General features: G+C 34.7%; 3 protein-coding genes across 8 annotated transcripts; all 3 read right to left on the bottom strand.

The window, feature by feature from the left end:
* Positions 1 to 1473: 1473 nt before the first annotated feature.
* LOC146158023 (baculoviral IAP repeat-containing protein 7-like) lies at positions 1474 to 17710 on the bottom strand. Its single transcript, XM_083385821.1, has 12 exons — positions 17528 to 17710; positions 16332 to 16464; positions 15779 to 15891; positions 14712 to 14990; positions 14149 to 14248; positions 13685 to 13813; positions 12901 to 13068; positions 12018 to 12455; positions 4830 to 4918; positions 4325 to 4424; positions 3269 to 3397; positions 1474 to 2729 (listed from the first exon to the last, which is right to left on the bottom strand). Exons 1-12 carry the CDS (start codon positions 17631 to 17633, stop codon positions 2423 to 2425), a joined length of 2091 nt encoding a protein of 696 aa, XP_083241947.1. The 5' UTR covers positions 17634 to 17710; the 3' UTR covers positions 1474 to 2422.
* Positions 17711 to 25788: 8078 nt separating this feature from the next.
* On the bottom strand, positions 25789 to 37775 carry LOC146158022 (baculoviral IAP repeat-containing protein 7-like). Of its 6 annotated transcripts, none has more exons than XM_083385830.1 (9): positions 37571 to 37730; positions 32102 to 36990; positions 30906 to 31038; positions 30354 to 30466; positions 29283 to 29561; positions 28720 to 28819; positions 28266 to 28394; positions 27480 to 27647; positions 25789 to 27033 (listed from the first exon to the last, which is right to left on the bottom strand). In XM_083385830.1, exons 2-9 carry the CDS (start codon positions 32205 to 32207, stop codon positions 26559 to 26561), a joined length of 1503 nt encoding a protein of 500 aa, XP_083241956.1. In that variant the 5' UTR covers positions 32208 to 36990; positions 37571 to 37730; the 3' UTR covers positions 25789 to 26558. The 6 variants fall into 6 exon arrangements, with proteins under 6 accessions (XP_083241956.1, XP_083241953.1, XP_083241952.1 ...); XM_083385827.1 differs by having other exon boundaries at positions 32102 to 37098; positions 37571 to 37729; XM_083385826.1 differs by having other exon boundaries at positions 32102 to 37238; positions 37571 to 37728.
* Positions 37776 to 40054: 2279 nt separating this feature from the next.
* LOC146158021 (baculoviral IAP repeat-containing protein 7-like) lies at positions 40055 to 47054 on the bottom strand. The gene is made up of 8 exons (XM_083385824.1): positions 46849 to 47054; positions 45548 to 45680; positions 44986 to 45098; positions 43919 to 44197; positions 43356 to 43455; positions 42901 to 43029; positions 42117 to 42284; positions 40055 to 41671 (listed from the first exon to the last, which is right to left on the bottom strand). Exons 1-8 carry the CDS (start codon positions 46952 to 46954, stop codon positions 41197 to 41199), a joined length of 1503 nt encoding a protein of 500 aa, XP_083241950.1. The 5' UTR covers positions 46955 to 47054; the 3' UTR covers positions 40055 to 41196.
* Between the last annotated feature and the right edge of the window lie 10256 nt (positions 47055 to 57310).

The following is a 57310-nucleotide window of genomic DNA, read 5'->3' as shown; positions in this document are numbered from 1 at the left end:
CTGCTATATTAAAAAGCAAAACAGAAAAACTTGAAAGGTTAAATTGCTGCTTTTAACTTATACTTAGGCAGGTAATAGGCTTATAGCACACACACATCATTTTTTTAGTTTTTAATGTTATAATTCTGAAAAGTTATAATGTCCATATTGCACTTTATGCTCTTACAAAGTCTACACCTATTTTAATGTGTTAAATGTTTCGTTCTAACTCACATCATTATGGCGTCATAACAGAACATTGTTCTATTAGAAAGTACACACAATGCTTCTAGGTAATACTTCAAAGAAGTGATTTCTAACACTTTTAGGTGGAAACCAAGTAACGCTTCCTTTGAGATTCCTCTAACTCAGGCTTGACTAACTCGCGAGCCGACCACAATATAAGGAAGTGGTTAGAATTGTATTAATTGATGAACGAACAACAAGTTTCAAACTATAGAACGACGGTACAAGTTAACATAAAGGCCATAGCCTTGAATTTTTTTCGATTTGAAAAATTCAATTTTAATTGGAAATTCAGAGGATTTATATCGGAAACCATATGAACCGCCTTAAACTGGTTCAATCCAGATTTTGGGGCAATTGGAAGCAAAAAACAATAGTTAAAAAATGAAAATTTAGCAAGCCTTGACTTTTCTTCGATTTGAAAAATTTAATTTTCATTTAAAATTTACAGTATTCTTATCGGAAACCGGTTAGAACCACCTTAAACTGGTTCAATCCAGATTTTTGGGAATTGGGAGCAAAAAACAATTTAGTTAAAAATGTAAATTTGGTAAGGTTATAGCCTTGATGTTTTTCTCAATTTCTGACGATTTAAAAAAAATTCAATTTTTATAGGAAATTTACAGGATTTATATCGGAAACCGGTTGGAACCGCTTTAAACTGGCTCAATCCAGATTTTTTTAGCAATTGGAAGTAAAACGTTTTTAGTTAAAAATAAAAATTTAACAAGGCTATAGCCTTGATGATTTTCTCAATTTTGAACGATTTTAAGAAAATTCAATTTTTATAGGAAATTTACAGGATTTATATCGGAAACCGGTTAGAACCGCCATAAACTGGTTCAATCCAGTTTTTTTGGCAATTTAAAGCTAAAAAAAACAATTGTTAAAAAATTAAAATTTGACAAAGCTATGTAGCCTTGATGTTTTTCTCAATTTTTGACGATTTTAAGAAAATTAAATTTTTATTGAAAATTTACAGGATTTTTTATGGGAAACCGGTTAGAACCGCCTTAAACTGGTTCAATCCATTTTTTTGGGCAATTGGGACAAAAAAATGAAAATTTGGCAAGGCTATAGCATTTTAAATTTTGCATTTACACTCTCATCCAGACTCGCGTGGGCTTCGTCATGTCACAGGTTTTTTGACGGTCTTATTCGTAGAATTTGGGCGCTTTTTTATTTTTTTTCGCTTTGTTTTTTTATACAAAAAAATGGCAAAGGTTGATAAATAATGAAAATTTTCGATTTGGATTTCAGTGGGTTTATTGGCGAACGTTGAACTAAATGGACACAAATCGCTACAACATAATGCTTTAAACATGTTAGAACAATGATTGCCTCGCATTGTAGAATAGCGATTCATAAAGCAAGGCGTTAACTTAAAATTCATGTAACATTCAAATAAAAAATAACAATGCATATACCAACACAAGTGGAAAATAACAATGAAAATGTAACAATACAAATAACATTTATCAATACAAATATAAAAACGCAATGTAATGACGACAAAATTGAAAGATCACCGAGTGTTTCTTGGTTAATTTTTTTTGGAAAAATAAGAACGAATCAACTAAATCGGCAGCAAGATACGAACGTAAAAAAGGTTTATAACCAAGCATATGCGTTAAAAACATTACGTAAAAGGCAAAAAAAAAGACACCAAGTGATTAAGACGGTTGTGAATTTATTTCGTAGAAGTAAACTTTTGGAAACTAATTTTATTGAAAAACATTTCCACTTTGCCTGTTTTTTAATTTAAAAGTGCCTTTCAATCAGAACAAATTGCCGTCGGGTTTATTGAGAGTGAATTCTTTAGGCAACTACTCCATTTTTAAGATAATTTCACGAGCCAACCCCATCAACTGGGTTTTACATACGTGTTTTATTTTCGATGTAATTGGGTTTTATTGGGAACCCCAATAAATTGGCCTACATAATTGGCAATAATACAAATTGAAGTTTTACATTATAGGTCATCATTGAGGTTATAATTGGCAGCTTAAGGATAAAAGCGTCAAAGAACGTGATGCATAAAAAATTAATGAGACAAATATGATTTAAGCCTACATTTGTCTGAAGGGATTTTATCCCGTTTTATCAATCAATATCAGTCGCTTGAATTACTGGTCAGTCCACAACACCACTCAAACATTGGACCAAAGTTAGCAGAATTCCCCGAGAAAATACTTTTTCATCCGATGTAGGACTGGATGCTTTCCTCCACCTCTCTTCCGCAAAGAGGACATCTCTTCACTCCGACAGAACATCCCTTGCAGCAGGAGATGTGTCCGCAAGGCAGGAGGACAATGCTCGCCTTTGTTCTGCGGCACTTCTTGCACATCCGGAGCGACACAAGCTCCTCCAGTGACCTCTGGCTCTCACCTTGACCCCGTGACCCCTGCGTGGGAGGTGTTTCGCTGGATGAGAGCAACGTTTGAGCGGATGAGACCGGTATTTGGATGGATGAAGCTTGGTTTGGAGGACTTGGAGGTCTATTGCTGTTAGAGACAAAAGTCAAGGTCAGTCAAGGTCAGTTAAGCTCAAGGTTGGTTAACCAAGGTTAGTCATCAGCTAATTGGTCAATGATTTCATATCTAATAGGACGCTCAGTCATTTAATTTGTAGCATCGACACAATAATATCTATGGGTATGAAATAGTTTCCTTTTTACCTTATGTGGTACATTTTTACTTTTAAGACTTTTTAATTACTTAAACTTAAAAATGTTTAAAAATTTACTGATATTGTCAGCATAGAATTCAAACATCTTGTCTTTAAAAAAAAAACAAAAAAAAACGCACAAATGAAGTTTCAGGATTATTTGCGTTGTAAAATTGCCTGTTGGTGATGTTTTATGGCTTTTATATGGCAATAAGATTCACAACTGTTATCAAGTTGTCTTAGAACTTTTAAATCTTTGTGCTTTTCTTATGAAAATGGAGTGGGTTTTAAAATATTTATAGTTAATATATATGTTTTATTTTATATAAAAGTTTATAAATAATGAGTTAAATTAAACATTTAACTAAATACTAACCTTGTCGCGGAAACGACAGGACTAGGAGTAGGTTGTGCCGCCGTAGGATCGGGACGTTGAAGACCCGGGAATCTGCTGATGACGTCTTCAACATATTCGAGACCTTTCTTCTGCAGCACGAACTCGCATCTGTGCAAAGACAAGTTTATTAAAAGTTAGTAAGTACTTTGCGTCTTGTTGGCCGGCCGAAGGCTTTCTGGATAGTTAGCCGAAACGTTGGTTTAACAAATATATACCAGAAAACTTATTTTTAGTATATACTATGCCTTGTGGCAACAGCATATTTAAAAACAAGTTATGTTGGCAACTAAAGTTGTCTGATTCGTACACCAAACCATCGCGGACTAATGCTTCGTAAGTCGCAATCGTTCGTCACAAAGCAGCTTTAGAAGTGCTAGATCACAGTTGTCAATGTTGTTATTCTTGAAGCGTCTTTTACGAATTAACGGTGAGTCTGTGATAACTTTCGGGGTACTACAATTATACGTAAGCCGTAATCGTTGGTCAAAAAGCAGCTTCAGAAGGGTTAGATCTCAGTTATTAACACACAAATGTGTGTATCTTTATTGTCTGATTCGTTTAGATGTTTTCTGAGAGTTTGTTTAAATCATGGGACATTTTACTCGGGTCTAAATTTCATAGAATCTACAATTATTTTTGTGTGAACACAACCTGAGGTCAAAAGCTATATTGGTTAATTTTTGTCGGTGAAATTTATTTCAAAAAAAATAAATGTTTAAGGAATTTAATCGTTTTAAAGATTGTAAATTAAGTTTTTTAAAGTGAACAGCTATTTTTTTTTATCTGCGAGTAAAACGTTTAAAAAAGTATATTTTGAATACATTTTTAGATGTCAAATTTAGTACGATGAAGACAATTCTAGTTAAAAAAAAAAATTAAATAACGATTAAAAGGACACTCTTTCTGAAATACAGTACATCAAATAATTTAGTTTATGTAAATGTTTGCAGCACAATCATGTTACGCGGTTATTAACCGGTTAACCAGATTAAAATCAAAGGTTTAGTGTACATTGTGAGTGTGAGGTTAACTTACTGTGGAAACCACTTGGCGTGTTCTTCCCAGGGTTGGTCGTTCAAATCCCAGTTCTGGAGTCCTCCGTTGCAATACCAGCACTTCACCTTGTCGCTTATTCCTGAAAGCAGAACAAGAATTTTAAACGTAATAATTTTCTAAATTCAAAGATTATGTATTGATATTCTTTGATATTCTTACTAAGTAACAATTAATTATGTATGATTTATAAAAAAACAAAAAAAAAACGGAAGGAAAGAAAGAATCCAAGTCAAAAAAAACTACGTTAGTTTTTTAGAATTAAACACTGAAATACTAAAACACGTTTAGCCAATAATTTTTAGGTATTTTCAAAAATAATAGCGAAAAATGAAGCACTATAGCGGTTACATTGATCAACTTATGTCGGAACGGTCTTCATTAAATAATAAGTATATATAGTTATACATATTTATGAACTTCGTTCGCCAATCTTTGACGCATTTATCCCACGAAGAGGACAATTATCTATTTGCATCCACCTCACCTGTGTAGTAAAGTCCTGCTTCCGCCATTTCATCCGGAGTAGCTCGTATCCTCCTGGATGGCCACGAGAGGGCGTGATCCCGGAATGTTTGAAGACGATCTTGCTCCTCTCGCATCCGGACGTTAGATGGATGATCACAGGGGAAGAGGAGCTCATCATTGTTCTCATTGTTCATTCCATTGTTTCTATTGCTCGTTCCGTTGTTCTCATTGTTCATCCCATTAAACCCATTGTTCATCCCAGTGTTCGTTCCATTGTTCCCATTATTCATCCCATTGTTCCTATGCTCTGTTGCTCTCGTGGACGCCATAACGGATGCAGGGGCAGGAGGAGGGATGTAGTGAGCTGTCTGATGGATGTTGCTCCTTCTTACAGTGGAAGAGCCACTCTTTGTGTCCTCCAATCCTCGCATTAGGACTTCTCCAGCTGAGATCAGATTCCTCTTTGGTTGGATGTTCTTGGTGGGTCGGGAGAAGAATCGATCTGCGAAGAAATACAATAACTTGCTTTAAATAAGCCAGACACTTCTTGAGTGTATATTAGTTTTTTGTGTATACTGTGTGTATTACTGTGTGTATTATTTCAACGTATTTCGACAGAAATTATTGTAAAACCAATATTTTTTACATTTTTTGTCTCAATTAAAATCAATTAAAAATTAACTTTAACTGAGAGACTAAAGATATAATTTTTTTTACATGCTGTAAAATAACCTGATTAGGACATAGAAAAGTCTAAAAAAGATTTGCTTTTATTCGTCATTTAGTTTCAAAGGGCTAGTAAACATATATTTTTCATAAACATCTAGTTTGTTATTTTAGGACTTGAACAACTAAGCATCGTGGGAATACATTGGCGTTTAGGTGATATTTCAATGACATTTGATATAAAGCGTTCTTTATTATTCTACAGGAAACTTGTTTTCAAACTTTATTGTTACAATTGCGGTCTTTTGAATTGAAAAACCAAATCTAGCAAATCAGCATCGTCTTTAGCAAAAAGCACTTGAGTTCAGTAAGGCTCGAACTTTTTCTACTTAAGATAAGAATCCAAATCGTTCTAATTTAAGATCTGGTTTGCAGCGGTAAATTTGTCTTTTAATTCAAGTCTTAGAGCTCTTAAGATATTGGCTGGAGGTTGTAGTGTATACCTATATAAAAGTAGGAAGCATTTTGTGAACGCTTACTTATGTGTGGGCTTTGGCATAGTGGCAAGCATCATGCAAGTTACATATTTCAAAAACATGAGACAACAGACTTCTATGTAATCAGGAATGATGCATTTCGCCACGTAATATCCAGTTAGCGGATCACACCGGAAGTCGTCACTCACCTATCGGCTGATTCCTTGCGTCACTTCCGGTCGTCATTGCGCAATCTGGGTGGTGCCAGTTTGCGGATTGGGGGTTGTCCCCAACTTGCCAGTCTTCCACAGTATTTCCGCAACTGAAAAGGAATTTAATATATTTTTTTCTAAATACATTAAAAGTGGCAGGGAAAGACCAAATCACACCTTGGCTGAAAAAAGTGTTGGATTAAACAGGTGGGCCAGAATATAGCATGGTCTTTAGTTACGATTTCGCAACCAAAACGTTATGTTTCTATTTATTTGTTTTAGTGTTTCTACACCCTTTTATTTGTTTTAGTGTTTATAAATGGGCACAGACCCAATGTAATCATTAAACTAAAGAACAATTAAACCAAAGTGATCATTTAGCAAAGTGACCATTAAAATAAAGAACTATGGAACCAAATTGACTATTCAACAAAGTGACTGACCGCTAAAATAAAGTGACTACTGACCAAATGTGACCACCTGCAAAAAAGACCACTTATAAAGGTGACCGCTGAACCCAAGTGACCACATACTGAAATGACCCCTAGTTGAAGTGACCGCTAATCCAAAATGACCACTATTTAAATGGCCACTAGATAAAGTGGCACCTACCCAAATAATTACTAGTTAAGGTGACTGCTGACTCAAATGGCCGCTTACCTGAAGCACTTTACCCTGTCCCTGAACCCAGTATAGTAGAATCCGTTTCTAGCCAACAGACAAGGGTTGACAGGTTGGTGGTCGGGAAACTTCTGGAAGGTCAGCAACCTGTATGTCTCCCTCTCCGTGTCTCCTGTAAATACAAAACATTAGGTAAAACAGGGCTTATCGTCAAAACGTTAGGTAAACGTGGTTTATTGGGGTAAGTTGAGGTGAAGTGGAGTAACTACATTATCTGTTTGCCAAATAAAAGGAAAAACGGGTAAAGGTATAGGTTTAATACATGTTATGTGACTATATATCCAGTTCCCATCTATGTTTATGCAGAAAAACTAATGCAATCTACACTAAAACCAAGTAAAATATAGTTTTATTTTCCCCGTACGTTTTCCTGTAATTCCTTATCAAGAGTTAAATATTAAAAAAAAACAATGGGAAAAGCCCTAAACGTTGTTGCAGACTTTTCTAAATTCGTGGAAGTTCTACCTCGTAATTTTATTCATTTTTATTTGTGCGGCTTTAAAAAAACGTATAGCAGCCAAACCTGCATTATTCCTCTTGCAATATAGGCCACACACAAACTTAAAATCATATTTTAATGCATATTTCACAAAAAAATGTTTTGAACGAATACAAAACGTCTTTGCCTTTGCATGCGTTGCATAATTAACTTGGAAAACATATGCTTTTTGCAATGGCAAATTTAACATACAACTTTTGTATTTAAAAATAGACAACCAGTCCTGTTTTGTTAGAAGTATTGTGGTAACTTTGTTGGCCGCAAAGCACCATGTATAATTTTTTTAAACTATATTTAACACACTTATCACCAATACAATTCATCGTGTATAACAGATGTTAAATGTGCACCGCTTTTATATGTTGACTACAGTTTTGATTATAAGCAGAACATAATTTCTAAAATTATATGAGTATACTTTAATATCGCTATGTGTTCATATCATTTTAAAACATACAATCTAAAAATTTTTGGTAATAGTGCTAACAAAACAAAACCCCTAAAATTATACGAGTGTACATAAATATTTGACACGCATCCCCAGAGTTAAACTTAAGCATATGTACATAGAGGCATATACAGTACACTGCATCAATCGGCTTATGTCTTAACATTAATTTAGAACATAGAATCTAATGCTTTGTTATTATATAATACCAACTGAACAAAACCAATAAAAGCTACACGTTGCATTTTTGCACATTATATCTCGAAACATCCGGCATCTAATCATCTAAAAGAGCTGGTTAAAATTTTATGAAAACTTGAACAATTCTCACCTGGTAAAATATAAACACTTTTCTGTCCAGGTGGGTCACGGCCATGAGTAACCGCCCTACCATCAGGCACAACTTGTGAAGTCATCAATTTGCTGTTTTTTTTACTTTTGCGACAGTAAGCGTTCAACTGACAGACTGTACTTGCTAAAATGAGCTCCAAAACCCAACGCTGAGCTTATAGCGATCAAAACAACTTGGCAAAAGTTCGAAAGACGCCGGGCGCATTCTAGAAGCCTCGTGATTGGCGGTGTTTGAACGTGTGTGCGGTCAGGCGTGATAAACATGTTTTCGTGTCTAGACTGGAGATAAGAGGGGCGTGTGGTAGGCGTGTCACGTGGAGCAGCGCTAGCAGCGCACGTAAGTGTGACGTCAATTTACACTACTTTGGACTGTGACTGGTGATTTTTCAATCCCTCGGAATGTTTTTATGCGAATTGTGGTAAACAACACGTACGTTGTGCGCAGTATTCGTATTCAAATACCGTTTTACAAAATACTTGGGGTGATTAGGACTTTATGTTGCAATGCACGGAAATTCCTTTCCTGTTTCCTCATTTATGTTAATACATGTTGTTTTTATATTCGAGCCACTGTAGTTTAATATTTAAATTACAAGTTACTTCTTTTAATACGACAAAGCCTTATCTAGCTTTTGTGTCGTTGTTTGTAAATAAGTGTTATAAGCTCATATCATCGCAGTGAACAAATATACTGTTTAAATTTATTAGTAAAACGCAATACTTAAACGATAATCTATTAAGGTAAAGTTATAATATGTTTTTGTAGTCGACTAATAATATTTGACAAGTTAAATACTTAAATTTATCATTAACATACATTCTTCTAATACGATAAGTCTTATTTAGCTTTCTTGTCATTAATTAATGTTAATTAATATTCTAAGCTCATATTATCGCAGTAAACAAATATATTATTTCAATATACAATTAAAACGTATTATCTGCACGATAATCTATTAAGGCGAAGTTACAATCTTACTATTACTTCATTTATGCAAACAAATGTTTATACGTCGTCTCATTTTAGTAAACAAATATATCTATAAGTAAAACGTATTCCCTTAACGACAATCTGACTTGGTAAGCTTATAAGTTCAACTGCAAGAATAATTCAGAATAATTAATGCAAACTTTATTTGAAAGTGGGGCAACTCTTTGTGCGATATCCTAGCCTTCTGGCTTATATACTGAAACAGCAATATACGGAACTGACCAAAATAGCTGCGTATTAAATCTAACGACTTCTATACAGACCTTATTCCTAGTTTATGGGAACAATGTTTACATTCAAAGCAACTGACGCAATTTCTTGCTTTGTTTAGAGTCATCTGCAAAACAAGTCAAATAATTGACCAAATTTCTGGCGCGTAATAAATTTAACGACATTAATATAAACTCACAATGTTGTCATACACAACTTTTACAATGTTTTCTGGTTTATCTTAATCGCATTTTTACAATCATAACACGACGCAATCTAGTAAACAAACTCAAGTAACCCGCCCCAAACCGAACAACATGTTTTGTTTCTCTCCAATTCACGTCATTGTGAGCTAACAAACGCAAGCGCCACTCCTGGAAAGGGGGATAACCTCTTGAGGATTCCCCTCGTCATTCTATCGACACAATGGAGCGAGCTCGCGTCGCATTTTCCCCAAATTTCCGTTCGCATGAACAGCTAGTTCCACTTACTGCACAGAAGGCCGAATAGGTGTTGAGAAAGGTTTGAATCAAAACACCGTTATGACGTCATAAATATTATGATAACACAAACGTTTGAACAACAATTGCAATGGCTTGGTTGTTTTACACGTGATGATAAAAAACTATCAATTGTGGTTTTTCAACAAGTTTTATTTACAAAACGTCAACATGACAAAAATGTAAAAAAATCATTAAAAAATTCAAAATATAGAAAGTTTGAAACTTGCATTAGCAAATACTTTTAGTGGATTTTTTAGCGAAGTTTTATGAATAGATTTATTTAGATTAGCTTAAGTTGGAACTTTTGTAGATCATTTATAGTTTAATTTTACTTCAAGTAGTTTAAAACAATAATGAACAAAATATTGCTAAAATAGATTGTCTGATCAATAACGGCATAGTTTTGTTTTTACGTTATTAATGTGCAACGTTCGCAAAACGAAATTCCTTTGCAATGACGGAAATAAAAGGTAGCATTAAATAAAACAGATTTGAAGAAGATTTTAGGAGCTGAGCTAAAAACAAACTAAAAAAGCATGGCTGGAAAATACGTGATAAGGCGTGAACGGGTTTCAGGCTGGAAACATTCCAAGCAACGCTAGCATTTTTACAAACTGTTTTCGAGTGATTAAGCCCCAATTTGAACTTATGTCTTATTGTTTAAACTATCAACAAATATAAAGTAAATAATTTGATTTTAATTTTTCCTATTCAATGACGTCCGTAAAATTTTCAATGATTTCACAGACCACAAATGAGAAAATTTGTGTGAAAGAAAACTAAAAAAAACATATAAGAAAAAAATGCCATACTTACAGGGCATAAATATGCACCTTAGATAAAATAAAAATAAAAATTTAAGAAAAACTAGAGCTGTGGAATAGAAGTTGTCCCCCCCGAATGTTTTTCAACATTCAATTTGTAAACTTTTTAGTGTTCTTACGTGATGTTTCATGCTACGGATCTTCCAAAAAGTCCAGACACTAAGATATTTTCTGTTTTTCATATTTAAGCAAATTGAACTAAATGTATGCGGACAAAAAAGTTAAAATCAGCTTGTAAACAGTGGTGTATAAAGTCAATAACACAAGATTACTGAAGTGCTTTAAAGACTGAGAGAAAACTTACAATTTTGGCAACAATAAATTTACACAAGTGAGACACGTCATCCAATAGAGAAATTCACATATACTGGCAGCCATGGCCGTTTTCTATAGAAGGCTATTGCATTGCAATTGCAAATAGGGGGTTTTGCGTTTAACTCTTTATTTAAATGTTATTTGACTTGCTTTAGCATTTTATAGTTTGTTTATTAAAAAATTATTTTTTAAAATAGTTGCAACAAAGAGGAATCAAAAAATGTAAACGTAAAAAAATCATTTTAATAAAATGTACATTATCAAAGAATTCACTTGATTTTTGCAGAAATAAAAAGTGCAGTTTTAAAAAACAAATGAAAAAGCTCGTTAGCAGTTTACAGAGAAAAGCGTGCATTGTTTAATACAGCGACCTGCGTGCATATGAATAAATAGTAAATAGTAAACAGTAAATAAAGTTTTACAAATATTGCAGGGCATGCATGTTAGGTAAGACAGTGAGGTTTTAGAAAAGGGTATTTTTTATTATTTTTGTAGTTTATAAATATTTGAATATATTATAAATAAAACAAAGTAGAAAAAAACTATGGCAAAAAGGAAGACAGCTTAAATTTAAACAACAAAATCATTTCATACGAAAAAAGTAAAAAAAGTCGTCAAACACCATAGATAGAAAAGCTTTGCCATTTGCACAACAATAGATTTTGAATAAAATTTTTCAACACTTTTTTTTACGATTTTTGTTTTTTTCTGTTTATAATAAAACATTTATAAAAACGTTTGAAAAAAGTAAAGGGGAGTTCTAAAGAATATAGACAACGTATTTTGCAGAAGAAATTTCTATATCATTGAAAATTTGGTAAGTTTTAAGTTGTAAATTTGTAATTAAAAATGAAAATAAATAAATAAATAATAAAACACAAATACATAGCCGATTAGCCGTGCTTTGACACACGAGTCGTCAAAACGACTATTTACACCTTATTTAAGCTGAAACACTTTAGAAAAGTAAGATACACCTTATTTAGTTAAAACATTACACAATAAAGGAGTTAACTTTTTCCCTGATGTGCGATTTGCAAACCGGGCAACTGCGCAGGTTTTCTGCGCAGCCTGGACAACTGGACAAATGACCACAAGGAAGGAAAACAACTGAGGCTTGGGACTGAAGGCAGACCTTACATACACGTGACTGCTGGAGGTGACGTAACTCTTCAAGCTGATGATTGACAGGCGGGGAGTTGATTGACAGGTTGGAGCTTCCTTGATCTTCAGGCTGATGACTCGTAGCTTGGGAATTGATTGACAGGTGCTGATGATTGACAGATTGGGAGTTGATTGGCAGGTGCTGATGATTGACAGGTGAGGGGTTCATTGACCTGTCGTGATCCTGGTTTAATGAAGGTGTATTTTGTTCCACACTTGATGCCTGGGCAGACTCCTGGTGTGAAATCAAGGATTCAACCAAACTTGAGAAAGTTGGGAAGAAGTCGTCTGTTTCTTCCAAACGCCTGAAAAACACAGGTTTGGAAAATATAAAAAAATATCAGAATAATCTAAAACAACCTATATTTTTCTCAATTGATGTACGAACAACGCTAAACAAAAAATTTAAATTCAAAACGGTCAGATTTCTATTAAGAAATAAACACTTGTATCAGTATAAGCCCAAATAACGCTAAGAAAACAGATTAAAATTAAAATTAATCTAGTTTTAGAAAAATATTATCTTTTTTATATTTAAATGCTAATTTTATAAAACAAGCGAATTAACTAACATTTAAATGTAATAGGTTCACAGTTTAACCACCCCCACTTGAAAAACATTTCATTTACTCAATCCTGTATAAGCGATACTTTCAAGAATCAACTTTTTATCAAAATAATAAATTTGTTTCAAATAAAACAGTAAAACTGTTTCTCAATAAAAAAACACAGAGGAAATAGTTTGAATACCTCAGCATTGCGAAACGTATTTCCTCCTGACTAAAGCCCATCTGCCGTGCTTGCTCAACCAGAACGGATGACGTCATCTCTTGTTCGACTCTTGCTTCCCTTGCTCTCATCTGCTCCCTGGGATCGACGATCACCGGATGAGAGGAGCGATGTTGGGATGAAGGAGCTCTAGAGGAAAATGAAGTTTATGTTTTAAATTTATAGTTTTTAAACCAGTTTTAGGCGGCGACCAAAATATCAGGCGTAATTCTAAAAGCGAAGCTTTGCTTATCTAATCCATTCAACTTTTCGCAAGTGAACACAATATAAGACAAATAGCATAAAAATTTATTTATTATGCGCTATATTGACGCATTTCTGCAGCAGTTTTCTTAAAATTTTAAGAAATCTTACCCAGTCCCGATCCTAATACAACTAACCATATAAAAGTACTGCAGAGCGAACCAACTAAATCAAACGGTCACGCAATATTGGGTCGCGACCCATAGGTTGAGAAACACTGGCTTATTGCTAAGTTTAGGAAATCAAGGCATTTGAAAACATGTAAATCTCTACAAATATTACTTAAATTTGCTTTTATATTGATTTTTTTAAGTATATTGATTTTTGGCATTTTGCATTTTTTAAATTTTTACTTTTAATTTGAACAAACTCAGCTTACTGAAGGCATTTTGAAAAGTAAAAATGTCAGCAAGTTTAAAGTATTTAATCTAACTTTATCAGATCTATGGACTTGTAGGCCCCTATTCTATATGAAAAATATTTTAACTGAGCAATAACTCACTCTGTTCCTGACACGACTTGGTTCAGTGACCTGGAAGGGTTGATGGGTTGGGGTCGGTTCAGGTCCGGATACTGCGACACAACTTCGTGGATGTAAGAAGGACCTTTCTTCTGAAGCAGAAACTCACACCTACGAGGAAAAATCAATGTTTATCAGATACATTCGTGTTAAAAGCACAGTTATATAGACAAAGTTGAGCTTTTCAGACTATTTTTTAAAACATTTTTTTAACTTTTAAACATATTTTTAACTAAAGCGAAACCTAGTCAAGTTTCTAAAAAACATTTTTTGGGAACAATAACTATTTAAGGAAATAATTTTGTTTGTTTGAACACAAAGATGACATTTTAAATTTGACTGGCTACCAGTTTGTATTAAAAACTCAGTGTTTTTCATGTTATGCCTTATAAGCAAGACTTCATAAAGGCTTAAAAATGTATTTTTTTTAATTTTAAACAACTCACTGAGGAAACCACTTTGCGTGTTCAAACCACGGGTTGTCATTGATGTCCCAGTTCTGGAGCCCACCGTTGCAATACCAGCACTTGGCTCTGTCTCGCTGACCTGGAACATAAAAGTAAATGACCAAGGTAAGCAAATGTTGAAAATTACATATAACGATGCCTAAAGTCAAGTATTTATAAGGTTGAACAGCTTACATAAAATTCGCAACTGCGAGATGAGTTTGATTTGCTAAAATTTGATTCCGGGACAATCGCTGAGTATCGGGTTTCAGTGAATCCGGAGACGGTAAAATGCATTTATTTGTTGTTACGTTTGCTAAATATGAGCCGGTTCGGCATACAAACTAAAAGCAGTTAAAACTGGCAACTTAAGTTAAAAGTAATGCTGTCCCCAATGGTTAAGATGCGCGCTGAAATGTGCGGAACATACTTCCGAAAAAACGGAAAGCAGCATCTATGCGAAAACTTCATTTGACCGGATTCAGAATTAGCCAACTTCGCATCCCTGAAGGTATTTAGTTAACATCCCATTTGAACAACTGCGTTAGTTTAAAGGCACTCACCAAGGTAATAAAGACCAGCTTGTGCCATTTCCCGTGGTGTCGCTCTTATCCTATGAGCCGGCCAGTTATCAATGTTTTCCTGGAAGGTTTGCAAGCGGGCTTCCAAGTTTCGCATGTGGGGGTTCACCGGGTCCAGGCACGGGAACGCTTCCTGGGGAATCCCCTCGACCCCTGGGGCCCTGGTTGTTGGGGTTGTGGGGCGTTGTGGGGGTGTTGTTGTTGGTGGAGGGGTAACACTGGTAGGGTTGCGTCGTCTGAATTCTATGCTTCTATTTCGACCTGTGGATATTTAGATTGGTTTGATTTTGTGCAGTATAGTTACATATAGAACACAATAAAGTTTTTTTTTTAGTTATTTTAATTAAAATACTAAAGCCATAATACTTGACAACATTAAAATTTCGCTGTTTACAAAGTTTTTGGCAATACCTTATGCAATCATCAGTTTAAAAGTCTTTTATTTCAACCAGTTGGTTCTTAGATTTGATTTTAGTTTGTACAATAAATCGTTACAAGTGGAACAAAATACACGTTTTTTTAGTAACTTTAACTAAAATGCTAAAGCCCTAATATTCGATAAAATCGATATCACGTTGTTTAGAAACGTTTCGGCAATACCTCATACGACTAAAGTTTATCGTTACTGACTTGTTATACTGATGATGGCATACGGTAATGACGAAACATTTGTAAACTACGATACGTCAAATTTATCGAACATTTTGACTTTAATATTATTATTAGTGAAAAAATTGCAAATGACTAATTTAGCCCAGGTTACTGATTACGCTTTTCTATTAAAAACTAATATAGTTTAGTGGCAATATTTAAACAATGCTGACATTTAGTTTCACTTGCAGACGCAACTATGGGTCAGTGCCATTATTATCAATTACCGCGTAACAATGCAACCATTGTTTTTCAATAATACGCGCGATTCTATTTCACAAATTTGCCGAAACATATTTAAACATTACACAATTTCGTGAAACTACGGAAGTGCGTCCCGCGTTATTGCAATAATTAACATCGCTCGCCACTCTATTCGTCAATGACGTCATACTTACTGAGGGGTACATTGTCTACGTCATTCCCGGTTGCTAGGGGACAGTCACGTGCGTGCCAATCGACCAATGAGGCGTCGTCTGAGGCTGTCCAGTTGTCAACCGATCTTCCGCAGCTGAAATATTTTTAATGTTAGTTGTTTTTAACAACTAGAATAAACAATAATTAATGCTCTCTGCTGCCAAATAGGCCAATCAACTGTATTTTTTGCGTAAATAAAGTTTTACAAGAAATATGGATTGTTGGTAGAGCAGTTGTGGCATTGAACTGCGGGACACATTTTTAGTTTAACGTTCACGTTTATTGTCGGAAAGAAAAATCCAAAAAAATGCAATCTAAATCAAATAAATCTAAATTTAACCCTAACCATATTTAAATAATAAATAAATAAAATATTTGTTTTTATATAAATGACCTAAAATTTAGACAAAAAAAACACAATTCTATAAAGCACAGCCCAGCCCTAAATGAACAGAATCATTAAAACACTGAAAACAGGCTCTAAAATACCGAAAAAAACAACAACAAAAACTCAAAAGTAAGAAACCAACCAACCTGAAGCACTTTACCCTGTCCCTGAATCCTGTGTAGTAGAATCCATAAAGTGCAAGAACACAAGGGTTTATTGGGCTCGTGTCTGGGAACCTGGAGTATGTTGTCAATCGGTAAACTTCTCGACTCGTGTCAACTAAAAAATAAACATTATATTATCAAAACACAGTGGATATTTGCTGATAACGTGATTTATCGGACTCCAGCCATAAGACCGAGATAGGAACAACGTCAACGTCGGAATTAAACACAGCGGAAAAATAACAAAATAGGACTAATACCTAATAGTCGTAATAACGTCAAATCGAAATAAGAACTAAATGGTCACAAACGGGCCTAAATGGCACTTTAACTAAAAACCCCAAACCCCACTCTTAAATACATCACTAACTCCCCTAATACTTTAAACCCTAACCCATTTTTTATCTCCACCAATTACCCACAAAGAACACCAAATAGAGGCAAAATCTGGTGCCAAAACAGCGGCGCCCTGACGGCGCCGGTCAGACTAGGGCGTCCAAACGTCGACACCAAAACGGCCGTTGCCGGACCGACGGCCCCCGATCGTCCCATAACCTCTACCTACTGTTTCAGGCGATATTTTCGCCATTCAGGCCTTATTGGTATGAATTTCTGGTTATTACTGCGTAGTTGGTTTTATTTCGTTGGTCTTAATACTATAATTGGTTAGATATTTTTGCTTTGGCGGTTGTTGCTTTTTAGGTCGTATTTTTGTTCCCATTTATGCTTAAATTTGTATTTGAGTGGAACAATGTAAAATAATTTTTGCCTGCACTTCTACCTAGTTGACGTCGCGCCTAACGCCAACTTGGTGGAACTGTGGGAGGTTTACCAATAAAGGATTTAATGTATAAATGCTTATTTTGCTGTTTCTTTTTATAAAAAAGAGCAACTCCAACTTTTTATGGAGAGAAAAAGATTTATATCGATTTAAAACAAATACTGTAAGCGTTGTGACAAAAACAAGCTAACAAAGTTTATCAAACGCAAACTATTTATTTCAAAAGAAAACGAGTCGCAAAATAAATCTTTTATTTGTTGTGCGTTATAATCAACGTTAAATAATATGACTGAAGGCTAAATACTTGCACACAAAACTGCTTTAAAACTTAAAATTGCACGACAAACCACCGGTAAAACTATCGGTGGAATTGCTAAATAAATACAACATCGTTTACCTGGCGTTATATAAATGCTTCTCTGTCCAGGCGGATCTCGTCCGCTTTCTACAACTCTGCCATCAGTTGCGATGCCAGCTTGGTTAACATTCGTTTGCGGTGACATAAAATACTGGACTAGATTAAACCGACTTCCAACTTGCAAAAAACAGTTTGAACTGGTAGGTATCTTAATACAGGTCGCGAAGTCTATGAATGAAAAACCCGGTGATACGTGCTTATATATACGGGACTCAAGGTTCACATTGCCTTTTTCTCTCTCCCTCTCTCTTTCTCTTTCAATCGTTTGCCGCCCCTATTCCCCTTTTCTCTCTTGCTCACATAATGTCACATGACCCAAACAATGGACACCACAGCAAGCAACCGAATACTTTGACCAGTGTAGTTTTCCAATAAAATTGCTAAAAAAACTTTTAAATTTACCAATTACGTAATGCAGCTGGTGATTTTACTAAGGACATTCGGCAGTGAATTTCTACCAGCTAATTTTCTTCGTATTTCTGTACAAATTAGGGGTACCGTTAACATTCCGTTGCAGTCGGATGGTAAAAATAACTTATCTGGGAGTTTCACTTAAAGAAAACCAACTATTTGACATTTCAATGTGGCATTGTTTACAAGAATTTGTGTAAATAAAGTACCTATAAGTATATATATATATCATTTAAACAATATATATATATCATTTACCAATATTTGAGATTAGCAACTTAAAAAATCAAATTTCTATACAGTGAACCCAATGTATTACTTTTTAAACAAAATCACACATTACGTATTGTACCCAAGTTTAGGGGGTTAAACATTATATGACTTGTGCATTGGAACACTCGTGATTCAAACCCCTTCTTCCAATAAAGTGTCTGCGCGGTGACGGTTCAACAATAACCCAGGTTACTTTGCAGGTTAAACAAATATGTATTTAAAAGGTTTGACTTTGGGTATTTTTCAGAAAACTTGAAGAGCTCATCATGTTTTTTTTAATACTATAAAAACAACAAAATAATTAACTTTAGTTGACAAGACAAATTGATTTTTGTTCTGGTTTATTTTCAATAATTTCCAAATTTATCTCACCGAAAATAATTTAGAAAAAACTCAGATTTTTTCGCTGTAGTTTGCCAAAGTATATTTTAAAAGGTAATCAGAGTTTTAAGATATTTTTTCGTCCCATCAATCACAAATTAACATGTTATAGAATATGTCACAAGATGGCAAAACGCACAATCAACATATTTACTTAGCGTATTTGAACTTAGCCAAACGTATATCCAATCAAAACTGTGTCGTCATGTTATGACATCATGTTATACTCCTCCATAACCTCACTTAATGTTGTTACCAGGAAGTTATTTCAGGGTGGCAAAACGATCACTTAGCAAAGGTGGTTTCCGTAAATGGGAAGTTGATTGTTACGCGTGTGTGACCTCACAAAACGTTACGTCACTTAAGCATACTATTGAAAACCTTCCTGTACGCAATGGCGCTTCCTAAATCCTATATTTTTGTTTTTGAACCTTACGGAATGCTGTAATGATGTTTATGGTGAATATTTTGTGTTATAGTATAGCCAGGTTTCTAATTTTACTAGATATAAGTTTACTTTGTTATGGCTATTATTAAATAAAGCGGGCAGACGATGGAAATGGCAAGCCACTGTGATGTAATGTAGCGATGCTTATCTAGGTTAATATTTACCAATGTCAGAGATTTAATTTCATTACTTTTTTCTACCTCATAACCACATACAGACACAAAGTATGGGAACTTTACTTCTATATATTATAACGTTTGAAAATACAGGAAAACATACCCTAAAAATAATAATAAAATAAAATATGCTATTATTAAGGCTATTAATTTGTTTTATGTGTAGATAAACTTACGGGAATTATTTTGGCAAACATCTGATTGTCGGTGTTTTTTAATGATTTGTAAAAACGGTTCAAAAATTAGGAAGTAATTTCTTGCACAGCTTTCCCAAACTTTCCACAGGCAGGTTTCATTCACTTGGTGTAGGGAATTCACCGGAAACACCAACAATTGCAACTTCCTGTTTCGCGGCAACTTTATTACGTCATAAACACACGCGCGACTGTCAGGACTGTCACGTGGTTTCGTTACAAAGCAACAGAAAATCGAAATATTTTCTGACATATTTTGAAACTCAGCAAATGAACGTGTATAGGTGAGAGGGTTGCCTTAAAATACGCTGTAGTCATATTGCGTCACAATACCTATACTTAAATCCATATGACGTCATAATGTCATTGTTATCTGCAATTATGACGTAACTTTGTGTGCATCTGGGTTTAAACTTCTTATTTGGGATTCGAACCCGCGGATTTAAAATATTGTGAGGTTTAGTTAAAAATGACGCAACTCACGCCTGTGGAGAATAGACGCGATTACGTAAGCGCTGTGCAACGTTCGATGTGCAAAGGGCGTCCAAGTGTGACGCAACAAAGCGGCAACAAAGCGACGCGGTTGACTACGCTGACTTGGCAGTTTTATCGCATGTTAGTCGACAAAGTGGGTTCACTCAAACAATTAACTTTTATTGAACGCTTTTGTGAAGCAAGTTTGTGGAATTTACTAAATCCCTTGTTAGGGTTCTGAACAAATACCAGACGAAGGGTATTAAATTGTTAAGTATCTTGTTAAATCGTCCAACCAGTATTTTTTAAATCGCAATTAAATACTTCTCCAACCAACAATGTCACAAAACATTGTAAGAATCGCCATTTACCTTCAGCAATAGTTTAAACCAGTCATTCCCAAACTGTGTGTCGAGGCGCACTAGTGTGCCTCGAGAGATTGCCAACTGTGCCCAATACTCTTTGTAATTTCGGAAATAAGGTATTTGTATTATACAAATAGGCATACACGCAAGCCTTTCAGACTTGAATGCGCACCACCCATTACAAATGAATCATTTTGACATTTACATATAGTTTGTCGTGTGTTAAGGACGATTGTAAAATTACTCTATTGTTGTTCTGTTAAAACTTGGCCGCAAAATATTTAAGATATTTTTAGTGTGCCGCGAGCCCAAAAATTTGGGAACCACTGGTTTAAACCCTTGCCTTCCTTAGTCATTCTAGAGAAGTTAAAAGGTGAAATTCCTTTTAAATTGTCCACCCAGGTTTTTAATGTTCCTTTGCCCTACGTCACAAATTGTTGCAAAATCGGACATTAACCTTTAATCGTGGACCTTACCTATGTATGCGGTTCCAGAAAATTTATGACTGCGTTGTGTCTGACCTATTCAACCTTGTAAAGATGGACTTTGTACCGAGGTATTTACCAATGAAAACCCGTTAAATAGTCAACCCGGGGTTTTAAATCTGAGCATTTCTCCTCCATACTATTTCATCGAATATTGTAAATCGGGCATTACCTCTAAAGCTGTGGTTTTAACATGACTTTGTGTTCTTGTAAGTTACGAGGAATTTATCGTTGCGTTGCATCAGCCATATTTGAACTCGTGAAATTGTATTTACTTTTGTTGCGTCAGCAATTTGTGCCAAGGTTGTAGTTATTTTCAATAAGAAATATAAGATAACAACGAAAAGTCATTAACGACAACGCAAGTTTACTGCCAGAAATGACGTTAACACGGTGATATATTTACAGCTTAAATAAAAAGTACTACAAATACTGAGATTGACGCAAAAATCATTTAGAATAACAGCAAACACGGCGTTTTTTACTCAGAAACACAAATAAGGGAAACACAGAGATATATGGGCATTTAAACATAAGATTTATAGTCTCACATAACAGAAGAGAATGAAAGAAAAACATCAACAATAACAACAAAAAACGACGAAAACGCAGTAAAACACAAAAATACAATTACTCATACCACAAATTCAAGGAGATTAAGGCAAAAACTCATTCACAATAGCAGCCCAAAACACACTTTTATAGCGGAAACACCAATGACGAAAAAACACGGAGATATACGAATGTTTAACAGAAGAATAATATTCTTACACGTAAGAAAAGCTCGAAGAGATTGACAGGAAACACTTTGACAATAACAGTAAAAAAGCGACAAAACGCAGTGCAAAACAATAATAACATTACTCAAGAAAAAATTCAAGAAAATTGACGCAAAACAAAAGTCGAAAATCTTATGACTTTGGTGTTTTTTTGTTTAACATTTAATTATAAAATTAAGCCAAGCACACAAAACCATAAAATTGCTACATGTTTTTGTTTTGTCAGTTTTGAGTTGAAGATGCCTTACTCCAATATTGACTTTTGGACTGGATCCTTAGGAGTTGAATTTTAAATTGACTCGTTTACAACAGTGCTAACAATCAGTGAAGATGATGTAGTAGCCAAGTCAGAGTCATTTGCAGTCTTGCCAGCTTTCTTTATCAGCATTTGCAGTCTTTGCCAGCTTCTTTCTTTATTTTTTGTAATGCAGTAAACTGCAAGACCAATTGTAAAAATTAGTGCAGAACATACAATTGGTAAAATGATAGTTAGATATTTCGTAGTTGGGTTTTCGTTTTCATCAGCGTTGAAAGATGAGTCGTCGTCGTCAGCTTTATTTGGTAAAATTGGTTCAATATCATTTTTACCTAACGTTTTGTTTTTGTTATCCATGTTTGAAGTTACGTTTTCTGAAAAAGGTGACGGAGCATGAGTGCTATTGATGATTGTGGTATTGTTATTACTGTTTTTTTCTGAACCTGGTTGGCTCTCCGTGTTGTTTGAAGAAGTACCATTCACATCAACAGTGGTTTCATTGCTTTTCAAATTTTCTTCTGTGGCATTGATATCAATAGTAAAGTTGCAGCTTTCACAGTAACAACCTTCCAAAGCATGCCACAAACAGTTTGTCAATTGATTTGTACAATTCTCACAAGTTTTTGTATCTGAATTGTAGAAATGATCTGGTTTGCAGAAGATAAGCTGTTTTCCATTAAACTTTGGCGTGGAATTCACGTCGTAAAGCAAGCCATCCTCGCCAACGCTTATCATCTCAGATGTTACGTCACAAATTTGTCCATACCCAAATCTTAAGATAGCCAAAGCAGACAAAATTCGAAAGAGTAGGAACATCATGCCAGAGCAATTCATCTACTTTTTAAACCAATACCTTGATTAAATGTCTAAATCAAAGTACAACAACCAGCAACAGTTAAGTCAGCAATTGATCTGTTAGCTCACATAAAACACAACCTTTCGGAAGCTTGTAGTTTTAATCAAGTAACTCTACTTGCAGCACAACGAGATGTATGTCGCGGGTCCGCTATATAATGAAACGCATCAACAAAGTTGGTGGCAATAGTGACCCAATCAATTTTCCTCAAGTGATCTTGTATCCACTTAAAGCAACGAAGGTACTTTAATATTGTACACGTATCCCTAGAGTTAAATTTAGGCATATACACTGTATTAATCGGCTTTTGTCTTAATCTCATTTAAAAACATACAACGTAATGCTTTTTTATAATACAAACTGAACAAAGCAAATAAAATTGCACGTTGAATTTTATCTCGAAAAGTTTAATTTAAACACCCGGCATCTCATCGTCTAAAAGAGCTGGTTAAAATCTTATAAAAATATAAACAATTTTCACCTGGTAAAATATAAACACTCTTCTGTCCAGGTGGGTCACGGCCATGAGTAACCGCCCTACCATCAGGCACAACTTGTGAAGTCATCAATTTACTGTTTTTTAACTTTTGCGACAGTAAGCGTTTAACTGACAGAACTGTACTTGCTAAAATGAGCTCCAAAACCCAACGCTGAGCTTATAGCGATCAAAACAACTTGGCAAAAGTTCGAAAGACGCCGGGCGCATTCTAGAAGCCTCGTGATTGGCGGTGTTTGAACGTGTGTGTCATGTTTTCCAGTCTTGACTGAAGATAAGAGGGGCGTGTGGTAGGCGTATCACGTGGAGCAGCGCACGTAAGTGTGACGTCAATTTACACTACTTTGGACAGTTACTGGTGATATTCGAGCCACTGTAGTTTAATATTTAAATTCCCCATTACAAGTTACTTCGTTTAATGCTATAAAGTCTTATCTAGCTTTCGTGTCGTTGTTTGTAAATAAGTGTATTAAGCTCATATCATCGCAGTGAACAAATATACTGTTTAAATTTATTAGTAAAACGCAATACTTAAACGATAATCTATTAAGGCGAAGTTATAATCTTTCTATTACTTCATTTATGCAAACAAATGTTTATACATCGTCTCATTTTAGTAAACAAATATATCTATTAGTAAAACGTATTCCCTTAACCACAATCTGACTTGGTAAGCTTATAAGTTCAACTGCAAGAATAATTCAGAATAATTAATGCAAACTTTATTTGAAAGTGGGGCAACTCTTTGTGCGATATCCTAGCCTTCTGGCTTATATACTAAAACAGCAAAATACGGAACTGACCAAAATAGCTGCGTATTAATTATACGACTTCATCTAAACCTTATTCCTGGTTTATAGAAATAATATTTAGCATTGAGGCAACTGACGCAACTCTTGCTTTGTTTAGAGTGATCTGCAAAACAAGTCAAATAATTGACCAAATTTCGTAATAAATTTAACGACATTAATACAAACTCACATTGTTTTCATACATAACTTTTACAATGTTTTCTGGTTTATCTTAATCGCATTTTACAATCTTAACACGACGCAATCTAGTAAACAAACTCAAGTAACCCGCCCCTAACCGAACAACATTTTTGTTTCTCTCCAATTCACGTCATTGTGGGCAAGCTGGAAAGGGGGATAACCTCTTGAGGATTCCCCTCGTCATTCTATCGACACAATGGAGCGAGCTCGCGTCGCATTTTCCCCAAATTTCCGTTCGCATGAACAGCTAGTTCCACTTACTGCACAGAAGGCCAAATAGGTGTTGAGAAAGGTTTGAATCAAAACACACTTGTGACGTCATAAAGATTATGACAACTTAAACGTTTAAACAACAATTGCAATGGCTTTTTTAAAAAGTGGTAAGAACAAACACTCAATTGTGTTTTTGAACCAGTTTTATTTACAAAACGTCGACATGACAAAACTGTAAAAAAACATTGAAAAATGCAAAATATAGAAAGTTTAAAAACTTGTATTAGCAAAGGCTTTTAGTGGATTTTTGAGTGAAGTTTGATGAATAGGTTTAGTTCGATTAACTTAAGTTGGAAATTTTGTAGAACATTTATAGTTTAATTTCACTTAAGTAGTTTAAAACAATAATGAACGAAATATTGTTAAGGTATATTGTCTGATTAATAAAGGCGTAGTTTTGTTACGTTATTTAACAAAACGTTATTAATGTGCAACGTTTGTAAAAAGAAACACCTTTGCAATGACGGAAACAAAAGGTAGCATTAAACAAAACACAATCGCATATTTGATCAAGGAGTTTTAAAAGTCGAGACGAAAACAAACTATTAAAGCATGGCTGGAAAATACGTGATAAGGCGAGTGCGGGTTTCAGGCTGGAAACGTTACAAGCAACGCTAGCATTTTTACAAACTGTTTTCGAGGTTAAGCGCCAATTTGAACTTATGTCCTATCGTTTAAACTATCAACAAATATAAAGTAAATAATTTGATTTTAATTTTTCCTAATTCAACGACGTCCTTTAAAATTTTTAATTATTTCACACACCCCCAATAAGAAAATTTGTGTGAAAGAAAACTAAAAAAAACATATAAGAAAAAAATGCCATACTTACAGGGCATAAATATGCACCTTAGATAAAATAAAAATAAAAATGCATTTAAGAAAAGCTAGAGCTGTGAAATAGAAGCTGTCCCCCCCGAATGTTTTTCAACATTCAATTTGTAAACTTTTTAGTGTTCTTACGTGATGTTTCATGCTACGGATCTTCCAAAAATCCCAGACAAGGTTTTTTTTCTGTTTTTCATATTTAATCAAATTGAACTAAATGTATGCGGACAAAAAAGTTAAAATCAGCTTGTAAACAGTGGTGCATAAAGTCAATAACACAAGGTAACTGAAGTGCTTTAAAGACTGAGAGAAAACTTACAATTTTGGCAACAATAAATGTACACAAGTGAGACACGTCATCCAATAGAGAAATTCACATACACTGGCAGCCATGACCGTTTTCTATAGAAGGCTATTGCATTGCAATTGCAAATAGGGGGTTTTGCGTTTAACTCTTTATTTAAATGTTATTTGACTTGCTTTAGCATTTTATAGTTTGTTTATTAAAAAATTATTTCTTAAAATAGTTGCAACAAAGAGGAATCAAAAAATGTAAACGTAAAAAAATCATTTTAATAAAATGTACATTATCAAAGAATTCACTTGATTTTTGCAGAAATAAAAAGTGCAGTTTTAAAAAACAAATGAAAAAGCTCGTTAGCAGTTTACAGAGAAAAGCGTGCATTGTTTAATACAGCGACCTGCGTGCATATGAATAAATAGTAAATAGTAAACAGTAAATAAAGTTTTACAAATATTGCAGGGCATGCATGTTAGGTAAGACAGTGAGGTTTTAGAAAAGGGTATTTTTTATTATTTTTGTAGTTTATAAATATTTGAATATATTATAAATAAAACAAAGTAGAAACAAATATGGCAAAAAGGAAGACAGCTTAAATTTAAACAACAAAATCATTTCATACGAAAAAAGTAAAAAAGTCGTCAAACACCATAGATAGAAAAGCTTTGCCATTTGCACAACAATAGATTTTGAATAAAATTTTTCAACACTTTTTTTTACGATTTTTGTTTTTTTCTTTTTATAATAAAACATTTATAAAAACGTTTGAAAAAAGTAAAGGGGAGTTCTAAAGAATATAGACAACGTATTTTGCAGAAGAAATTTCTATATCATTGAAAATTTGGTAAGTTTTAAGTTGTAAATTTGTAATTAAAAATGAAAATAAATAAATAAATAATAAAACACAAATACATAGCCGATTAGCCGTGCTTTGACACACGAGTCGTCAAAACGACTATTTACACCTTATTTAAGCTGAAACACTTTTAGAAAAGTAAGATACACCTTATTTAGTTAAAAAATTACACAATAAAGGAGTTAACTTTTTCCCTGATGTGCGATTTGCAAACCGGGCAACTGCGCAGGTTTTCTGCGCAGCCTGGACAACTGGACAAATGACCACAAGGAAGGAAAACAACTGAGGCTTGGGACTGAAGGCAGACCTTACATACACGTGACTGCTGGAGGTGACGTAACTCTTCAAGCTGATGATTGACAGGCGGGGAGTTGATTGACAGGTTGGAGCTTCCTTGATCTTCAGGCTGATGACTCGTAGCTTGGGAATTGATTGACAGGTGCTGATGATTGACAGATTGGGAGTTGATTGGCAGGTGCTGATGATTGACAGGTGAGGGGTTCATTGACCTGTCGTGATCCTGGTTTAATGAAGGTGTATTTTGTTCCTCACTTGATGCCTGGGCAGACTCCTGGTGTGAAATCAAGGATTCAACCAAACTTGAGAAAGTTGGGAAGAAGTCGTCTGTTTCTTCCAAACGCCTGAAAAACACAGGTTTGGAAAATATAAAAAAATATCAGAATAATCTAAAACAACCTATATTTTTCTCAATTGATGTACGAACAACGCTAAACAAAAAATTTAAATTCAAAACGGTCAGATTTCTATTAAGAAATAAACACTTGTATTAGTATAAGCCCCAAAAAACGCTAAGAAAACAGATTAAAATTAAAATTAATCTAGTTTTAGAAAAAAATTATCTTTTTTATATTTAAATGCTAATTTTATAAAACAAGCGAATTAACTAACATTTAAATGTAATAGGTTCACAGTTTAACCACCCTCACTTGAAAAACATTTGATTTACTCAATCCTGTATAAGCGATACTTTCAAGAATCAACTTTTTATCAAAATAATAAATTTGTTTCAAATAAGACAGTAAAACTGTTTCTCAATAAAAAAACACACAGGAAATAGTTTGAATACCTCAGCATTGCAAAACGTACTTCCTCCTGACTAAAGCCCATCTGCCGTGCTTGCTCAACCAGAACGGATGACGTCATCTCTTGCTCGACTCTTGCTTCCCTTGCTCTCATCTGTTCTCTGGGATCGACGATCACCGGATGAGAGGAGCGATGTTGGGATGAAGGAGCTCTGGAGGTAAATGAAGTTTATGTTTTAAATTTGTAGTTTTCAACCAGTTTTAGGCGGCGACCAAAATATCAGGTGTATTTTTTTAAAAGCGAAGCTTTGCTTATCTAATCCATTCAACTTTTCGCAAGTGAACACAATATAAGATAAATAGCATAAAAATTTATTTATTATGCGCTATATTGACGCATTTCTGCAGCAGTTTTCTTAAAATTTCAAGAAATCTTACCCAGTCCCGATCCTAATACAACTAACCATATAAAAGTACTGCAGTTAGCGAACCAACCAAATCAAACGGTCACACAATATTGGTTCGCAACCCATAGGTTGAGAAACACTGGCTTATTGCTAAGTTTAGGAAATCAAGGCATTTGAAAACATGTTAATCTCTACAAATATTACTTAAATTTGCTTTTATATTGATTTTTTTTAAGTATATTGATTTTTGGCATTTTGCATTTTTTTAATATTTACTTTTAATTTGAACAAACTCAGCTTACTGAAGGCATTTTGAAAAGTAAAAATGTCAGCAAGTTTAAAGTATTTAATCTAACTTTATCAGATCTATGAACTTGTAGGCCTATTCTATATGAAAAATATTTTAACTGAGCAATAACTCACTGTGTTCCTGACACGACTTGGTTTAGTGACCTGGAAGGGTTGATGGGTTGGGGTCGGTTCAGGTCCGGATACTGCGACACAACTTCGTGGATGTAAGAAGGACCTTTCTTCTGAAGCAAAAACTCACACCTACGAGGAAATAAAGGTTCATTATCTACATCGTGGTAAAAGGACAGTTTACACAGATAATTTTTGAGCTTTTCAGATACTCTTTTTTGTTAACAATTTTTTTATGACAAAAGCGAAAGTTAGTCAAGTTTCTTAAAAAGACCCTTTTTGGTAACGATAACTTACTAAGGAAATAATTCTGTTTGTTTAAAGACAAAAATACATTTGAAATTTAAATCGATACTAGTTTATGTTGAAAACGAATTCTGCCTTTTTAATTTTTGTTATAAGCAAGAGTCCACTAGGGCACATAAAAATGTATTTTTTTTAATTTTAAACAACTCACTGAGGAAACCACTTTGCGTGTTCGAACCACGGGTCGTCGTTGATGTCCCAGTTCTGGAGCCCACCGTTGCAATACCAGCACTTGGCCCTGTCCCGCTGGCCTGGAACATAAAAGTAAATGACCAAGTTAAGCAAATGTTGCAAATTACATATAACGATGCCTAAAGTCAAGTATTAATAAGGTTGAACAGCTTACATAAAATTCGCAACTGCGAGATGAGTTTGATTTGCTAAAATTTGATTCCGGGACAATCGCTGAGTATCGGGTTTCAGTGAATCCGGAGACGGTAAAATGCATTTATTTGTTGTTACGTTTGCTAAATATGAGCTGGTTCGGCATACAAACTAAAAGCAGTTAAAACTGGCAACTTAAGTTAAAAGTAATGCTGTCCCCAATGGTTAAGATGCGCGCTGAAATGTGCGGAACATACTTCCGAAAAAACGGAAAGCAGCATCTATGCGAAAACTTCATTTGACCGGATTCAGAATTAGCCAACTTCGCATCCCTGAAGGTATTTAGTTAACATCCTATTTAAACAACTGCGTTAGTTTAAAGATACTCACCAAGGTAATAAAGGCCAGCTTGTGCCATTTCCCGAGGTGTCGCTCTTATCCTATGAGCCGGCCAGTTATCAATGTTTTCCTGGAAGGTTTGCAAGCGGGCTTCCAAGTTTCGCATGTGGGGGTTCACCGGGTCCAGGCACGGGAACGCTTCCTGGGGAATCCCCTCGACCCCTGGGGCCCTGGTTGTTGGGGTTGTGGGGCGTTGTGGGGGTGTTGTTGTTGGTGGAGGGGTAACACTGGTCGGGTTGCGTCGTCTGAATTCTATGCTTCTATTTCGACCTGTGGATATTTAGATTGGTTTGATTTTGTGCAGTATAGTTACATATAGAACACAATAAAGTTTTTTTTTTAGTTATTTTAATTAAAATACTAAAGCCATAATACTTGACAACATTAAAATTTCGCTGTTTACAAAGTTTTTGGCAATACCTTATGCAATCATCAGTTTAAAAGTCTTCTATTTCAACCAGTTGGTTCTTAGATTTGATTTTAGTTTGTACAATAAATCGTTACAAGTGGAACAAAATACACTTTTTTTTTTTTAGTAACTTTAACTAAAATGCTAAAGCCCTAATATTCGATAAAATCGATATCACGTTGTTTAGAAACGTTTCGGCAATACCTCATACGACTAAAGTTTATCGTTACTGACTTGTTATACTGATGATGGCATACGGTAATGACGAAACATTTGTAAACTACGATACGTCAAATTTATCGAACATTTTGACTTTAATATTATTATTAGTGAAAAAATTGCAAATGACTAATTTAGCCCAGGTTACTGATTACGCTTTTCTATTAAAAACTAATATAGTTTAGTGGCAATATTTAAACAATGCTGACATTGAGTTTCACTTGCAGACGCAACAATGGGTCAGTGCCATTATTATCAATTACCGCGTAACAATGCAACCATTGTTTTTCAACAATACGCGCGATTCTGTTTCACAAAGTTTTCGAAACATATTTAAACATTACACAATTTCGTGAAACTACGGAAGTGCGTCTCACTTTCTTGCAGCAATTAACATCGCTCGCCACTCTATTCGTCAATGACGTCATACTTACTGAGGGGTACATTGTCTACGTCATTCCCGGTTTCTAGGGGACAGTCACGTGCGTGCCAATCGACCAATGAGGCGTCGTCTGAGGCTGTCCAGTTATCAACCGATCTTCCGCAGCTGAAATATTTTTAATGTTAGTTGTTTTTAACAACTAGAATGAACAACAATAATGCTCTCTGCTGCCAAATAGGTCAATCAACTGTATTTTTTGTGTAAATAAAGTTTTACAAGAAATATGGATTGTTGGTAGAGCAGTTGTGGCATTGAACTGCGGGACACATTTTTAGTTTAACGTTCACGTTTATTGTCGGAAAAAAAAATCCAAAAAAATGCAATCTAAATCAAATAAATCTAAATTTAACCCTAACCATATTTAAATAATAAATAAATAAAATATTTGTTTTTATATAAATGACCTAAAATTTAGAGAAAAAAAACACAATTCTATAAAGCACAGCCCAGCCCTAAATGAACAGAATCATTAAAACACTGAAAACAGGCTCTAAAATACCGAAAAAAACAACAACAAAAACTCAGAAGTAAGAAACCAACCAACCTGAAGCACTTTACCCTGTCCCTGAATCCTGTGTAGTAGAATCCATAAAGTGCAAGAACACAAGGGTTTACTGGACTCGTGTCGGGGAACCTGGAGTATGTTGTCAGACGGTAAACTTCTCGACTCGTGTCAACTAAAAAATAAACATTATATTATCAAAACACAGTGGATATTTGCTGATAACGTGATTTATCGGACTCCAGCCATAAGACCGAGATAGGAACAACGTCAACGTCGGAATTAAACACAGCGGAAAAATAACAAAATAGGACTAATACCTAATAGTCGTAATAACGTCAAATCGAAATAAGAACTAAATGGTCACAAACGGGCCTAAATGGCACTTTAACTAAAAACCCCAAACCCCACTCTTAAATACATCACTAACTCCCCTAATAATTTAAACCCTAACCCATTTTTTATCTCCACCAATTACCCACAAAGAACACCAAATAGAGGCAAAATCTGGTGCCAAAACAGCGGCGCCCTGACGGCGCCGGTCAGACTAGGGCGTCCAAACGTCGACACCAAAACGGCCGTTGCCAGACCGACCGCCCCCGATCGTCCCATAACCTCTACCTACTGTTTCAGGCGATATTTTCGCCATTCAGGCCTTATTGGTATGAATTTCTGGTTATTACTGCGTAGTTGGTTTTATTTCGTTGGTCTTAATACTATGATTGGTTAGATATTTTTGCTTTGGCGGTTGTTGCTTTTTAGGTCGTATTTTTGTTCCCATTTATGCTTAAATTTGTATTTGAGTGGAACAATGTAAAATAATTTTTGCCTGCACTTCTACCTAGTTGACGTCGCACCTAACGCCAACTTGGTGGAACTGTGGGAGGTTTACCAATAAAGGATTTAATGTATAAATGCTTATTTTGCTGTTTCTTTTTATAAAAAAGAGCAACTCCAACTTTTATGAAGAGAAAAAGATTTATATCGATTTAAAACAAATACTGTAAGCGTTGTGACAAAAAACAAGCTAACAAAGTTTATCAAACGCAAACTATTTATTTCCAAAGAAAACGAGTCACAAAATAAATCTTTTATTTGTTGTGCGTTATAATCAACGTTAAATAATATGACTGAAGGCTAAATACTTGCACACAAAACTGCTTTAAAACTTAAAATTGCACGACAAACCACCGGTAAAACTATCGGTGAAATTGCTAAATAAATACAACATCGTTTACCTGGCGTTATATAAATGCTTCTCTGTCCAGGCGGATCTCGTCCACTATCTACAACTCTGCCATCAGTTGCGATGCCAGTTTGGTTAACATTCGTTTGCGGTGACATAAAATACTGGACTTGATTAAACCGACTTTCAACTTGCAAAAACTAGTTTGAACTGGTAGGTATATTAACACAGGTCGCGAAGTCTATGAATGAAAAACCCGGTGAAACATGCTTATATATACGGGACTCAAGGTTCACATTCCTTTTTTCTCTCTCCCTCTCTCTTTCTCTTTCAATTGTTTGCCGCCCCTATTCCCCTTTTCTCTCTTGCTCACATAATGTCACATGACCCAAACAATGGACACCACAGCAAGCAACCGAATACTTTGACCAGTGTAGTTTTCCAACAAAATTACTAAAAAAACTTTTAAATTTACCAATTACGTAATGCAGCTGGTGATTTTACTACGGACATTCGGCAGTGAATTTCTACCAGCTAATTTTCTTCGTATTTCTGTACAAATTAGGGGTACCGTTAACATTCCGTTGCAGTCGGATGGTAAAAATAACTTATCTGGGAGTTTCACTTAAAGAAAACCAACTAACCCAATGTATTACTTTTTAAACAAACTCACATATTACGTATTGTACCCAAGTTTAGGGGGTTAAACATTATATGACTTGTGCATTGGAACACTCGTGATTCAAACCCCTTCTTCCAATAAAGTGTCTGCGCGGTGACGGTTCAACAATAACCCAGGTTACTTTGCAGGTTAAACAAATATGCATTTAAAAGGTTTGACTTTGGGTAGGTTTCAGAAAACTTGAAGAGCTCATCATGTTTTTTTTTAATACTATAAAAACAACAAAATAATTAACTTTAGTCGACAAGACAAATTGATTTTTGTTCTGGTTTATTTTCAATAATTTCCAAATTTATCTCAACGAAAATAATTTAGAAAAAACTCAGAATTTTTCGCTGTAGTTTGCCAAAGTATATTTTAAAAGGTAATCAGAGTTTTAAGATATTTTTTCGTCCCATCAATCACAAATTAAGATGTTATGGAATATGCCACAAGATAGCAAAACGCACAATCAATATATTTACTTCGCGTATTTGAACTTAGCCAAATGTATATCCAATCAAAACTGTGTCGTCATGTTATGACATCATGTTATACTCCTCCATAACCTCACTTAATGTTGTTACCAGGAAGTTATTTCAGGGTGGCAAAACGATCACTTAGCAAAGGTGGTTTCCGTAAATGGGAAGTTGATTGTTACGCGTGTGTGACCTCACAAAACGTTACGTCACTTAAGCATACTATTGAAAACCTTCCTGTACGCAATGGCGCTTCCTAAATCCTATATTTTTGTTTTTGAACCTTACGGAATGCTGTAATGATGTTTATGGTGAATATTTTGTGTTATAGTATAGCCAGATTTCTCATTTTACTAGATATAAGTTTACTTTGTTATGGCGTTTATTAAATAAAGCGGGCAGACGATGGAAATGGCAAGCCACTGTGATGTAATGTAGCGATGCTTATCTTGGTTAATATTTACCAATGTCAGAGTTTAAATTTCATTACTTTTTTCTACCTCATAACCACATACAGACACAAAGTATGGGAACTTTACTTCTATATATTATAACGTTTGAAAATACAGGAAAACATACCCTAAAAATAATAATAAAATAAAATATGCTATTATTAAGGCTATTAATTTGTTTTACGTGTAGATAAACTTACGGGAATTATTTTGACAAACATCTGATTGTCGGTGTTTTTTAATGATTTGTCAAAACGGTTCAAAAATTAGGAAGTAATTTCTTGCACAGCTTTCCCAAACTTTCCACAGGCAGGTTTCATTCACTTGGTGTAGGGAATTCACCGGAAACACCGACAATTGCAACTTCTTGTTTCGCGGCAACTTTATTACGTCATAAACACACGCGCGACTGTCAGGACTGTCACGTGGTTTCGTTACAAAGCAACAGAAAATTGAAATATTTTCTGACATATTTTGAAACTCAGCAAATGAACGTGTATAGGTGAGAGGGTTGCCTTAAAATACGCTGTAGTCATATTGCGTCACAATACCTTTACTTAAATCCATATGACGTCATAATGTCATTGTTATCTGCAATTATGACGTAACTTTGTGTGCATCTGGGTTCAAACTTCTTATTTGGGATTCGAACCCGCGGATTTAAAATATTGTGAGGTTTAGTTAAAAATGACGCAACTCACGCCTGTGGAGAATAGACGCGATTACGTAAGCGCTGTGCAACGTTCGATGTGCAAAGGGCGTCCAAGTGTGACGCAACAAAGCGGCAACAAAGCGACGCGGTTGACTATGCTGACTTGGCAGTTTTATCGCATGTTAGTCGACAAAGTGGGTTCACTCAAACAATTAACTTTTATTGAACGCTTTTGTGAAGCAAGTTTGTGGAATTTACTAAATCCCTTGTTAGGGTTCTGAACAAATACCAGACGAAGGGTATTAAATTGTTAAGTATCTTGTTAAATCGTCCAACCAGTATTTTTTAAATCGCAATTAAATACTTCTCCAACCAACAATGTCACAAAACATTGTAAGAATCGCCATTTACCTTCAGCAATAGTTTAAACCAGTCATTCCTAAACTGTGTGTCGAGGCGCACTAGTGTGCCTCGAGAGATTGCCAACTGTGCCCAATACTCTTTGTAATTTCGGAAATAAGGTATTTGTATTATACAAATAGGCATACACGCAAGCCTTTCAGACTTAAATGCGCACCACCCATTACAAATGAATCATTTTGACATTTACATATAGTTTGTCGTGTGTTAAGGGCGATTGTAAAATTACTCTATTGTTGTTCTGTTAAAACTTGGCCGCAAAATATTTAAGATATTTTTAGTGTGCCGCGAGCCCAAAAATTTGGGAACCACTGGTTTAAACCCTTGCCTTCCTTAGTCATTCTAGAGAAGTTAAAAGGTGAAATTCCTTTTAAATTGTCACCCAGGTTTTTAATTTTCCTTTACTTGACGTCACGAATTGTTGCAAAATCGGACTTTAACCTTTAATCGTCGACCTTACCTTTGTATGCGGTTTTAGAAAATTGATGACTGCGTTGTGTCTGACCTATTCAACCTTGTAAAGATGGACTTTGCACCGAGGTATTTACCAATGAAAACCCGTTAAATAGTCAACCCGGGGTTTTAAATCTGAGCATTTCTCCTCCACACTATTTCATCGAATATTGTAAATCGGGCATTTACCTCTAAAGCTGTGGTTTTAACATGACTTTGTGTTCTTGTAAGTTACGAGGAATTTATCGTTGCGTTGCATCAGCCGTATTTGAACTTGTGAAATTGTATTTACTTTTGTTGCGTCAGCAATTTGTACCAAGGTTGTAGTTATTTTCAATAAGAAATATAAGATAACAACGAAAAGTCATTAACGACAACGCAAGTTTACTGCCAGAAATGACGTTAACACAGTGATATATTTACAGCTTAAATAAAAAGTACTACAAATACTGAGATTGACGCAAAAATCATTTAGAATAACAGCAAACACGGCGTTTTTTACTCAGAAACACAAATAAGGGAAACACAGAGATATATGGGCATTTAAACATAAGATTTATAGTCTCACATAACAGAAGAGAATGAAAGAAAAACATCAACAATAACAACAAAAAACGACGAAAACGCAGTAAAACACAAAAATACAATTACTCATACCACAAATTCAAGGAGATTAAGGCAAAAACTCATTCACAATAGCAGCCCAAAACACACTTTTATAGCGGAAACACCAATGACGAAAAAACACGGAGATATACGAATGTTTAACAGAAGAATAATATTCTTACACGTAAGAAAAGCTCGAAGAGATTGACAGGAAACACTTTGACAATAACAGTAAAAAAGCGACAAAACGCAGTGCAAAACAATAATAACATTACTCAAGAAAAAATTCAAGAAAATTGACGCAAAACAAAAGTCGAAAATCTTATGACTTTGGTGTTTTTTTGTTTAACATTTAATTATAAAATTAAGCCAAGCACACAAAACCATAAAATTGCTACATGTTTTTGTTTTGTCAGTTTTGAGTTGAAGATGCCTTACTCCAATATTGACTTTTGGACTGGATCCTTAGGAGTTGAATTTTAAATTGACTCGTTTACAACAGTGCTAACAATCAGTGAAGATGATGTAGTAGCCAAGTCAGAGTCATTTGCAGTCTTGCCAGCTTTCTTTATCAGCATTTGCAGTCTTTGCCAGCTTCTTTCTTTATTTTTTGTAATGCAGTAAACTGCAAGACCAATTGTAAAAATTAGTGCAGAACATACAATTGGTAAAATGATAGTTAGATATTTCGTAGTTGGGTTTTCGTTTTTATCAGCGTTGAAAGATGAGTCGTCGTCGTCAGCTTTATTTGGTAAAATTGGTTCAATATCATTTTTACCTAACGTTTTGTTTTTGTTATCCATGTTTGAAGTTACGTTTTCTGAAAAAGGTGACGGAGCATGAGTGCTATTGATGATTGTGGTATTGTTATTACTGTTTTTTTCTGAACCTGGTTGGCTCTCCGTGTTGTTTGAAGAAGTACCATTCACATCAACAGTGGTTTCATTGCTTTTCATATTTTCTTCTGTGGCATTGATATCAATAGTAAAGTTGCAGCTTTCACAGTAACAACCTTCCAAAGCATGCCACAAACAGTTTGTCAATTGATTTGTACAATTCTCACAAGTTTTTGTATCTGAATTGTAGAAATGATCTGGTTTGCAGAAGATAAGCTGTTTTCCATTAAACTTTGGCGTGGAATTCACGTCGTAAAGCAAGCCATCCTCGCCAACGCTTATCATCTCAGATGTTACGTCACAAATTTGTCCATACCCAAATCTGAAGATAGCCAAAGCAGACAAAATTCGAAAGAGTAGGAACATCATGCCGGAGCAATTCATCTTCTTTTTTAAAAATTTTTTTTAAACCAATACCTTGATTAAATGTCTAAATCAAAGTACAACAACCAGCAACAGTTAAGTCAGCAATTGATCTGTTAGCTCACATAAAACACAACCTTTCGGAAGCTTGTAGTTTTAATCAAGTAACTCTACTTGCAGCACAACGAGATGTATGTCGCGGGTCCGCTATATAATGAAACGCATCAACAAAGTTGGTGGCAATAGTGACCCAATCAATTTAACTCAAGTCATCTTGTATCCACTTAAAGCAACGAAGGTACTTTAATATTGTACACGTATCCCTAGAGTTAAATTTAAGCATATACACTGTATTAATCGGCTTTTGTCTTAATCTCATTTAAAAACATACAACGTAATGCTTTTTTATAATACAAACTGAACAAAGCAAATAAAATTGCACGTTGAATTTTATCTCGAAAAGTTTAATTTAAACACCCGGCATCTAATCGTCTAAAAGTGCTGGTTAAAATCTTATAAAAATATAAACAATTTCTCACCTGGTAAAATATAAACACTCTTCTGTCCAGGTGGGTCACGGCCATGAGTAACCGCCCTACCATCAGGCACAACTTGTGAAGTCATCAATTTGCTGTTTTTTTTACTTTTGCGACACTAAGCGTTCAACTGACAGAACTGTACTTGCTAAAATGAGCTCCAAAACCCAACGCTGAGCTTATAGCGATCAAAACAACATCTCAAAAGTTAAAATCACGTAGTGCATTCTAGAAGCCTCGTGATTGGTCGAACGTGTGTGCGGTCAGGCGTGATAAACAAAACCTGTTTTCGCGTCTAGACTGGAGATTATAGGGGCGTGTGGTAGGCGTGTCACGTGGAGCAGCGCTAGCAGTGTGACGTCAATTTACACTACTTTGGACTGTGACTGGTGATATTCGAGCCACTGTAGTTTAATATTTAAATTCCCCATTACAAGTTACTTCTTTTAATGCTATAAAGTCTTATCTAGCTTTCGTGTCGTTGTTTGTAAATAAGTGTATTAAGCTCATATCATCGCAGTGAACAAATATACTGTTTAAATTTATTAGTAAAACGTAATAATTTCACGATAATCTATTAAGTTATAATATGTTTTTATATTCGACCAATAATATTTAACAAGTTAAATACGTAAATTTATCATTAACATACATTTCTTCTAATACGATAAGTCCTATTTAGCTTTCTTGTCATTAATTAATGTATTTCAATATACAATTAAAACGTATTATCTGCACGATAATCTATTTAGGCGAAGTTACAATCTTACTATTACTTCATTTATGCAAACAAATGTTTATACGTCGTCTCATTTTAGTAAACAAATATATCTATTAGTAAAGCGTATTCCCTTAACGACAATCTGACTTGGTAAGCTTATAAGTTCAACTGCAAGAATAATTCAGAATAATTAATGCAAACTATATTTAAAAGTGGGGCAACTCTTTGTGCGATATCCTAGCCTTCTGGCTTATATACTGAAACAGCAATATACGGAACTGACCAAAATAGCTGCGTATTAAATCTAACGACTTCTATACAGACCTTATTCCTAGTTTATGGGAACCATTTTTAAGTCCGAAGCCTCTGACGCAATTTCTTGCTTTGTTTAGAGTCATCTGCAAAACAAGTCAATTAATTTACCAAATTTCTGGCGCGTAATAAATTTAACGACATTAATATAAACTCACAATGTTGTCATACACAACTTTTACAATATTTTCTGGTTTATCTTAATCGCATTTTACAATCATAACACAGGATGCAATCTAATAAACAAACTCAAGTAACCCGCCCCAAACCGAACAACATGTTTTGTTTTTTCTCCAATTCACGTCATTGTGAGCTAACAAACGCACGCACCACTCCTGGAAAGGGGGATAACCTCTTGAGGATTCCCCTCGTCATTCTATCGACACAATGGAGCGAGCTCGCGTCGCATTTTCCCCAAATTTCCGTTCGCATGAACAGCTAGTTCCACTTACTGCACAGAAGGCCGAATAGGTGTTGAGAAAGGTTTGAATCAAAACACTGTTATGACGTCATAAATATTATGATAACACAAACGTTTGAACAACAATTGCAATGGCTTGGTTGTTTTAAGCGTGATGATAAAAAAAATATCAATTGTGGTTTTTCAACAAGTTTTATTTACAAAACGTCGATATCATAAAAATGTAAAAAAATCATTGAAAAATGCAAAATATAGAAAGTTTGAAACTTGCATTAGCGAAGGCTTTTAGTGGATTTTTTAGCGAAGTTTTATGAATAGATATATTTAGATTAGCTTAAGTTGGAACTTTTGTAGATCATTTATAGTTTAATTTTACTTCAAGTAGTTTAAAACAATAATGAACGAAATATTGTTAAAATAGATTGTCTGATCAATAACGGCATAGTTTTGTTTTTACGTTATTAATGTGCAACGTTCGCAAAACGAAATTCCTTTGCAATGACGGAAATAAAAGGTAGCATTAAATAAAACAGATTTGAAGAAGATTTTAGGAGCTGAGCTAAAAACAAACTAAAAAAGCATGGCTGGAAAATACGTGATAAGGCGTGAACGGGTTTCAGGCTGGAAACATTCCAAGCAACGCTAGCATTTTTACAAACTGTTTTCGAGTGATTAAGCCCCAATTTGAACTTATGTCTTATTGTTTAAACTATCAACAAATATAAAGTAAATAATTTGATTTTAATTTTTCCTATTCAATGACGTCCGTAAAATTTTCAATGATTTCACAGACCACAAATGAGAAAATTTGTGTGAAAGAAAACTAAAAAAAACATTTAAGAAAAAAATGCCATACTTACAGGGCATAAATATGCACCTTAGATAAAATAAAAATAAAAATTTAAGAAAAACTAGAGCTGTGGAATAGAAGTTGTCCCCCCCGAATGTTTTTCAACATTCAATTTGTAAACTTTTTAGTGTTCTTACGTGATGTTTCATGCTACGGATCTTCCAAAAAGTCCAGACACTAAGATATTTTCTGTTTTTCATATTTAATCAAATTGAACTAAATGTATGCGGACAAAAAAGTTAAAATCAGCTTGTAAACAGTGGTGCATAAAGTCAATAACACAAGGTAACTGAAGTGCTTTAAAGACTGAGAGAAAACTTACAATTTTGGCAACAATAAATTTACACAAGTGAGACACGTCATCCAATAGAGAAATTCACATACACTGGCAGCCATGACCGTTTTCTATAGAAGGCTATTGCATTGCAATTGCAAATAGGGGGTTTTGCGTTTAACTCTTTATTTAAATGTTATTTGACTTGCTTTAGCATTTTATAGTTTGTTTATTAAAAAATTATTTCTTAAAATAGTTGCAACAAAGAGGAATCAAAAAATGTAAACGTAAAAAAATCATTTTAATAAAATGTACATTAACAAAGAATTCACTTGATTTTGGCAGAAATAAAAAGTGCAGTTTTAAAAAACAAATGAAAAAGCTCGTTAGCAGTTTACAGAGAAAAGCGTGCATTGTTTAATACAGCGACCTGCGTGCATATGAATAAATAGTAAATAGTAAACAGTAAATAAAGTTTTACAAATATTGCAGGGCACGCATGTTAGGTAAGACAGTGAGGTTTTAGAAAAGGGTATTTTTTATTATTTTTGTAGTTTATAAATATTTGAATATATTATAAATAAAACAAAGTAGAAACAAATATGGCAAAAAGGAAGACAGCTTAAATTTAAACAACAAAATCATTTCATACGAAAAAAGTAAAAAAGTCGTCAAACACCATAGATAGAAAAGCTTTGCCATTTGCACAACAATAGATTTTGAATAAAATTTTTCAACACTTTTTTTTACGATTTTTGTTTTTTTCTTTTTATAATAAAACATTTATAAAAACGTTTGAAAAAAGTAAAGGGGAGTTCTAAAGAATATAGACAACGTATTTTGCAGAAGAAATTTCTATATCATTGAAAATTTGGTAAGTTTTAAGTTGTAAATTTGTAATTAAAAATGAAAATAAATAAATAAATAATAAAACACAAATACATAGCCGATTAGCCGTGCTTTGACACACGAGTCGTCAAAACGACTATTTACACCTTATTTAAGCTGAAACACTTTAGAAAAGTAAGATACACCTTATTTAGTTAAAAAATTACACAATAAAGGAGTTAACTTTTTCCCTGATGTGCGATTTGCAAACCGGGCAACTGCGCAGGTTTTCTGCGCAGCCTGGACAACTGGACAAATGACCACAAGGAAGGAAAACAACTGAGGCTTGGGACTGAAGGCAGACCTTACATACACGTGACTGCTGGAGGTGACGTAACTCTTCAAGCTGATGATTGACAGGCGGGGAGTTGATTGACAGGTTGGAGCTTCCTTGATCTTCAGGCTGATGACTCGTAGCTTGGGAATTGATTGACAGGTGCTGATGATTGACAGATTGGGAGTTGATTGGCAGGTGCTGATGATTGACAGGTGAGGGGTTCATTGACCTGTCGTGATCCTGGTTTAATGAAGGTGTATTTTGTTCCACACTTGATGCCTGGGCAGACTCCTGGTGTGAAATCAAGGATTCAACCAAACTTGAGAAAGTTGGGAAGAAGTCGTCTGTTTCTTCCAAACGCCTGAAAAACACAGGTTTGGAAAATATAAAAAAATATCAGAATAATCTAAAACAACCTATATTTTTCTCAATTGATGTACGAACAACGCTAAACAAAAAATTTAAATTCAAAACGGTCAGATTTCTATTAAGAAATAAACACTTGTATTAGTATAAGCCCAAATAACGCTAAGAAAACAGATTAAAATTAAAATTAATCTAGTTTTAGAAAAAAATTATCTTTTTTATATTTAAATGCTAATTTTATAAAACAAGCGAATTAACTAACATTTAAATGTAATAGGTTCACAGTTTAACCACCCTCACTTGAAAAACATTTGATTTACTCAATCCTGTATAAGCGATACTTTCAAGAATCAACTTTTTATCAAAATAATAAATTTGTTTCAAATAAGACAGTAAAACTGTTTCTCAATAAAAAAACACACAGGAAATAGTTTGAATACCTCAGCATTGCGAAACGTATTTCCTCCTGACTAAAGCCCATCTGCCGTGCTTGCTCAACCAGAACGGATGACGTCATCTCTTGTTCGACTCTTGCTTCCCTTGCTCTCATCTGCTCCCTGGGATCGACGATCACCGGATGAGAGGAGCGATGTTGGGATGAAGGAGCTCTAGAGGAAAATGAAGTTTATGTTTTAAATTTGTAGTTTTCAACCAGTTTTAGGCGGCGACCAAAATATCAGGCGTAATTCTAAAAGCGAAGCTTTGCTTATCTAATCCATTCAACTTTTCGCAAGTGAACACAATATAAGACAAATAGCATAAAAATTTATTTATTATGCGCTATATTGACGCATTTCTGCAGCAGTTTTCTTAAAATTTTAAGAAATCTTACCCAGTCCCGATCCTAATACAACTAACCATATAAAAGTACTGCAGTTAGCGAACCAACCAAATCAAACGGTCACGCAATATTGGGTCGCGACCCATAGGTTGAGAAACACTGGCTTATTGCTAAGTTTAGGAAATCAAGGCATTTGAAAACATGTAAATCTCTACAAATATTACTTAAATTTGCTTTTATATTGATTTTTTTTAAGTATATTGATTTTTGGCATTTTGCATTTTTTTAATATTTACTTTTAATTTGAACAAACTCAGCTTACTGAAGGCATTTTGAAAAGTAAAAATGTCAGCAAGTTTAAAGTATTTAATCTAACTTTATCAGATCTATGAACTTGTAGGCCTATTCTATATGAAAAATATTTTAACTGAGCAATAACTCACTGTGTTCCTGACACGACTTGGTTTAGTGACCTGGAAGGGTTGATGGGTTGGGGTCGGTTCAGGTCCGGATACTGCGACACAACTTCGTGGATGTAAGAAGGACCTTTCTTCTGAAGCAAAAACTCACACCTACGAGGAAATAAAGGTTCATTATCTACATCGTGGTAAAAGGACAGTTTACACAGATAATTTTTGAGCTTTTCAGATACTCTTTTTTGTTTACAATTTTTTTATGACAAAAGCGAAAGTTAGTCAAGTTTCTTAAAAAGACCCTTTTTGGTAACGATAACTTACTAAGGAAATAATTCTGTTTGTTTAAAGAGAAAAATACATTTGAAATTTAAATCGATACTAGTTTATGTTGAAAACGGATTCTGCCTTTTTAATTTTTGTTATAAGCAAGAGTCCATTAGGGCACATAAAAATGCATTTTTTTGTAATTTTAAACAACTCACTGAGGAAACCACTTTGCGTGTTCGAACCACGGGTCGTCATTGATGTCCCAGTTCTGGAGCCCACCGTTGCAATACCAGCACTTGGCTCTGTCTCGCTGACCTGGAACATAAAAGTAAATGACCAAGGTAAGCAAATGTTGCAAATTACATATAACGATGCCTAAAGTCAAGTATTAATAAGGTTGAACAGCTTACATAAAATTCGCAACTGCGAGATGAGTTTGATTTGCTAAAATTTGATTCCGGGACAATCGCTGAGTATCGGGTTTCAGTGAATCCGGAGACGGTAAAATGCATTTATTTGTTGTTACGTTTGCTAAATATGAGCCGGTTCGGCATACAAACTAAAAGCAGTTAAAACTGGCAACTTAAGTTAAAAGTAATGCTGTCCCCAATGGTTAAGATGCGCGCTGAAATGTGCGGAACATACTTCCGAAAAAACGGAAAGCAGCATCTATGCGAAAACTTCATTTGACCGGATTCAGAATTAGCCAACTTCGCATCCCTGAAGGTATTTAGTTAACATCCTATTTAAACAACTGCGTTAGTTTAAAGATACTCACCAAGGTAATAAAGGCCAGCTTGTGCCATTTCCCGTGGTGTCGCTCTTATCCTATGAGCCGGCCAGTTATCAATGTTTTCCTGGAAGGTTTGCAAGCGGGCTTCCAAGTTTCGCATGTGGGGGTTCACCGGGTCCAGGCACGGGAACGCTTCCTGGGGAATCCCCTCGACCCCTGGGGCCCTGGTTGTTGGGGTTGTGGGGCGTTGTGGGGGTGTTGTTGTTGGTGGAGGGGTAACACTGGTCGGGTTGCGTCGTCTGAATTCTATGCTTCTATTTCGACCTGTGGATATTTAGATTGGTTTGATTTTGAACAGTATAGTTACATATAGAACACAATAAAGTTTTTTTTTTAGTTATTTTAATTAAAATACTAAAGCCATAATACTTGAAAACATTAAAATTTCGCTGTTTACAAAGTTTTTGGCAATACCTTATGCAATCATCAGTTTAAAAGTCTTCTATTTCAACCAGTTGGTTCTTAGATTTGATTTTAGTTTGTACAATAAATCGTTACAAGTGGAACAAAATACACGTTTTTTTAGTAACTTTAACTAAAATGCTAAAGCCCTAATATTCGATAAAATCGATATCACGTTGTTTAGAAACGTTTCGGCAATACCTCATACGACTAAAGTTTATCGTTACTGACTTGTTATACTGATGATGGCATACGGTAATGACGAAACATTTGTAAACTACGATACGTCAAATTTATCGAACATTTTGACTTTAATATTATTATTAGTGAAAAAATTGCAAATGACTAATTTAGCCCAGGTTACTGATTACGCTTTTCTATTAAAAACTAATATAGTTTAGTGGCAATATTTAAACAATGCTGACATTTAGTTTCACTTGCAGACGCAACTATGGGTCAGTGCCATTATTATCAATTACCGCGTAACAATGCAACCATTGTTTTTCAACAATACGCGCGATTCTGTTTCATAAAGTTTTCGAAACATATTTAAACATTACACAATTTCGTGAAACTACGGAAGTGCGTCTCACTTTGTTGCAGCAATTAACATCGCTCGCCACTCTATTCGATAATTACGTCAAACTTACTGAGGGGTACATTGTCTACGTCATTCCCGGTTGCAAGGGGACAGTCACGTGCGTGCCAATCGACCAATGAGGCGTCGTCTGAGGCTGTCCAGTTGTCGACCGATCTTCCGCAGCTGAAATTGAAAGTATTTAATGTTAGTTGTTTTTATAACTAGAATAAACAATAATAATGCTCTCTGCTGCCAAAGAATATAGGCCAATCGACTGTATTTTTTGCGTAAATAAAGTTTTACAAGAAATATGGATTGTTGGTAGAACAATTGTGGCATTGAACTGCGGGACACATTTTTAGTTTAACGTTCACGTTTATTGTCGGAAAAAAAAATTCCAAAATAATGAAATCTAAATCAAATAAATCTAAATTTAACCCTAACCATATTTAAATAATAAATAAATAAAATATTTGTTTTTATATAAATGACCTAAAACTTAGAGAAAAAAAACACAATTCTATAAAGCACAGCCCAGCCCTAAATGAACAGAATCATTAAAACACTGAAAACAGGCTCTAAAATACCGAAAAAAACAACAAAAAAAACTCAGAAGTAAGAAACCAACCAACCTGAAGCACTTTACCCTGTCCCTGAATCCTGTGTAGTAGAATCCATAAAGTGCAAGAACACAAGGGTTTATTGGGCTCGTGTCTGGGAACCTTGAGTATGTTGTCAATCGGTAAACTTCTCGACTTGTGTCAACTATAAAATAATACCGGTACAGTTTCAAATCACGTTAAAATACTGGTATTTGCTAATCATTTAATAAGTAAATAAATTTACAAATAGGTTTATATTAACTTTTAGTTTTAAAAGCATTATGAAATTAGTATATTTGTGACAAATCAATTTGTAACTAGATTTCTCTTTTGTTGGTGGTTTACGATTTATATGAAGTTCGTCTTTTAAAGCGCTTTACGTTCCTATATTGACACTCAATCGATAACAATAGTTGTTTGCTTTTATAATTATTACCAATAAACAATGTAAAATCTTGTCAAGCAATTCTTCTAAGTCGGGGATGAAAATGAATTGAACGCAAAGCTACTTTTTGCTTTAATCGCCGCCTAAACTTCTACCTAGTTGATGTTGCAAATAACGCCAACGCGGTGGTACTGTGGAAGGTTTAAAATTTCACGTTATAAAATATTTTTTGATTATTTTTACGCAACTATTACTTTTTATTGTATCTAAAATATCTCTTGTATAAAAGTTTCGTAAAGTATTTATTTTTTCATGTCACTGGCGGTCAACAGCGTAACAAATACTTTGAACCGGTGTACAAAATAAATGAAAGAAATATGTAAAGGTCCCATAGGTTTAGTACTGCAGGCAAATATTCAAAATATTACCGCCTCTTAATGTCCCATGTTATATCTAGAGTTAAAATTAAAGTTATAAATAAAAGGTGCTGGTATGATATGTAGCCCGCATGTTGAAGTATGATACGTCAACAAAAGTATATTAATAGTTAATTAATAACTACTTTAATAACTTCAGACTAAGCATACAGTAGGCTACATTACTTGACGGCATAAACAAGAATATCTTTTTCATTAGGTGAAATTTTTAAAAGAAGAAATATTTTTAAGTCACTAAAATTGAGCTTTCACCAGGCGCCAATCAAGAAATAAAACTTTAAAATATTTTTGTATATTATATTCACAAATATTAAAAATGTTAGAAAAAAACAAGATTTTTAAACATTAAACTCCGGTCTGCTGTTAAGCAACAAAACTATTTAATAAAACAAATTCTACCGTCGGTTTATCTTAAAATTGACGCTACATTGAGTAATTTAATCATGCGACAAAGCAAGTAACAAAATAAGACGACTATTAAAAATTCTTACTAGCCCTTAAGAAGTTACCTGGTGTTATATAAATGCTTCTCTGTCCAGGCGGATCTCGTCCACTATCTACAACTCTGCCATCAGTTGCGATGCCAGTTTGGTTAACATTCGTTTGCGGTGACATAAAATACTGGACTAGATTAAACCGACTTCCAACTTGCAAAAACTAGTTTGAACTGGTAGGTATCTTAACACAGGTCGCGAAGTCTATGAATGAAAAACCCGGTGATACGTGCTTATATATAAGGGGTTCACATTCCTTTTTTCTCTCTCTCTGTCTTTCTTACTCTCTCAATCCACCCGATCATATGTCGGCCTATTTGCCTTTTTCTCTCTTTCTCTCACATGATGTCACATGACGAGTGCACACAATGGCCACCTCAGCAAGCAACCGAATACTCCGGCGAGAGTAGTTTTCCGATAGAACTACTAAAAAAAACTTTTCGATTTACCAATTACGTAATGCAGCTGGTATTTTTTATTTTTAGGAAAACTACCAAATGGTTTGCTGTATGTTTCTGTATAAAATTAGGTTTATGCTAAACATTCAGTTGCAGTCGGATGGTAAAATAAGTTATGTGGGAGTTTCATTTGAAATAAACCAACTATTTGGCATTTAACTGTGGCATTGTTCACAAGTATTTGTGAAAAATTACCTCTAAGACTAAATCTACTACTTGTTATTTAAACGTACCTTATCTGGGTTTCAAAGTTTAAATAATACCCTGCTTAAATTATTGCCCGGAAATGAAGCATCATTGTGCAACCACCTATGACTGACAACCTAAATAATTAACACATAGGCTCGGAGAAGAATTGTGCGTCTGTATAAGATTCCACACCAACTGTGAAGTAGATAAATAAACTAACGCCACCCAAAGAGGCAAATAGAGTTTTTTATTGTTCTCATAATAAGTAGTAAAAAAACACATTTAGTTGCAACACACATTTCGCAACTGTTTATTTTAAAATACAACATTTTCTTTCAAGCTGTTGTTTTTAAATTAGGTTTGGGAAAAATTGGAGGAAGCATTAATGTTTCTGTAGTGACAGAATACAAACACATATTCGTATGACGTGTATAGTACTTCTTGATACTCCTGACATTGTTTGTATAAGAGGCTCTTTGAAAATGTTTTAGAATTATCGTTTTCAGGCTTATAACGTAACAATAGTAATTGGTGTTTGATGAACATGTGTACGTGTATCACTTAACTGTAGTTGACATTAGCAACTTGAATAATCATAGTTCTACAGTAAACCCAATCTAGTACTTTCAAACAAAACTCACATATTACGTAGTGCACCCAAATTTAGGGGGTTAAACATCATATGACTTGTGCATTGGAACACTCGTGATTCAAACCCCTTCTTCCAATAAAGTGTCTGCGCGGTGACGGTTCAACAATAACCCAGGTGACTTTGCAGGTTAAACAAATATGTGTTTAAAAGGTTTGGCTATGGGTACCTCTAAAAAAACTTGAAAAGTTCATCATATTTTTATAATATGATCACAAAAAAAAAAATAACGTTGACAAAACAATTTTTATTTTTTGCATTCCAATTTTATTTCAACGAAAATAATTTAACAAAAATTCAGAATTTCATGCAATAGTTTGCCAAAGTGCATTTTAAAAGGTAATCAGTGTTTTAAGATATTTTTTCGTCCCTTGAACCACAAATTAAGATGTTATAGAAGCAAAACGCATAATCGACTTTTAATTTTCACTTAGCGTTGTTGAATTTAGCAAAACGCATATACAATGAAAACTGTCCTACAATGCCGTTTAGCGTATTTCGTCATTTTATTTATACCTCACAGCTACATTAGGCCACCATATCAAATTACTACGCGACAAAATTTATGAATGGAAACGCGCAACGAAACGTGAAACCGATCTAGGTATGACGTAATACTTTCAGCCATTGAAATCTCACACACACCTACATATTGAGTTTAATGCCTGTATTTAGTCAACCACATTTAAAGCCACCTCGCCTAAATAGGTGGCATTAAATAAGTGTTCAAGGACTCGTTTTAGCAATTTAGCTCAAGTTATATTTGAATAGCTGAGCTAATACGACGCCAACCTAGGCTTATATAGAAGCAATGTAAAACGCATGCAGAGCCTATAGTTATATATATATGTTTTTGACCATATATGTTTATATTCATTTAGGTCAAGCCCAAGCTAATATTACGTTGATTTGTTTTGTCTATTGCAAATGCCTATATATGATCTTTGTAGCATAATGGTTGGAGATTGTAGCTAACACCAATGCCCATACAGATTGGCAGCATTTTGTGAACATTTCGAATAAATCTTCAGATAATCGCTGGTAGACGTAGAATGAATATGAAAGCCCATAGAAAAGTAAAAAAAAAACATTTTTTGAACATTTCGAATAATTCTTAAAATATTGACTGGAGGTTGTAGTTAGGAGTAGAATGAATAAGTTAGACGTGGCGTAGAATGAAACAAAGCTCATAAGGAAGTAGGTAGCATGCCATCCTCTGTAAGGGCTTCGATATTCTTACTATGTTCACAATCATTTTGTTTGAACCCAAGCTAACACAACGTCGAAAGCTTTGTCTATTACAATTATACATTTTAACAACGTAGCCATCAATGAATGAACTTTAGGTTTGTCACAAATGGATGACGCAACAAATTTACGAAGCACAATTTCACGAGTTCAAATACGGCTGACGCAACGCGGCGGTAAGTACCTCGTAACTTACAAGAACACAAAGTCATGTTTAAACCATAGCTTTAGAGGTAAATGCCCGATTTACAATATTCGATGAAATAGTGTGGAGGAGAAATGCTCAAATATAAAACCCCGGGTTGACTATTTAACGGGTTTTTATTGGTAAATACCTCGGTGCAAAGTCCATCTTTACAAGGTTGAATAGGTCAGACACAACACGGCCATAAACAAAGGTAATGTCCACGATTAAAGGTTAATGTCCGATTTTACAATAATTTGTGACGTCAAGTAAAGGAAAATTAAAAATCTGGGAGGACAATTTAAAAGGAATTTCACCTTTTAACTTCTTTTAATGACTAAGGAAGGCAAGGGTTTAAACTATTGCTGAAGGTAAATGACCGTTCTTACGATCTTTTGTGACATGGTGGATTGGAGAAGTATTTCATTTGCGATTTTAAAAAATATGACTACAGCGTATTTTAAGGCGAACCTCTCACCTATATACGTTCATTTGCTGAGTTTGAAAATATGTCAGAAAATATTTCGATTTTCTGTTGCTTTGTAACGAAACCACGTGACAGTTGTGACAGTCGCGAATGTGTTTATGACGTAATAAAGTTGCCGCGAAACCGGAAGTTGCAATTGTTTTTGTTTTCCGGTGAATTCCCTACACCAAGTGAATGAAACCTGCCTGTGGAAAGTTTGGGAAAGCTGTGCAAGAAATTACTTCCTAATTTTTGAACCGTTTTTACAAATCATTAAAAAACACCGACAATCAGATGTTTGCCAAAATAATTCCCGTAAGTTTATCTACACATAAAACAAATTAATCACCAGAATAATAGCTTATTTTATTTTACTATTTTTTTTTCGAGGTATGTTTTCCGTATTTTCAAACCTTCTAATATAGAGAAGTAAAGTTGCCGTACTTTGTGTCTGTATGTGGTTATGAGGTACAAAAACGTAATAAAATTTAAACTGTTACATTTTTGGTAAACATTAAACCAGATAAGCATCGCTACATTACATCACAGTGGCTTGCCATTTCCATTGTCTGCCCGCTTTATTTAATAATAGCCATAACAAAGTAAACTTATATCTAGTAGAATGAGAAACCTGGCTAAACTATAACACAAAATATTCACCATAAACATCATTACAGCATTCCGTAAGGTTCAAAAACAAAAATATAGGATTTAGGAAGCGCCATTGCGTACAGGAAGGTTTTCGATAGCGTGCTTTTGTGACGTATCGCTTTGTGAGGTCACACACGGGTGACAATCAACTTCCCATTTACGGAAACCACCTTTGCTAAGTGATCGTTTCGCCACCCTGAAATAACTTCCTGGTAACAACATTAAGTGAGGTTATGGAGCAAGTATAACATGATGTGATTGATGTAAGCAACAACCAGGAACATGTTGAGACAGGGAAATTACAAGTGAGAACTGTAAGGTGAAATTACAAGAAACAAGCATTAGGGGAACCATAAGCAGGAAGATAACATGATGTGTTGTTATAAGCAACAGACCGGAACATGATGAGATAGGATGACAAGGTTAAGCATCTAAGCACGAGGTTATATCACAAGGAAAAGCATGAGGGGAAATTACAAGGAACTAAAGATAGATGCAATACAGTGGAAAAATAGCAGAAGTTTCTATCACGGGAAACAGTCATTATATAATACAACTAACAATAAGAATTAGGTAATATCAAGTAGCAAGTATTGTTATATACAATATATAAAAGCACCTTAACATATGTAAGGTCAATTGGTAACAATGACTAGCGTCATTAATGTTTTACATGTTGTGCTGTTGAAAATTAAAGATGAGAAAAATTAGCACAAGTTTCTATAATAGAATGATTATTGAGCCGTTTTTCAGGGTGTTAAGCAGAAACGACCATGAGTTATAATCACAAGGAACAAGCATTGCAACCAGGAAACCCGTGGACCGAGAATTGCGATGGTGGTTAAAAAATCTCGCAACCTTGGGTTTCACTTCGTTTGGTGAAACGAAATATTTGTACTTTAAATGAAACTTGCCACAATTCCACCTGAAAACTCATTTAAGCCGAACTATGCACAAGCACACAGAAAAAGACAAAGTTCACACAAACAGAAAAAAACTACATTTGATCACACAGAAAAAAACACAGCTACACACATACAAAAACAAACGGAATGTTGTTCTGCCTGCCTCCACAAAGACACATTTAGAGAAATACAGCACATTACCATGCACAAGAAATAAATTACATTATTATAATCAGATAGTATTATTAAACTACGCCTGGTTTTCAAAATCGACAAGACATCAGTGCATTCCTACTGTGGTACAAGAAATGACATGAGCGCCCGTTTGGTGCTGGAAATATATAAAGCTCTTTGAAGGTCACGTAACCACGCTTCAAGGGCGTTACTACTAAATGTAAATGCCACGTGTTTCAAAACTTTCCTATAACTAACCCAACGCTTTGCTTCGGTTGTCACAGCAAAGAGGCTACACCCTATGGTTCGATCTAGAATGGCTATTTATGGCAAGTCTGCTGTAAAAGGTCAACGCGCGCGAGTTCATTGTGCGCGTCACAATGCAAATACGTCACACAGCAAGCAATGTGTGACTTCGCTGAGGTGACGCAGGGGTGGAAAAGAGATAATAACATCCGTCAAATTTTCAGACTTAGCTTTAGCCAACAATTCTAAATATTATTATTTAAATATTTTTGGTGTAATGTTTGACGATTAGAGCGATATATTCGTTGTTGTAGATCAAAACTGATTTTGGTTTTTAACAAAACTTGGATTTTTAATGACATTAACTAGCAAATTTGTAACTCATTGTGAGAAATTTTAGAGATAAAATGTTAAAGCAAGTAATAGGATGTGGCTTTGGTCTTTTTTTATAATAAAATACCCATCAAAACGTCACATAACAAGCTATATTTGGTTTCGCGTGAGAAAAACGCAGAGGTGGAAATATGATGATGAAGTTCACTAAGCCGAATATGACAAATATATCAGCCCAAAACTAACACGAAACGTAAAAAATATAACAAGCAAATGTTTTTGTGCAAAACTTTCGATAAATAACGAAATTTTACGAAATATTGTTGAATGAAAACATTTCGAGTCAACTCTCAAAAAATTTAACCAAAGTCAAATAAAGTTGTCCAAGCGACTTGTTAAGTCAAGTCATTTGAAGTGATTTAAGTCATTACAAGACTGCCTTAAACAGACATTTGTCAGCAAACAACATGAAACTGAATATGCTTTTCCAGGTGTAGTACTTTTCAAATCCTACTACAGCGCGGTATGTATTGCACACTGACAAAACATTCGCTGGATCCTGTTTCTTTTGTTTAAGCCGGTGACTAATGTATATAGCCACTAAAGGCATAAGGGTGATAACACACAAAACACCCCCCTAACACCGGGGGCGGATTAACATGTTTTGGTTTGGAGGACCATAACATTTTTAAGGATTTCATCATAAAATTATGTTAAAACGTTACGTCATAAAGTAACTAATTTTGAAACAGCTCGGGCAAACTGGTGCGCAAATATGCAAGTAAAGCTCAGGCTTATTGCGAGAAGCGTGAGAAACATCACAGATTGTGTCAAAAAAGTATTCGAAATTACGCGTCCTTTGTTGAAGTTCGTTACCAATGTGGAATGCGGCCAACCTTTTGTTCCAAACATCGATTTTTTTTATTTGTTAGTCAAATGCGCAATATTAAGAATCATTGCTATGTTATAAAAAAATAAACCTTAGTAAGACTTACTGCTAGCTTAAAGTTACTTAAAATTGTTTTCTGGAAATCGTTTTTTTTTATGAAGCGACATGCTTTTTATGTCAAAACCTCTGGGCTAAAACGATTTCAACAATTCGGGCCAAGACATGACAGAAACGAACAAATTAATTTTCAAAGTTAAAAAGGCGAAATACATAGTTTAGGTTTGGTTTGTGGCCCCGTGTTTCCCAGGATACGCCCATGTATGTCATATTTTGGCCACCCCTGTCTTAAAACATAGAAGTGATGACATCACAGAGCTTCAATACAAATCTTTCTATTTGCAAAAATGACAGAAGTATTATGTCTGGTATTTCCGGGAACCCCCCCAATAAAGACACACAATGCGCCTCCTTTGTCAGATTCCCTAAAACTACTTTTCTCCCAACTCACGCCCTTGGAATGCGACAGAAATACACAAAGTGTCTCCTCAATGTCTCGCCTTTTCTTCTGTGCTAAGGAACTTTGTCGCATATGTGGGTGGGCAACGTGTTTTTAAATAGATATACTTTATAATATGGATTGGGTGTATTTTGGATTTCTTTTAACGTACACAAAGTTCCGCCTTAATTCTCGACGATACTTTACATTTGTACAAAGGAAATGTGTGTCTCGTATGTGGGTGGACAACGTGGTTTTAAATGGCTGCTTTATAATATGGACTAGAATAGAATATTTTGGGCGTGGGGTGTATAGTCGTGGGAATATTTTAATTACACAAAAGCCGCCCTAACGTCTAGACCAGTCATCACCATTGTATTGCGGAAATGTGTTTCATATGTCGATGGACAACATGCCTTTAAAATAGCGACTTTCAAAATAAAAACTAATACACTGGGTGAATAGCCTTGGACTACAAGGTGTCTGCTTATTTTCGTGACAACTATTACGTCACACACAGCCGCATTGTAAGGGAATTATGTGCGATGTGGGAAAAGTATGTTTTTAAATAGCAACTTAATAGGATTGAGTGTGGGAAGCGTAGTATTTGAATGCTTTGGATTTATTCGGCCTTGGATCAGATGAACAAATGAATTGTACGAATTATGAATTTCACAAAATCGATGCCAGTAACATCATTTGAATACCGAGATAAAAATCATTGTTATTTAAACACTTAATCGGTTCTTAAACAAGAGATAACAAAAAATGTTGCCCTAGGAAGCCTTGGTTACACAGGTGAGTTAAGGTTGGTTTAAAATAGACGCGGTTTGCCTTAACAGAAAACTTTAAAGCATAAAAAAACACTTTCGGTCCCAGAAAGTTGAAATATTTTAATTTAACGCTTTCGGTTCGAAGCAACGAAATTTGCCTTTAATGCTGACAACACGTAATATGTGAATATGCTAACGCCTTGTGCAAAACCGATTGATTTTAATTAAACTGTTTTGTTTAAAATTATTCCAAGAAATACACTAAAATTTCAATTAGGCGTTCATGGACTCCCTAAAACCAGCTCACGAACCCCAAGGGGTCCACGAACCCCAATTTAAGAACCTCTGGCATAGATTGTGAAACTGTTTAATTCGTTTCAGATTTTACACTTTAGCGAAGAAGGTGTAATATACATTTTTATTTCGCGATACAAAACAATGTATTATATTATGAGTACAAAATTAGAACTGAATAAGTTGCCGTTAGCGCTGACAACGCGCAATGCGCAAATTGGCTGACGCGAGACGCAAAACGCATAGAGTGTGAAATAATTTCAACGGTTTTTATCGTTTTAGATTTTATTGTAAAAGGAGTAATATACAGTTTCTAGTTCACGATACGAAACAATGTCCAATGGGCAAGAAATTAAAGCTAAATAAGTTGTACTTAGCATAACTTACCGCCTTTAGATAACGTTGAGTGAGTCACAATTAATCACTACTATAGTTTGGTAGATTAACGAGGGGAATCCCATCTAGGTGCTTCCCACAAAAACGCTCGTCACGTCTTGTTGGTTTCACAAGTGGTGCGGGTCCGACAACAGAAATACTAGACAGACAACAGCGCGCACGAAGCAGTAGAAGTTTAAAACTTGTATTTTGTCTTAATCATTCTCTGATAAGTGTTGTATAGTGTAATGTTAGCTACAGTTCTAATGTTAATTTTCTGTTAAATCATTGCCTTAAATAATTATCGAGCTCTGTTTCTTTTTATTTTTATTTTCTAATTTAACGAAGTATTGCTTGACTTTTTAGATTTAGTTTCCACATGACGTCATGTGGAACATATGACGTCACGTGAAACTACCAAGCGTCGGAACAGGAAGTGGGAATTGTGTGTTGTTATTTAAAAACAAATTCGAATATGTGAAACCAGCATTTGGAAGAACCGTTCCGGGGTTTCCCCTATATTTTTGTCCGTGTTGCTTTTGTGGGAAACTTGAAATAATATTAGCGATGATTCGATGTGAAAAAATCCCAGGGATGTCAAGCGTATATCCCACTTATTAACTTTAAAAATAGATATATTTCCGTAAAATTTGTAATCACGCCTTAATAATTTATGTCTCATGACTTTTTACTCAGTTTTAAAGTAGAATAATATTAAAGCCCATACAGAAGTAGGTATCATTTTGGACGTTTCGAATAACTCTTTATTCATTTTTTGATGTTGAAAATGAATAAAGAGTTATTCGAAACGTCCAAAATGATACCTACTTCTGTATGGGCTTTGATATTCTTATTACGTCTTACTACAACCTCCAACCATTATGCTCCATAGAATAATATTGTTATAAATTATCGAAAACAGACCATTTTAAACAATTAGTGGTGGTTGTAGATGTATTTAATACTCGATTATTTGGTAAACACTGCCATTGAACCATTTGCAAGAACCATAACGTCTTTTAGTCGTTTACGTGAATGTTTTGTGTGTATTTTTTTACTCTGCTGTCCTAATTAAACTTCAAGCATCACACTGAGAATTTGCGAATGTCCGGTTTAGTTCATTTTGCCGAGTTTATATAATAGAAAAAAAAACTAAAAAGTTTCTTTTTATTAGAAGATAGTTTATGAATATTGCCTGTTAGATCCTTTTATAATATTAAATAAATGTGGTATTCCTATACTAACATAACCTTTCAACTATTTGGTAAATCCCGAATGTTTTATTATGAAACGGAAATCATTTAAATCGAAATTAAAATATTGCCGAAGAAAAAAACCCTTGGGTGGAGATTACGTAACAATACAAGTACGGCTTCCCGCATTGTTGACGCACAGATAGCCCCTTTAGGGGTTTTCCCGGCACCGAAAACACCCCCTTAAAGTCTTAAACATCTTATAAGCACGGAACCAAAATATTTCAGGTCACTTTACTTTAGTAACATATTTACAGCATTGTTAAAACTCGTTTACAAATCCACTTTCCATATACGCGCCGGATTTTTTGTTTAATTGAGCTGAATGTTGGATTGGCTACTACTTTTAACATATGACTATTGTTTAAAAAAACGTATTTCCATACCAGTACCAAAACAAATATATACAATATTTTCACCCACACAAGTTTCTGTTCGTCCGCGAATTTTCGTTTTAAAACAACAAATGTTAGCTTGTATATGACGTCACAAGGTAAAAGTATGCGTAGCAGCAGAAAAATGTCTTCTTAAGATTAGGAAACTTCAAAAAGCGTAACGAAGGCCCGGTAGCTTCGCAGTTAAATATAAAAGCACTTTTTCATGGAAGTTACTTCGGCGTTGGTCTGGAATGCTAACACACTTTCGACCGGGGTTTATATTGCCAACAATATTTAGGTTTGGGTTGGTCAAGTATTATTATAATATTTTATTGCACAAAAAGTTTTCTTCTAAGGAGCGCCGTGTTGATTTTTTTGTTAGGTTCTTCGCGGTCTCAGAAAATTGTCTCGCGGACCCCAATTTGAGAACCACCGCTAAAACAATATAATATTTATTTCTTTATGTCTTCCTTTTAATTTCAATTTTGGCAACTGGTTTCGTTACTGTTAAAAGTGG

Source organism: Ascidiella aspersa, chromosome 3 (genome assembly GCF_963924565.1).
Source record: "Ascidiella aspersa chromosome 3, kaAscAspe10.2, whole genome shotgun sequence".
Taxonomy (NCBI): domain Eukaryota; kingdom Metazoa; phylum Chordata; class Ascidiacea; order Phlebobranchia; family Ascidiidae; genus Ascidiella; species Ascidiella aspersa.
The sequence above is the reverse complement of the archived record's forward strand: the minus strand, read 5'-3'. Positions and strand labels throughout refer to the sequence as shown.

Coding starts and splice junctions, on each gene's coding strand:
- LOC146158022 (XM_083385825.1), bottom strand. CDS start 32,207: ATGTCACCGCAAACGAATGTTAACCAAACTGGCATCGCAACTGATGGC. Junction 31,039..32,101: donor AAGCATTTATATAACGCCAG/GTAAACGATGTT, acceptor TTTATTTTTTAG/TTGACACGAGTCGAGAAGTT. Junction 29,562..30,353: donor CGTAGACAATGTACCCCTCA/GTAAGTATGACG, acceptor AAATATCCACAG/GTCGAAATAGAAGCATAGAA.
- LOC146158021 (XM_083385824.1), bottom strand. CDS start 46,954: ATGTCACCGCAAACGAATGTTAACCAAACTGGCATCGCAACTGATGGC. Junction 44,198..44,985: donor CGTAGACAATGTACCCCTCA/GTAAGTTTGACG, acceptor AAATATCCACAG/GTCGAAATAGAAGCATAGAA. Junction 43,456..43,918: donor AGCTGGCCTTTATTACCTTG/GTGAGTATCTTT, acceptor TTTATGTTCCAG/GTCAGCGAGACAGAGCCAAG.
- LOC146158023 (XM_083385821.1), bottom strand. CDS start 17,633: ATGTCACCGCAAACGAATGTTAACCAAGCTGGCATCGCAACTGATGGC. Junction 12,456..12,900: donor ATACGTTTCGCAATGCTGAG/GTATTCAAACTA, acceptor TGTGTTTTTCAG/GCGTTTGGAAGAAACAGACG. Junction 4,425..4,829: donor AGCAGGACTTTACTACACAG/GTGAGGTGGATG, acceptor TTCTGCTTTCAG/GAATAAGCGACAAGGTGAAG.